Below are 60,948 nucleotides of genomic sequence, written 5' to 3' on the forward strand. Positions count from 1 at the left end.
GCGTTTGTGGTTGGCTGGCAGTCAATAGTGGGTTCTGCTTCTGGGGGTTGCCTGGCTGTCAACTGAGGCCATTGGGAGTGACTGGCCACATGTTTCTCATTGTCCCTCAGGCTAACTCTGGTCACGTGACAGTATAAGCTTTCCAAGAGTCTGAGCAAAAGCCTCATGGCCTCTTCAGATTTAGGTCTAGAACTTACACAATGTTACTCTAGCTGTGTCCTATTAGTCAAAGCAAATAACAAGGCTAGCCCAGATTCAAGGGGCGAGCGAAGCAACTCCTGATACCAGGTGCTAAAAAACACTGTGACTGTTTTTACAATTGTCCACACTTGTTCTGCATCCCATTTTCTAGAATAATCCATTATTACCTGTTTCTTATATTTTATATATTCAGAAACATACTACTCTTTTGTGCATCACTTTCTTTTACTTTCTCAGACACTCTTTCATCTCATCAGCATGTCAGAAGTATTTTATTCTTTTTAGTGGTGAATTTTTGCATTATCATTTTGCTGGGCTTGCCTCCCTCCCCTGTCTCTCCATTATCTTTACTGTACCTCAATGCTAAATGCTAAATATTATTAAAAAAAACAATCTTCTCTAAAAGTGTTTCCTTGACTCTCTCCCTCTGCCTCTAACAATTTCCTTGGAAATCCTAAAATCCAGATGCCTGACTGTCCACTCCTTAGGCTGGTTCCTTTTCACTTGCTGTAATAGTTATTCCGGGCTAACTTGCCCTGCAGTGTTTGACTCACTAGGTCATAAGTTTTTACTTACTTACCTATCTGCACCAGTGATGGTAAGCCCTGTGTCTTGTTTACTAGTATAGCCAAGTACTCACAAGGTACCTGACACAATGTAGGCATTCAGTAGGTAATTATTAAATAAATGAATAAACGTTAATCAATGAATAGGTTGATGTAGGTGCATTCCCAAGGTGTTTACTGCAAACCACACCATCTAACTATAAGATCTGCACCTCTTCTCCTTCTTCCTTCTAACTTGTGACTCGTCTTTTACTGGAAGGATACCTTCTTTTAATATCTCCTACCTGATTTCCCATATGTAAATCGACACTCTCAGCTTTCATGTGTTCACACCGTAAGTACCATCTGCTAGACCCTTTATCTTTATTAGAGTATTTCTCCTCTATATGTGCTTTAACTGATGAGAGTGCTCTAGAAACAAGAGCCCCTTTCCCCATCCCTCCTTCATATGCACTTGAAAAGAATATGATCGCGTAAAAGTGCATATTGTGTAAATTTTTATGTAATGTTTCTGTATGTCAATTAGGCCAAATATTAAGAACATGCTCAGGTCCAGACACTTACTGACTTTTTTCTTTGTTCTGTTACTATGAGAGGTATTAGAAATCTCCTACTATGATTGTAGACTTGTCTTTTCTCCTTTTAGTTCTGGCAATTTTTGCTTTCCATATTTGGTAGCTATGTTCATGAGTACATAGAGATTAAGAGTTTTTATTTCTCCCTATTAGATTGACACTTACTATTATAAAATGTCTTTATCTCTAGGAATGCTTCTTGTTTTAAAGTTTACTTTGTCTGATATCAATATACCTATACCTACTTTCTTTTGGTTAGTGTTTGCATAGCATACTTTTTCCATCCTTTTATTTTAACCTTGCTGTGTCACTGTGGTATTTTTCTTAAAAGCAGTATTTGCTTGAACATTTTTTAAAAAGAAAACACATTGGTAACCTTTGGCTAATAAATGGAGTATTTATCCCATTTATATTTAATGTAGCTACTGGTATATTTCTGGTATATTTAATTAACTTTCCCAAAGCCACAGCGTGTTAGTGGGAGAGTGCACACTAGGCATTTCCTGACTTTCAAGTCTGGGATGCTTTCTCATTCATTACCCCAAACTTGGGGTAAAGGCTGTATTTCCCACCCTCACATCTACTCCTGCCACTGCTGTAATATTTAGTCCTTCAAGTTCCTTGAGAGATATGGGCAGCACTGCTCTGGAATCTTAGCCTGGAGTTCTGCTCTTAACATTAAGAGAGAGGCCAGAACAAAGGAATATTAATAGCCCTCTGTGAGCTTTCCATGAGCCCACACAATAGAGTTGGTAGGCTTTCAAGGAAATCAGATCCATTCCTGAACTAGCACAAACAATTGTGAATTTCCTTGAACTCACCTGAAAGCCTTAAGATCCAGGAGTAAATTTAGGGTCAGGACCTCAATGCCATACTACAGGTTGAGAACCCAAAACATATCCAAGGTAGGACTGAATCTAGGACCTACAACCACCAGCAAAGAACTACATATGCTATATTGCTAGCACTCCCTAGCTCACCTATTTCACTTTTTTTTTTTCGAGACCCAGTCTCACTCTGTCACCCAGGCTGGAGTGCAGTGGTGTTATCTCAGCTCGCTGCAACCTCTGCCTCCAGAGTTCAAGTGATTCTCATGCCTCAGCCATCCGAGTAGCTGGGACTACAGGCATGAACCATCACACTCGGCTAATTTTTGTATTTTCAGTAGAGACGGGATTTCACCATGTTGGCCAGGCTGGTCTTGAACTCCCGACCTCAGGTGATCCACCCGCCTCGGCCTCCCAAAGTGCTGGGATTATAGGCATGAGCCACTGCGCCCGGCCTATTTTACTTTTAAGAACAAGGAAGGCTTTAAGCATTCTAAAACACAACTAGGGAGGCACAGGAGAAAACAGTGGTGATCTGGGAAAGCTGGAATACAAGATGAGTGAAACTACTCACCTTCCTGCAGGTGCTCCTAACATACACAGTGCCTCAGTGCCTCTGTCTTATGGCTATGAGCTTTACAGCAATCTTTCTCAAACTGCAAAAAGGCCTAATTAAAATCCATCTTGCAATTTCTAGCACTTGTGTTAAGGTAGGCAGCATGTCTACACATCCTTCTATAGGGTGTGACTTTAAAGATATCAGAAGATTTTTTACCCAAAAGATGCCCTTGTGCCAGCCTACTTTTTCATGTGTAAAGTACAACAGTGACTCCTACTAAAATTAATTTATTTGGTACTCAATGAATGTTTATTTAGAAGTCCTATCTTGCATAGGAAATAGACTTTAGGTACAACATGGGAATTAACATGGGTTTGACTAGTATTGGGATTTTTGGGGGGACTAGTATTCTTAAGGAGTTTCTAAACAGAAGACAAGGTACATGTGCAGATAGTCTATAATGATTATTACTTGTGGAGTGTTTATTATGCACCTGATTCTTTACAAATATTTCATTTAATGCTTACAACTGCCATACAAAGTAGGCATTTGTGTCCCAGTTTTACAAACTAGGAAACTGAGATTAAGGAACTGTCCCAATTTCTCAAACCAAATGAACAATGGAAAGAATTTGAACCTCAAAGGTAGAAAGGATTTGAACTCCAATATGTGTCGCTTTTTCTACTGGTTCCACATTTCTTCCCTACCAATGGTTCATAAAAAGAAGCAGTGAGTTTTCCGAATGGTACAAACAAAATACCAGAGAAGTAGAGGTGAGGAAGGTGGTCACTTCCAGGTGTGATGATTGGGGAAGGTGTCATGGGGGAAAGCAGTTGAAGTGGGCCTTTAATGGAGTAGGAGGTAGGTACAGCAGGACAATATTCTGTATTCTAGACAGAGGGAATGGTTTCAGCAGGAGGGTTAAAATGAGACCATTTTTGAATATGGAGAATAGTATAATTTAATATGCAAGATTTAAATAGAGAGGCCAGCAGAAGGCAAGGTAGAAAGTTAAATTGAGGCAAGACTGTGGAGTCTTGACGACAGGCGAAGGAGAAAGAACTCTATGAGGCAATAAGGAGCTGTTAAACTCTGCCCCCAACTCCAGGGACTTGGAGCCATATACAGAAAAGATCTAGAAGAAAAAGAAGGGAGCTACAGAGCACTGTCACAGTGCTAAGCTCTGAGAGAAGTGGTGGTGGGGAAAGGAATTGAAGATTCCAAGGACAAGGGGAAGTCTAAGACCAAATAGAAGAGGACTATAGATTTCAGTGACCAATGGATTTTGGAGAGTAGAAGTGTATGAATCACAAAAACTAGAGTGGTGAGAGCCTCGGTGATCAAGAGAAATTTGGAACCACACACAGAAATGTGGGCAACAGGAAGAGGTGCTGGCTTAGGGGAAAGAACCACCAGGAAAGTGTCAGCCATCAGGCTCAGGGTCTGGTGGTCAGGTATGTTACCCTGCCTCAGGCTGAGGCAGGCTGAATCCAAGGAAGTAACACAAAGGAAAGGAGCCTCCTGAGAAGAGAAGAACCAAGTGAAGGCCACTTCAGGGGTAGAGGGCTGGGAAAGGGTAGGAGAAATAGAAGTAGAAAAATCCATAGAAGGAGAAGAGGTAATGATGGGGTCAAAAAGACAGAGTAGGTAATGACCCTCCATAGCCTTTGCTTAAGGAGGAAACTTTGTTCTTACAATGAATGAATGAATGACTGCAAAGAATAAATGAATGTAAAGTCACTCAACGCTTCTGCCTGACAAAGAGTGCGTGAAATAGCCAATTAGTTGCTTCACTATCCAAATGGAGAATATAGTCCACTTGTACATAAGCCATTTGATTTACATAAGCTACTCCATAATGGAGCTTATTAGTGTGGTTCCTGGGCTTGAGCCCAATCTTTTCTTCTTGTTAAACGAAATCAAGATAGTATTGTTTCCCTGTCAGTAATGGGTTCTTAAATGGGTTTGAGCTTTGTGAGTACTGCCAATATCAACACTTACTTTAGAGGCAATCTCGATAAAGGAGAATCTGATAAGGCACCAGAGAGGGCAAAGAAGGTATAAATGGCAGGTTGGATGAGGGAGACACTACCACTGAGGCAACATGGCCAAGCTCACCCTCCTCACTGGTAAGAGATCGTCTCATCTCTGTACCTCTGAACGACTCTCTCCCTCTTGTTTTTCTGCCCCTTTAAAACTCTTTTACCTTCAAATTTAAACCAGATCATCTGACATTTTTGCTTTTGGCAAAAGTATGGGGATGTACTGAAAGGGGGAAAGTCCCAAATTGCCTGGTGATAGGTTTCTCACTGCCCTGCCGTCCTCCTCCCTTCACCAAGACCCAAAGGCTCATGGCACTTTAACCCTTTAATGGTCTTTTGAATGGAAATAGAGGGGAGTGGATTTCCAGGGCAAATCCAAGGCTTTGCCAGCCTCAGTAGGTTGGACTTCTACAGAGGATCTTAAAAGAATGAAAAATAGAAAAAGTTTCCTACTGCTAACGTGAGGTTACTAATGTATAAAGGCTGCTCTACTCACATTCCTCCAGTTCATTCTTCTCTCTGTTGCTTTAAGGTCTGCTCCTTGTGCTGACAGCTGAGATAGGTATGTATATTTTTGGGGATGAACCACTATATTGTTCCTCTTTTTCTTCTTCGTAATTTGGAAACTCAGTATGGCCCTGTGTCCTTCCACATCAGACAGAGACTATTAACTACTCTCTAGAGAATTCGAGATTCCCTAACCAAGTTTCAAGGATTAATACCATTGGCCAAAAAAATCCCAAAGCAGAAACCAACTAGATGGCCGTCTGAAAGAACACGTGTTAACAATAAAAACTAATATGGTGAGGCAGCTACATGGTGTCTTCTGCTCTTAAAACGTTTTAAGATCTGTCATCTTACTGAGTTTTAAAACAACTCTTCTTTGAGAGGTGTACAGGAAAGGCATTACCGCCCCATCTCACAGACTAGTTAACCGGGGCAGACATAAGACATATGACCTGACCCAGGTAATATAGAGAGTTCATGGCAGAATCTGAACCAGTAGCCAGGGCCCTTGGCTCCTGGTGGATGACTCACTACCCTCCGGGTGGAATTACTCAGGGAGACATCTCAAAGGGCTAAATAGACTAATACTATTACCCTTTCTATGTCTCAGTTTCCAAATGGGTAAAATGGGAAAAATAATAGTACCTCTTTCACAGGGTTTTGGTGAGGATTCATGAGTAAATATAAGTAAATTTCTCAGAGTAATGCTTGGTACATAAGTGCTAATTCCCACATAAGGGAGCCAGAATACATCTAAATCATAGTTTGCTAGCTTTAAAGTTCTATTTCAGCTAAAGGCACTGGTTTCTAAGGTTATTCAATTCTCTCTTGGAGGAACAGAGCTATCTCTAAGAGATGTCTTCAGCCCTGAATTGCCTGCTCCTTATTGCCTGCAAATTATATAATTACAGGTTTGCTGCAACATGAAGTTCTTACATCGACTTTTCCCCTTTCCTTTGAGACTTCAGATAGGGAAATCATTTGGAAATCTGTGGTTTGCAAAGAAATCTGTGACCACTAGGGAGCTTGTCTCTCACCTTCTTCCTCTGGGTAACAGGCTCTGCCTACCAGCTGACATGCTACTTCTCCAACTGGGCCCAGTACCGGCCAGGCCTGGGGCGCTTCACGCCTGACGACATCGACCCCTGCCTCTGTACCCACCTGATCTACGCCTTTGCTGGGATGCAGAACAACAAGATCACCACCATCGAATGGAATGATGTGACTCTCTACCAAGCTTTCAATGGCCTGAAAAACAAGTAAGTGACGGAAAACCTGAGTTTCAAGTCTTTTAACCTTCAAGGACAGTTTAAACAAGATCTTCCACAGCAGACTTCAGGCTGAAATTCCAAACAGGCCAACAAGCAGGTAAATTCAGCTTTCTTATTATTTCAAGTGCAAGAATGACTCTAATATTAAGGGGAATGGCTGGCTCACAGAAGCTGGTTGCCAACTAAATCCCACCTCAGTTGCCAAGGGAAGCTTACAAGTTCAACTACTGGTGGACTCAGATGAGAACAATCTTCTACTTAGAAGCAATCCAAAGCTGTCATTGATAAAGCATTCAGTCTCCTTGGTCAGGAGATTCACTCCTAGGGAAATAATTAGAACTGTGGGGACATTGGGGTGCAGCAAACCAATACCTATGTAACAAACCGGCACGTTGTGCACATGTACCCTAGAACTTAAAATATATTAAAAAAAAAAAAAAAAAGAACTGTGGAGACATTGAAACTTACCAATCATAGTCACCTACTCCAACATTCAAAAAGTAGGAAATAGGGATGAGAACAAAGATAAACCAGGATGAGAGGCTGCATGACACTTTCCTGGCTTCCTCCTCACTATTGCAGCTAAATGTTGAAATGCCTTCCCTTTCTTTTCATTTGTTCTGATAAAACACTTTGTTTCTTTTCCCTCAGAAATAGTCAACTGAAAACTCTCTTGGCTATTGGTGGCTGGAACTTTGGCACCGCTCCGTAAGTTCTTTTTGGAGATGACTTCCTAGGTTGATTTTACTCCAAGGTGTTGGGACCACCAAGGTCTCACCCTGCCTTCTTTGGGTCTCCCTCAGTTTCACTGACATGGTTTCCACTCCTGCGAACCGCCAGACTTTCATCAACTCAGTCATCGAATTCCTGCGCCAGTATGAGTTTGATGGGCTGGACTTTGACTGGGAGTACCCCGGCTCTCGTGGGAGCCCTTCTCAGGACAAGCATCTCTTCACTGTCCTGGTGCAGGTGAGCTGAGTTCCCGATCATTTTGACTGGAAAGCATACACCCATCTCACATGAAAGATCACTGGGACCTTAAACCTAGTTTCCTACAATTTTAGTTGGGGTGAAGGACCTGAAAATCCTATTCCAGTAAGGATGTTGAGGAATGAATGGAAGGATGGAAGAGGTTAATTTAATTCAGAGTCATGAACCTCATGAAAGTCAACTTAAAGTTACTATTCACAGACTTTCTCCTGCTCCTGTACAGGAAACGCGTGAAGCTTTTGAGCAGGAGGCCAAGCAGAGCAACAAGCCCAGGCTGCTGGTCACTGCTGCAGTAGCTGCTGGCATCTCCACCATCCAATCTGGCTACGAGATCCCCCAACTGTCGCAGTGAGTGATGTGCCTTATCTTCAAACCCCTGGAGGTATCACTCGGGCAGACTAGACTTGTCTTTGGTCTGTCTTGCTATTCAGGGACCTTGTTTAGGAGGCTTTGGAAGTGGTGCCTTATGACTGCACAGGTATGGGAAATGACCATCAGAAATGATTTTAAATCCTCTACCCCACCTGAGGTACCTGGACTACATCCATGTCATGACCTACGACCTCCATGGCGCCTGGGAGGGCTACACTGGAGAGAACAGCCCCCTGTACAAATACCCGACTGACTGGCAGCAACGCCTACCTCAATGTCGTGAGTCCCTGTACAGATGCAAGGGCAGACCAGAGATGATGATGAAAATCACACAGAGATTCAGGCACAAAAGGCATCATAAGTTTAGTGGTTTTCTCAAATGGGGAATTAGGCTGCCATAATTAATCAACTGTTCTCATTTACTAAAAAACTTCCCTATTTACTAACACCATACTGATAATTCTACCTAATATGAAAGAAGATTAATAACAAGTGCACTGCTTTTTAATAAAAGAACATGATATGCCACTGCTCCTATTTCAATAAATTATAAAAGGCTTTTTCCACCTTTCCCCTTTTGCTGTTTCCCTTTTGCCTTACCCATTTTCTACTGTTCTAATCCCTTGCCCATGTATATCATATAGAATTTCAGCCATTAACTAATGAATCATACCAGGAATATCATTTTAAAAGCTCTACTCTTCCATCATATATATTTTTATATGAAGGGTATATGTAAAGCCTGCACGTTATTAAAAGAATTTAGTTGAGAATAAGACCTACCACTTTAACAGATATATGTCAGTGATGCTCTAAAATATGTTGCAAGTACTTTGTAGAGTGGGCACAACCAAACCGAAAAAAAGTTTAGCTAATAATTAATCACTAGGCCATCAGCTGTGGATGAGAACTCGAGCTAACCCACTACCATTGCAGGATTATGCCATCAACTACTGGAAGGACAACGGGGCCCCAGCTGAGAAGCTCATCGTTGGATTCCCAGCCTATGGACATACCTTCCTTCTGAGCAATCCCTCCGATCATGGAATTGGCGCCCCTACCACTGGTCCTGGCCCTGCTGGGCCCTATACCAGGGAGTCTGGGTTCTGGGCCTACTATGAGGTATACACTCAGAAATTTTAGAGGAAAGGTGGCTTCCTCTTGGTACATGTAGCTAATAATATGAGCAATATTCAACAGTATTTGAATCATTCTTGGATTGGAGCTGAAAGTGGATGTTTGTGACTCTCTAGAAGGGAGGCAAGATAAGCCCCCCTGTTGCACCACTTTAATTGGCCCTTCACTAGGGTCCTTTCAGGCTACATTCCAAACACAGAGAGTGTAGGAAAGCAGGCTCTCATTGGTGAGAGTATATGAATCTGTAGACACTTCTGACTGCCAGGGCATTCCTTGATTTAAGAGTTTCTCCCCACATTGAAAATAAATTAGTCAAAAGGGGTAAAGAAACAGAATCCCAAATGAACTAAGAAATTTGCTGATAGAGTCATAGACCTTTGTTTTCAAGTAGTTTTTATGCAACCCTCCTCTACTTCCCCTTCCCCATGTCCTTTTACCTCTGCCACCACAAGGACACTGCCTACCTCTTGACCTGTTCCTTATATTCTGTTAGATCTGTACTTTCCTGAAGAATGGAGCTACTGAAGTATGGGAGGCTAATGAGGATGTTCCCTATGCCTACAAAGGAAATGAGTGGCTTGGATATGATAACACCAAGAGTTTCCAAATCAAGGTAGACTGTGTTTTATGGACTGTTGTTGCCTGTGAGCATGTTCCCATTATAGCCCTGGAGCCGCAGCTCAGCCTTGGTGTCTGTACATAACTGACTTCCTTTCTAATTACCACAGGCTGACTGGCTAAAGAAGAACAACTTCGGAGGTGCCATGGTCTGGGCCATTGACTTGGATGATTTCACAGGCACTTTCTGCAATGAAGGAAAATTCCCTCTGATCACCACCCTAAAGGATGCTCTGGGCCTGCAGAGTACAAGTGAGTTAGGGAGTGAGAAGGGACACTAAGCCTCAGACTTGAGAGAAATTCCAAAGGTTCCTTGCAAGTCAGGGAGCCATTGTGCAAGTAATTGACTACTGCTCCATTTCTATCTGGTAACAACTGATTAATGGTGTGAAGAACAAACAGGGCTCTTCACCATTTCTTTCTTCCTTCATTCATTTTACAAGCAATTTGTTGAACATCTATTACATATACAGTGCTCTGTAGGTACCACAGGCAATCCAAATGCATAAATATCCATATCTACTCTATGGAATTTACAATCTAGTGAGAGAAATTGGATTTACAAAAATTGCAAAGCTAGACAACAATACAGAAGATATTATGTGATAATGTGCCCCTCAAAAGAATAAGTAACCTTCTCGTGAGTTCATGATAATGAAAAATTTCATTCAGTAAGCTGTAAGGAGGAAAAAATGCACTGTGCCTTGAAGGATGAGGAAGGAGTTGGTAAGCAAAGGGGTGAGTGGAGTAGGAAGGATATATCAGATCAGAAGACTGAAATATGCAGAGACATAGAAGGAGGAGCCAAGAACAAAATCCAGGGTATTTGCTCTCACACATCAGGTATCACTGGCTAAAAGCAAGGAGGTTCAGGATTTGTTTTTTTTTTTTTTTTTCCTTCTCAGGTTGCAAAACTCCAGTCCAACCCATTACTCCCATTACTGAGGCACCCTTCACAGGCAGTGTCAGCCCCAGTGATAGTGGATTCTGTGCCAACAAGGCCAATGGCCTGTACCCTGACCCCACTGACAAGAATGCCTTCTACAATTGTGCAAATGGAAAGACTTTCATTCAGCACTGCCAGGCTGGCCTTGTCTTCGAAGCCTCCTGCTCCTGCTGCAGCTGGTGATAACATGTGTCAGATACCACCTCACCCAGCCGCAGAAGTTGTTGTACAATAAAAGGTTGAGCATTACTGTACAATGGCTTCTGCTTATTTACTGTAGAATCTTAGATATAATTAATCCCTATTTCCCAATAATATACAGTTGCTCCACCAGCCCCCAAGCCTGCAGCATGCACTGCTCTTCCTGGGTGTTGGGTAGCAGAAAGCAAGCGGATTAAAGGAAAATACATCATCCCTTCATTCTCAAAATGTACTCAGATGAAAGTGGGGAGCCCAACAATGTAAGACTCAGATAACAATGACCCGTAAACAAATGTCATTTTAAAATGATTGATTTGCCCTTTTTGCTGAGAATGCACAATTAGGAGGCTATTGCAGTGATTCACGGGAGAGGTGCAGATTTAGAACAAAGTAGCAGCAGTAGAAGTGGTCAGAGGTGATTGCATTTCAGCTATATTCTTTTTTTTTTTTTTGAGACGGAGTCTTGCTCTGTCGCCCAGGCTGGAGTGCAGTGGCCGGATCTCAGCTCACTGCAAGCTCCGCCTCCTGGGTTCACGCCATTCTCCTGCCTCAGCCTCCAGAGTAGCTGGGACTACAGGCGCCCGCCACCTCGCCCGGCTAGTTTTTTGTATTTTTTAGTAGAGACAGGGTTTCACCGGGTTAGCCAGGATGGTCTCGATCTCCTGACCTTGTGATCTGCCCGTCTCGGCCTCCCAAAGTGCTGGGATTACAGGCTTGAGCCACCGTGCCCGGCCAGCTATATTCTTAAGATTTGTTAAGCCAGCAGTTTTCTTTATGGGTTGTATGTAGAGAGTGGGAGACAAAAAGAAGAGCCAAGGATAATTTCAACATTTTGGCTTAAGAAATTACAAATGTGAAATTACCATCAACTGAAATGGAGAAAGCTAGAAGTAGACTAGATTATGAAAGAAGAGCAGGAGTTCAACTTTGGACATGTTGAATTTAAGATTGTTATTGGGTTTCTAAGTGGAGATGTGGAGTAGATAGTTGGACATAAAATTTTTAGAGGTAGTTTGTATTTAAAGTAAATAGATTAGATGAGATCATTAAGGGAGACAGAGAAAGGAAAGCATTCAAGGACTAAGCCCTGAGCATTTCAGCATTCAGAGGGAGGCTGGAAAGAAGAGTAGGAACAAGTAATGAAGACCAAAAAAGGAGGGCTAAATGAGGTAGAAGGAAAACCAAGGAAAAAAACATATCTAGGAGGAGAAAGTGATCAAGTTTGTCATATACTACTTAGGTCAGGTCAGATGAAGTCTGAGAATTGACTATTATGTTTAACAACCTGTAGATCATTGATAAACTTGACAGAAGTGGGGTTGGTAAACAATTTAGTGGCAAAAGCCTGAGTGAAGCAGGTTTAAGACAGAATGGAAAGGTAAGAATTGAAGACAGTAAGAATACAAAAACCTGTCTTATATGTGTTAGAGGGAAGCAAAAAAATGGATTAAGAATAAAAGATTATGGAAAACAGAAGCTGAATTTATGTTTTCAAACCCACATATACTTATTTAGAGGTATGGGAGATAAAAATCTAACATTCTTTCCATACCTCTCACTTTCTTATTTTTATTATTATTTTCACAGAGTCAAAAAAGTTTTTTAACTTAAAAAAACTGTTTTTTGAGATAAGGTCTTATTCTGTTCCCCATGCTGGAGTACAAAAGGCACGAACATGGCTCACTGCACCCTTGACCTCCTGGACTCCAGTCTCAGCCTCCTAAAGTGCTGGGATTACAGGCGTGAGCCATCACATCCAGCCCCAAATTTTTAATATCACTTTGTTTTATAACAGAACTAAAGTCCTATATTTAAATCAATGCAATATTCATCCCCTATACTTACACTACAGCTTCTCCAATATTCATTTCTTTATCTTATTTGTTTTGCTTTTGTTTACCAAGAAGGACTTGCAGTATCTTCCATTTTCTTGCATGTATGAAAATGCCTGACTGTTGCCTTTATATTTGATTGGTAACTTTTGGACACAAAGTTATTGGCTCACTCTTTTACTCAAAATTTTGTAAATACTACTACTTTTTTATTCTGACATTGAATATTGAGCTAGTTCTTTTCCTATGGCTCTTTCATTTACTTTTTCAGGGTTGGCTGTTTTGTAGTTGAATAGTTTTCCAAGTAGTTCTGTGACTGCCACAGGCCTTAAGTTCTTTTATATGTGAGAATGTCTTCCGGTCTCCTCTGTTCTTGAAAAGTATTCTTCAAGGATATTATACTTGGTAGAGTATAATACGTTGGGCTTGTACTTTCTTTTCCTCAGAACTCTTCAGGTATAGACAAAACTTCTTAACATTATTTCAAATAGTCTCTGCCTTACCTTTTAATTCCAGTTGAAGTTACAGCCACCAATTCTGCATAAGCCTTCATGGTCTTCGTGGCGTTATGGAATCTTACCTCAGATCTGTGTTGTGCACTTCTTGCTACCCTTCCTAGGGCTTCTGAGACACAGGTTTCCACTCAAACAGGTGCAATCTAGACATTAGAAGGGTTACTGTCACTTACGAAGATCAGGGGAACATAACGTTTCCACCCTTCCTCCCCTGATGTTCTAGAAGCACATTTTGTAAGACTTCTAACACCATTCCAAAGGGATGGAGCACTTAGTTGTTTCTACCAGTGGCTAATTTGATAAAAGCATGTTTTTATTGGCCCTCCTTTCTTCCCTGTTTCACTCCCCTGTCTCTTACTCTTATTCTTCGCATTCCACTCCCAAATTATTCTCACATGAGCTACTTCCAGGTGAACTTAGCTTTAGATAGTAGGCATTGCTCCATTGTGTCCTGGCACTGAATGTTGTTGTGGGGATGTTTGAAGCCAGTGGATAATCACTACCCTTTCTTTAATCCACGCTTACAAAGTGATTTGACTTTTTTCCTGTGAGTGCCTGAAGAATTCATGATTTATTCTTGAAGTTCAATAACTTAACCAGGTTATGCCTTGTTTATGATGGTTTTTGTCAATTTCTCCTATAAGACAGTTGAGAGGTAAGAATTAACTTGCCTGAGTTAACAGACCTGCAAGCGGCCTCCTGGAAAAGAAAGTTGGCCTGTTGCCTCTGGAAACAAGCTATAATCTATAGCCTAGGTCCTAATGCAATCCATCCTGACAGAGAGCTGACCATGGTGAATGAGAACTTCAGCCAAGTTTACACCAAGCAGTTGTGTATAATCATGGGGATGGATTACACCAGAAGAAAGCCAAGTGTTCTTCCAATAGATGAATGCTAAGGGAGTAGATAAGACTGAAAGCCAAGGTTCTGCTATATCATACTGCTATTAGATCCCACATCCCAATCTCACTAAAGAGTTTTGTTAAGAAGCTTAAAAGACCCAAAATCCAAGGCACAGGGCCTCTTTCTCAGAACTAAATATGTGCTATGTTAGATTGCTGTGTGCTGCCTGAGAATAAAATAAACACCAGAGGATCACTCATCTGCCATTGCTTCTGTCTCTGATTTTTTACCCAGAAAGTACTATTCCAGGAAGCCCAGTGTGCATGCTGCTTGGCTACTCACCCTGAATCACTTGACAACTGGTGTAGAGAGCTGGATGTCAGACTAGGGGCACCCACCATGGTCTTCTAGAAGTGAACCAAGGGACTTGGGATTTAAAAAGTGTTTCTCAGATGATCCCATCGCTTTCAAAGATTGTTATGGTAGTCATGGGGACTAGTCCACTAAATTCCTGAAGATACAGAGTGATAAAAGTACACTGGGTAGTTAAGATCATCGAGGCTAGCATTCCATGATTGTTATTATTGGCCTTGGAAGAATTAGCTCTAAGGAGGCAGACTGAGGGGAGCTTGACTCAGCATCTCGAATGAAATTACAATTTGAAAACTTTGATGAATGTGAAATGATTTGTATATTGTCTTATCCAAGCAGAAGCAAACAAATTCTGTCCTCTGACTCTCTTCCTATAACTGGTAGGATCAATTCAAGATGGCACAGGTTGTCATGTTGTTAGGGTGCTATGAGCTCCAGTTAAATGGGTGCAAAGGGGAGGAAAGACAAAGTATGTGACTTATGAGGTTAGTTCCCTCATAACAAGTGAACAACATAATCTGAAATAGGTTGATTGAACCAACAGAACTTCTGGGTAGATTCCCACTATAGCTCCACCTTAGAAAGTCTATGTGATTATGGCTTCTATATAGAGGATTAAACGTGATAAAATTGATGATGATCCCTATCTTTGTCTATGGAAAAAAATATCCAGTGAGTTTTGGGGGAACTCATGACCCAAGTCATGATAGGGTCAATAGGAATTTCAGGCCTCATAAAGACATCATGGTTGAAGCAGATGTGCTCTGTTTCCAGCAAAGCCCAATAAGTAACTAACTTTTGCTCTTTGAAAGGAGGATTCCCCACCAGACTGAGAAGCAACAGCCTGGGCTCCAGAGTCGGACACTGGACTTAAATGTTGTGATCAGATGAATTTGCTCAGTTGCGTACTGTTGTGTTGCAAAATCAAATGGCATTAGATATGCTTACCACAGTCCAAAGAGGAGTTTGCATCTTACTGCATACTGAATGTTGTGTGTATAGCCCTGACAATTCTCACAGTATTACTCACAAAGCCATGTTGAATGTGATTTTTATTAATTGTGCTTTTAATTCTCCTGTACTTACCCTGTATCTGTAAACTATATCAAATATTCCCTTCCCCATGTATCTGTAAGGGTATTTTCGTACAATTGAGTATTAAACTGAGGCCGAATGTGGAGGAAAAGTTAAATATTAAATTTAAACTCAACCGAACACAGACACAAACAGTGGTCGCCAAGTCCCAGAACAGGTTGTATGAGCCCCTTGAGGCGTTCATCCAGCACTGTCTTGGAAGAATCTCTATTTCAATCTCTTCCTATATGTTAGTTATTGAAAAACAATAGACAATCGCAAAAAACAAGTTGGTCTTTTTGTGTTCCTTGAGCCCAGTCGTGAATGGCCCTTGTTACTGGGCCTCATGCCAAACAACTCTTTACAAAAACAGCTAGAGGCCCAGACTGTGCCAAAGCTTCATGAAACCTCTCCTCGTCTGTGCACGAATAGGTAGCTGACTCTGGAGTCCAGGCTGTTGCTTTCCATGAAGAAAAAAAAGATATATATATATATATAAAAGATATATATATAAAAAAGATATATATTTTTTAAAAAGATACATATATATATATATATATATATATATATATATATATCTCTTTTCCCGTCTCCCCTTCCCATTGCAATTTGCTTGTTATGTCAATTTGCTTATTATATCAAGTTGCTTTTTGTATAATTTGCTTATTATATCTGCATTGCCATTTATGTGGGATAAAGGTTGTTTACCCTTAAAGGTATTGTGTGTGTGTGTTTTCTTCTCCCCTCACATGTCTCTCACACAGAACATTTTATACCCAAAGGAATGTAAATCATTCTACTATAAAGACACATGCACACATATGGTTATTGCAGCACTATTTACAATAGCAAAGACGTGGAACCAGCCCAAATGCCCATCAATGATAGACTGGATAAAGAAAATGTGGTACATATACATCACGGAATACTATGCAGCCATAAGAAGGAATGAGATCATGTCCTTTGCAGGGACATGGATGAAGCTGGAAGCTATCACCCTCAGCAAACTAACACAGAAACAGAAAATTAAACACCGCATGTGTTTAGTTGGACACACTCATAAGCAGGAGTTGGAACAATGAGAACACATGTACACAAGGAGGGGAACAAGAAACACTGGGGCCAGCTGGGGAGTTGGGGGCAAGGGCAGGGAGAGCATTAGGACAAATGCCTAATGCATGTGGGGCTTAAAACTTAGACGATGGGTTGATAGGTGCAGCAAGCCATGATGGCACACGTATACCTATGTAACGAACCTACACATTCTTTACTTGTATCCTGGAACTTAAAGTAATTAAAAAAAAAAAAAAAAGAGTAAAAAAAAGAAAATATATAGCAAAATGCAACTGGAATTTCCAAATGAATTGGTATTTTATTTAAACATCTATATTTTAAAAATTATTGTAATAAAGAGAATACATAGACACAGGGATGGGAGCAACACACACTGGGGCCTGTCAGGGGGGTGGGGGAAGGGAAAGCATCAGAATAAACAGCTAAAGCATGTGGGGCTTCATACCTAGGTGAGGGGTTGATAGGTGTGGCAAGCCACCATGGCACACGTTTACCTATGTAACAAACTTGCACGTCCTGCACATGTATCATGGAACTTAAAATAAAATAGAATTAAATTAAATCTTAAAAATAACAATAATTATAATAAATTTATATTTGAAACATGTAAGATATTTAATTCACACACAATGTTTTGTGTGCAAACTCCCCTTTCCCCTACAATTACTCCTCAGCTGTCCAAGGACTTGAGATCCTCAGATTGGGAAAAATTTATTAAATAACTAATATGTGCTAGGCCCAGTGCTAGGTGTTTTACATAGGTTATCTCATGTAATTCTCACAACAACCCTATAAGACAATAGCTATTATTATCTACATGTAATAAATGAGGTAATTGAGGTTCACAGGTGAAATAACTTGTCCAATGTCACATATCTAGAAAGGAGGAGAACCATGATTAGAATATAAGTCAATTATTCTAGAGACCATGCTGATACTCTGTTCTGTCCTATGGCAACCTTTATGCTGGACAGGCGTGGGAGAATGCTCTCTGCAATTGACCGGCATTGGTTATTCTCACAGTCTTGCCCTCTTCGTATGTGAACAAACCTGCATTCTCACTTACATTGACTGCATGGGTCAGTCTCCATTGTCTTTTTTTCAATGTTTTAAAAATGTTTTTCCTGTGGTAAAATCGGCCAAAACTAGTTACCAACTTAAATATTTTAAGTGTACAGTTCATTGGTACTAAATACATTCATAATGTTCTTCCGCCATCACCCCTTTCCATCTCCATAATTCTTTCCATCATGTAAAACTCCAACTCTATACTTATTAACCAGTAAGTCCCTATTTCCCCCTCCCCCAGCTCCAGAAAACCACTATTCTACTTTCTATCTCCATGATTTTGACTATTCTAAGTATCTCACATAAACAGAAAAATCATATAGTATCTGTCTTTTCAGACTGGCTTTTTTCATTTGGCAAAATGTCTCAGGGTTCATCCATGCTGTAGCAAGTCAGAATTTCCTTTTAAAGGCCAAATAATACTTTATTGTATGTATAAATAACAGTTTTGTTATCCACTCATTCATTGATGGACACTTGAGTTGTTTGCATGCTTTAGCTATGGTGAGTAATGTTACTGTGAACATGGGTGTACAAATATTTCTTTGACACCGAGCTTTCAATTCTTTTGGGTATATGTAGAAGTGGAATTGCTGAATCATGTGGTAATTCCAAGTATGATTTTTTAGGAAGTTCCATACTGTTTTCCATAGCAGATGTACCATTTTACATTCCCACCAACAGGGCACAACTGCTCCAATTTTTCCACATCCTTGTTAAAACTTATTATTTTCTAGTAGCCATCCTAGTGGATATGAGGAGATGTCTCATTGTAGATTTGATAGGCATTTCCTTAATGATTAATGACATTAAGTATCTTTGTATGCGTTTATTGGCCATTTCAATATCTTCTTTGAGGAAATATATATTTAAGTTCTTTGTCCATTTTTGAATCAAGTTGTTTGGTTGTGTGTGTGTGTGTCATTGAGTTTTAGAAGTCCTCTCTATATTCTGAATATCTCTTATCAAATATACTCTTTGCAAATATTCTCTAGCATTCTGTGAGCTGCAGTTTTACTCTGTTTGTATTGTCTTTTGATATACAAACTTTTAAAATACTCATGAAGTCCAATTTGTGCATTTTATTCTTTTGTTGTCTGAGATTTAGGTGTCATATCCAACAAATCATTGCAAAGTCCAATATCATGAAATTTTTGCCCTATGTTTTCTTCTAAGAGTTTTATACTTTTACGTCTTACATTTAGGCCTTTGATCTATTTTGAGTTAATTTTGCCTGTGATGTTAGATAATGGCCCAAAAAACATCAATGGGGCCAGATGTGGTGGCTCATGCTTGTAATTCCAGTACTTTGGGAGGCCAAGGTGGGCAGATTGCTTGAGCTCAGGAGTTCAAGACCAGCTTCAGCAACATGGCTGTCCCTATAAAAAATACAAAAAAATTAGCCAGGCATGGTGGCACATGACTGTGGTCCCAGCTAATCAGGAGGCTGAGGTGGGAGGATTGCTTGAGCCCAGGAAGTCAGGGCTGCAGTGAGCTATGATCACGCCCCTGCACTCTATCCTGGGTAACACAGTGAGACCCTGTCTCAAAAAACAACAATGACAACAAAGAAAACAACATTAGGATTTCGATAGGGATTGCATTGAATCTGTACATCACTTTGGGTAGTATAGACATTTTAACAACATTGAGTCTTCCAATTCATGACCATGGGGCATGTTTCCATTTATTCATATCTTCTTTAATTAGTTTGAACAATGTTCTATAGTTTTCATAGTGCCAGTCTTTCACTTTATCAAGTTAATTTCTAAGTATTTTATTCTCTTTGATGCTATTGTAAATGAAATTATTTTTATAATTTTTCTTTTTCGATTTTCATTGTGAGTTTATAAAAATGCAATTGATTTTTGTGTTGACTTTGTAACCTGTTATTTTACTGAATTCATTCATTAGCTCTGACAAAATTTTTTATGTGAAAAATTTAGGGTTTTTCATATATATTATCACATCTGCAGGGACAATTTTGCTACTTCTTTCCCAAATTGGATGCCTTTTATGTCTTATTTTTGCCCAAATGTTCTGGTTAAGACTATGTTGAATAGAAGTGGCAAAAGCAGCATTATTATCTTGTTGCTGATCTTAGAAAAGCTTTCAGTCTTTCACCATTGAGTGTGATATTTGCTATGCGTTTTTCAAACATAGCTTTTATTATGTGGAAGTAGTTTGCTTCTATTCCTAGTTTGTTTTTATTATGAGAGGGTGTTAACTTTTGGCAAATACTTTTTCTGCATCAGTTGAGACGATTACGCCATTTTTTCTTCATTCTTTTAATGTGTATATTACATTCATTGATTTTCATATGTTGAACCATTCTTGCATTCTATGAATAAATCCCTCTTGAACACGGTATATAATCCCTTAACATCCTGTTAAATTCAGTTTAATAGTATTTTGTTGAGGATTTTTGCATCAATGTTTATAAGAGATTTTGGTCTGTAGTTTTCCTGTATATTTATCTGGCTTTGATATTACAGTAATTCTGGACAGATACGATGAGTTAGAAAGTGTTTTCTCCTCTTCATTTTTCAGGAAAAGTTTGAAAAGAATTGGTGTTAGCTTGTTGCTAATGTTTGGTAGATTCACCTCTCAAGTATCAGGTCTACAGCTTTTCTTTGTTGGAAGTTTATTGCATTTTATTATTTTTCTGAGACAGGATCTCACTCTGTCACCCAGGCTGGAATGCAGTGATACAATCACAGCTCACTGCAGCCTCAACTTCCCAGGCTCAAGTGATTCTCCTACCTGAGCCTCCCAAAGTGTTGGGATTACAGGCATGAGCCATCATGCCCAATGTAAGATTTTTGGTTACTAGTTAAATCTCCTTAGTAGTTATAGGTCTATTCCAATTTTCTATCTTTTCATGATTTAGCTTTGGTAGGTTTCGTGTTTCTAGAAATTTGCTCATTTCATTTGAATTATCAAATTTATTGGCATACGATTGCTCTTAAAAGCCTCATAATCCAACCACTGAGAATTAGGCAAGATAGCAGAAGAGGAACAGCTCCAGTCTGCAGCTCCCAGCGTGATGGACACAGAAGACAGGTGATTTCTGCATTTCCAACTGAGGTACCTGGTTCATCTCTTGGGACTGGTTGGACAGTGAGTGCAGCCCATGGAGGGCGAGCCAAAGCAGGGTGGGGCATCACCTCACCCAGGAAGCACAAGGGGTTGGGGGATTTCCCTTTCCTAGCCAAGGGAAGCCGTGACAGATTGTACCTGGAAAAACAGGACACTCCTGCCCTAATACTGAGCTTTTCCAACGGTATTAGCAAAAGGCAGACCAGCAGATCATATTTCGCTCCTGGGTCCGTGGGTCCCATGCCCACGGAGCTTTGCTCACTGCTAGCACGGCAGTCCGAGAGGCTGGAGAGGACGTGGAGAAATAGGAACACTTTTACACTGCTGGTGGAAGTGTAAATTAGTTCAACCGCTGTGGAAGACAGTGTGGCGATTCCTCAAGGATCTAGAACTAGAAATACCATTTGACCCAGCGATCGCATTACTGGGTATACACCCAAAGGATTATAAATCATGCTACTATAAAGATACATGCACACGTATGTTTATTGCGGCACTATTCACAATAGCAAAGACTTGGAACCAACCCAAATGTCCAGCAATGATAGACTGAACAAAGAAAATGTGGCCGCTTGGTGCGGTGGCTCACACCTGTAATCCCAGGATTTTGGGAAGCCGAGGCGGGCGGATCACGAGGTCAGGAGATCGAGACCATCCTGGTTAACACGGTGAAACCCCATCTCTACTAAAAATACGAAAAAAAAAAATTAGCTGGGTGTGGTGGCAGGGGCCTGTAGTCCCAGCTACTTGGGAGGCTGAGGCAGGAGAATGGCATGAACCCAGGAGGTGGAGCTAGCAGTGAGCCAAGATTGTGCCACTGCACTCTAGATTGGGTGACAGAGCAAGACTCCGTCTCAAAAAAAAAAAAAAAAAAAAAAAAAAAAGAACATGTGGCACATATATACCATGGAATACTATGCAGCCATAAAAAAGGGCGAGTTCATATCCTTTGCAGGGACATGGATACAGCTGGAAACCATCATTCTCAGCAAACTCTCACAAGGACAGAAAACCAAATACCACATGTTCTCACTCATAGATGGGAATTGAACAATGAGATACAGGGTGGGGAACATCACACACCGGACCTGTCCCAGGGTGGAGGGCTGGGGGAGGGATAGCATTAGCGGAAGTACCTAATGTAAATGACGAGTTATTGGGTGCAGTAAACCAACATGGCATATGTATACCTATGTAACAAACCTGCACATTGTGCACATGTACCCTAGAACTTAAATTTTTTTTAAAAAACCTCATAATCCTTTTTCTTTTTTATAGTCAGTAGTAATGTCCCCATTTTTATTTCTGATTTTAGTAATTTGAGTCTTCTCTCTTTTTTCTTAGTTTATCTAGCTAAAAGTTTGTTGAAATGTTTTATCTTCTCAAAGAACTAACTTTTTATTTTATTGATTTTCTCTATTGTTTTACTATTCTCTCTTTCATTTATTGGAGCGCCAGTCTTTATTATTTCCTTCTTTCTGCTACGTTTGGGTTTAATTTGTGTTTCTTTTTGTAGTTCCTTAAGCATAATTAGATTGTCAGTTTGAGATTGTTCTTGTTTTTTCAATGTAAATATTTAGAGTTATAAAGTTCTCGCTTAGTAGTTCCTTCACAGTTTCCCATAAGTTTTGCTATGTTATGTTTTATTTTCATTCATTTCTAAGTATTTTTAAATTTCCCTTGTGACTGCTTCTTTAATCTATTATTGTTTAACAGTGTGTTGTTTAGCTTCCACAGACTGGTGGCTTCTACAGTTTCACTTCTATTATCGATTTCTAACTTCACCCCCTTTGTGGTTGGAGAAGATACTTTGTATGATCTCTATATTTTTAAATCCGTTGAGACTTAATTTGTAACCTAATATATAGTCTATACTGAAAAATGTCCCATGTGCGCCTGGGAAGAATGTAAATGCTGTTTTTGTTAGGTAGAGTATTCTGTGTATAACTCTTACATCTAGTTGGTTTATTATATTGTTTAGGTCCTCTATTTCCTCAATTATCTTCCATGTGATTGTTGTATTCATTACTGAGAATGGGGTATTGAAGTCTCCAAGTAGCATTTATTGTAGAACTGTGTATTTCTTCCTTTAATTCTGTCAGTTTTTGCTTCATATATTTTTATAGTGTGTCATTAGGTACAGAAATGTTTGAAATTGTTAGATTCTTGCTCTATTAAACCTTGTATTAATATGTAATGTCCTGCTTTGTCTCTTGTACATTTTTTAATTTATAATCTATTTTGTCTATTATTAATATAGCCATTCCTGCCCTCTTTTGGTTACTATTTGCATGGAATACTTCTCTCCATCCTTTCTCTTTTAAATTATTTATGTCTTTAAATCTAAAATGAGTCTCTTGTAGACAGCGTATGTTTGGATTATGTGTTTTAATTGATTCTGCCAATCTCAGCATTTTGATTGAAGCATTAATATATTTACATTTAGAGAAATTACTGATAAAGAGGGAATTATTTCAGTCATTTTAGTTATTTCTTTCCTACATGCCTTTTAGCTTTTTTGTCCCTCATTTCTGGCATTACTGTCTTTCTTTGTGGTTAGTTGATTGTTTGTAGTGAAATGTTTACATTTCTTTATACACACACACATACATCTATACACATATACACACACATACACATATATGCATGCACACATATATACACACACACATATGAATACACACACATACATAGCTATTTTCTTCCCCATTAGTTACAATGGAGATTACATGTAATATCCTAAGGTTATAACCTTCTAATTTGAATTTACACAGGTTTAACTGCAATAACTTACAAAACTCTGCTCTTTTACAGCCCCATTCCCTATCCCTTTCAGTTGTTGATGTGATAAAATACCATCTTCATATATTAGGTGTTCAAAAATGTAAACTAATGATTCTTTGAAATGCATTTGTCTCTTAAATTATATGGAGAACAAAAAGTGGAGTTACAAGTCATTATTACAATAATACTAGCTTTTATGATTGTCTGTGTGTTTACTTTTACTGAGAACTTTATTTATTCATATGGCAGCAAGTTTCTGTCTAGTGTCTGTTTATTTCATCCTATAGGACTCCCTTGAGTATTTCTCCCAGGACAGGTCTATTGGTAACAAACTACATCAGCTTTTGCTTATCTAGAAATGTCTCATGTTATCCCTGGCTTTTGAAGGATAGTTTTGCCAGATAAAAGATTTTTGGTTGACACTTTTTTTCTTTTAGAACTTTGAATATATCTGCCAACTGCCTTCTGGCCTCTAAAGTTTCTAATGAGAGATCTGCTGATAATTTTATTGAGGATCCCTTGTATGTGGCCCGTTGCTTCTCTTTTGATGCTTTCAAGACTCTCTTTGTCTTTGGCTTTTAAAATTTGATTATAATGTGTCTTGCGTGAATTTCTTTAAGTTCATCTTACTTGGAGTTTGCTGAGTTTTTGGATGTCTATATACATGTCTTTCATCAAATTTGGGAAGTGTTAGGCCATTATCTTTCAAAATAATGTCTCTGCTCCTTCCTTTCTCTTTTATTTTTCTTGAATTCCCACAATGTGTATGTTGGTCCACTTGATGGCTTTTCACACGTCCTTTAGGCTGTCTTCGGTATTCTTCAATTTGTTTTCTTCCTGTTCCTCCAACTTAATAATTTTCACTCTCCTATCTTTATGTTTCCCAATTCTTTCTCCTGTCAGTGCAAATCTGCCCTTGAACCTTTCTACTAAGTTTTCCATTTCAGTTATATTAATTTTTAGCTTCACAATTTATTTTCCTTTCTTGTCCAAATTTTTAAAAATCTTATTATTGATATTTACATTTTGTTCATATATCATTTCCTTCATTCTCTACATCTTTTTTTTAGTTCTTTGAACATGTTCAAGACAGTTGTTCTAAAGTCTTTGCCTAGTATATTTGCCATCAGGTCTTTTTTGGAGACATTTATATTGATTTATTTTTTGTTTGTTTGAATGAGCTATACTTTCTTGTTCCTTTGTACGCCTTGTGATTTTTGGTTAAAAACTGGACATTTGAATCTAATAATGTTGTATCTCTGAAAAGCAGATTCTCCCCATTCCCCAGGATTTGCTGGGGGGTTTTGTTATTGCTTTGGTTTTTTGTCTTTTTTTTTTTTTTTTTTTTTCTTAGAGATGTGATCTTGCTGTGCTGCTCAGGCTAGCCTCAAACTACTGGGCTCAAATGCTCCTCCCAGCTCAGCCTCCAGAGTAGCTGGGATTATAGGTCACTGCACTTGGCTTTGATTTGGGGCTTTGTTTTGTTGTTTTTGTTGTAAGCTGTCTCTGTGCTGAGAATAAGCCTGAAGTATAAACTTTAGATCTTCACAGGTCTTTTCTGAGCCTTTCCTTGGGCATATGCAGTCACTTTCTAATTCTCCCAATATATACAATTATTTTTTAATGTTCTAGTGTTTGATGTTGGGCTTCCAAATGTTGGAAAGAGAAAAATAAAGGCAAGATAAGAATGGTGCCAACCCTTTACTTGAGCCAGAGGGGGAGTAGCTTGCAACAATGGGGGTAGGTGCAACAACAGTGACTGCCTACCTCTTTGTCTGCACCTTTGTAATCAGAAGCAGCAATCAGTGACAAGAGCACAGATCTCTGATATTTGAAGGACATAGTCCTTTTTTGCCCACCCTGGCTCCCACAAGCTCTGTATAAGCTGCTCCTGGAACATATGCACAGCTGCCTGCCTCGGGGCTTAGTGGTGGGGGAAGAATAGCTGCTACTGTGCTAAGAACTGAAATTGACTAAAATTACTTCAATTTACCTACCAAGCTTTCTTCTGAAGTTGCAAGGCTTCAATAGACTCTAGAGATCCAAAGTAGTTGCATCAGACAAATTCTGCCAGTAAAATTTTTGTCTAGGAAGGGAGACAGATTCCTGGTGCTTTCTACTCTGCCATCTTCTCAGAAATCGTTCCTCATTCTCCTTTTATATGATGCTCCTTTAAGCTAAGCATATTGGAAAAGAAGAAAGAAAACTGCCATTATTCTCAGATGACATAGAAACCAAAAAATGCATAGAAAATTATTCAAGCTAATAATCATATTTAGTGGTATTGCTGGAATTAAAGTTTTTATATAAAGATTAATTGCATTTATAGAAACAAGTAATAAATAGAAAATGCACTTTAAAATGCTACCATCTACAGTAAAGACAACATATATAAGAGATCTGTAATTTCTTAAGATGTGAAAGACTACTATGGAGAAAGTTATAATAACTTTATTAACAGACACTTTCAAAGATGTAAATAACTTGAGAGGCAACCCATTTTCATTAAAAAACTTAAAATCATAAAGATTTTCATTTTTTCCCATGTTATTCCAGGTACATCCAATCAAAATTCCAATGGGGTTTCTTATGGGACTTTTATGATAAAACTAAAACGAAAGCATAAAAAGCCAAGAAAACTAAGGCATTCCTGAGGATGAAAAACTGTGTGTGTCTGTCGGAGGATGGGATACCATTACCTATGACAGGTCTGAGGAGTGGCAGAAATGGCTTTTCAAATTAGTGTGGAAAAGATGGGTTATTAAAGTTATGTTGGGGCAAGCAGTTAACCACACGGAAAAAATGAAATTGGATCAAGTCTGTGCACTACACACAAAAGATAAATTTAATAAATTAATAGCTCAAATTTAAAGACAACATTTAAAATTTTAGAAGAAAATGTAAAGTATATTTACATCCTCAGAGTAGGGAGAAATTTTTCAAATCAGATTCAAAAAAATCAAACTATAAAATACAAGTGGTATGCATTTGACTCTATTAAAATTAAGAATTTATTTTCATTATAAGGCACCATAAAGAGAGTGAAAAAATAACCCATAAAGTTGGTAAAGATATGTTCAATGCGCATAACTGAAAAATAATTACAATCAAGAATATATAAAGCATGGGGATAAAAATTAATAAACATGTGGGCAGCACAATAGAAAAATGGGCAAAAGATACAAGCAGGCATTTCACAGTAAAGGAAACGAAAGCAGCCAATAAATGTCAAGAAATGCTCAACCACATTAGTAATGTGATAGATATAAACTGAAACTACTCACCTTAATGACACAAATTTAGTCTGATGATTAAGTTTTGGCAAAGAGGTGGAGTAGGAATTCTCAATCATTGCTGTTGGTAGTGTAAATTGATATAACTACGTTGGAAGAAACTTTCTAGGTAAATAGTAAATTTTAATATGCATGTGCTATTTCACTGGGCAATTCCATTCCTAGGTGTAAACACTGGAAAAATTCTTGCAGAAGAGCACCAAGAGACATGTGTGCAGGAACGCTGACAGCAGCATGTAGAAGAAAATACTGAAAATAAACCTTATGTTGTTATACATAGAAAGGATCAGTAAATCAAAGCGTATTTGTCTAATGGAATACCATAGAGCTATGAAAATAAGTGAACAGCTGCTACTTGTACCAATTGGATAAATCTCAAAAACAATGCTGAGCTAAAAATGCAAGAAATAGAAGAATGCATATGGTATTATTTCATTTCTATAAAGTCAAGACTAATGAACATGTTGAAACTAATATAATAAAGTGATTATAATAAGTGAATATAAAACTAAAGAATGTATTATTTAGGGAAGCAGACATATGTGATAATACTATAAATGTAGTAAGAAAATAGTTCCAAACTCAGAATAGTGGTTTCTCCAGGGGAATGATGAGCTTTTAACTGGGGAGAAGTATATAGGATAACAGTCAAAGATAATGTTATATTTTAAGTTACGTGATGGAGAAAGGGTTTTCATTTTGACTTTTTTTTTTTTTTTGAGATGGAGTCTCACTGTTGTCACCCGAGCTGGAGCACGATGGCACTATCTCAGCTCACTGCAACCTCCGCTTCCTGGGTTCCAGCAGTTCTCCTGCTTCAGCCTCCCATTTAGCTGAGATTACAGGCACCCGCCACCACATCCAGCTAATTTTTGTATTTTTAGTAGAGATGGGGTTTCACCATGTTGACCAGGCTGGTCTCGAACTCCTGATCTCCGGTGATCCACCCACCTTGGCCTCCCAAAGTGCTGGGATTACAGGTGTTGAGCCACCACACCTATCCACATTTTTCTTAAAATGTATACCTAAACTCATGTGCAGAGTAGATTTTACAATTAAAGAGACTAAAAATAATACAAGATTGTTGAAAAAAATTAACAATGTAAAAGGATACACATGGTCACAATTTAAAACTATTCATTCTATGACTCATAATGGCAGTGATTCTTTCCAATACCCAAGTGCTCAGATGGGATGCAAGTTTGATGCGGACTCACCTGGAGCTCTTAAGGAGCTATTGAAAATAAATGTTTAATCTGCAGGTTATATCATTTATTTAGAATCGGGGATGCCAAATTCAATAGAAAATACCTCACTAGATATAAATGGTAGCTCCACCTGATAGTCCTGAATACGGTAAACCTGGAGCTACTGGCCTTGCTGTTTGCTTTTGCAAATCCTTGACTTTGATTTGACATTCTGACTCTTTGGCTCAACTGTATTCTCTTGACTACCTTGGGAAAATGCCACACTCAGTTTAACTTGGATCAAAAGCAAGGTTACTTAACACAGGGAAGCAATGCAGTATAAACTAGGAAATCCCCATGTTGGAGACAGATGGTCTTGTCACTGAATCCTGGATCTGGTGTTTAATAGCTGATTGATTTTCTCATCTGCAAAATTGGTGCACTAGTAATAATCCTCTTTATAGGGTAAAAGAAATAATAAAATCAAGCCCTCTGATGATAGTCTTTTTTTTATTCACTCTGCTTTAACTTTTTATTCTTTTAGAATTTCATTTTGTGACCAGTCTTCAAGAAAATGTAAATCCAAGTGCCCTGCCCTTTCCCTAATCGAGGGTCTGGTGTAATACAACAATATGTCTTCCCCCAGGATTTAACTGTTGTCATTCATGAATGGAAAATAAAATTGGAGTTTGTTTATCCTAAGCCTTCCTCCCACACCCCTCCCCATAGGAAGACTTGGTTTCTATTATATTAGAGGCAGGTTCTGTATTCTTTTTGATTCCGTGAGTTTCTACATGTCTTTCAAATATATTGATTTGTACTTATTAGCGTTGGTTTCGATTGCTTACAAAATTAAAGCTTAAGTGATATAAGCACCAAATACAGTCTTGGGCACATAGTAGGTACTTGTAGTGTTTGTTGATATGATTATTTTCACAATTGAAACGTTCCCTGAACAACACACACTAGGGCCTGTTGGTGGGGGTGGCAGGAGGGAGAGCATCAGGAAAAATAGCTAATGCGTGCTGGGCTTAATACTTAAGTGATGGGTTAATAGTGCCAGCAAACCACCATGGCACATGTTTACCTATGTAATGAAACTGCACACCCTGCACATGTACCCTGGAACTAAGATAAAATAAAATAAAATATTTTCCTGGCAGCACTTCTATTAGACTTTCTCTGGTTCTGAGAGTAGAACCAAACACTTAACCTACCGATCATAGGAAAAATGGATACAATTTAGTTTCCAAATGTGGTAAATGGAGAAACCTGTCTGGACTCACAAGAACTCTGCTAAAGTGCTGAAATCCCATAATGAGCACCCATATTGCCGCCAACTGCATTCCTGGTACTGTCACAAGACAGTATCATATAAGCAATACAGAAAATATGTGCTAGAGCACATAAAGTACATCAGAAGAAGGAGAGATCATTAAGATACAAAGAAAAGATCTGAGTTGGACTTTGAAGAACTGCTAAGATTGGGATGGACGGTGAGGATAAGGAGACACTGCAGGCAAGACACTACAGTCAAGGAGTGGAGAAACAACTTGAGCAAAGACATGCAAGGCATGTTTGAGGACAAAGAATAGACCTTTGGCCAAAGCAGAAATGTATTATAGAATAATAGTAGTGAATTATGTTTGGAGGGCTAGATTGGAGTTAATTTAAATAGAAAATTCTAGAAATGGTCAAGCTGAAATTCTATGAAGTGACTCATTTCAATATCATCAACATTATTTCTATCCATTAGCAACATAAAATAGTTTTTAGAAGATGTAATTTGAAACTATGGAACACCAGAGATTTATTGATGACTTTCAGGGGGGACATTTTGAGATCCAAACATTCTTAAATAAAATTATCACATAGTAATGACTTGAAGCCATTCCAAAAAACAAGTGTGAATAGAATATTCAGAAAATAGCACCTAAAGAGGGAAGATTTCTTAGGCACTGATTGTACAAATTACATATGAATAATTCCACGAGGAAAAAAGGTTTAAGAACAGCTAATAACTTCCAAAGGTTTTTTAATTTATTTTTCCATAAAGACTTGCTTTGATGCCAGACACAAAATGTCCACAACAGAAAATTTAATCACAGTATCTAAACAGATGCTTATCAGCCCTTGGAACTGCCAAAAAAGGTATTAAACTGGTGGTTTCCATGGTGATGGTCTCCACCACCCTGTTAGGAACCATGACATTGTTCTGTCCTTGTTGGGCAGAGAAGGTGGTGATGCTGGTGGTGGGAGGGTGTAGGTTGAAGGTCTTGGGAGGGTGTTTGTAGAAGAGAAGGTCTGTTGATTTACTGATTAACTACTTACGCATCTGGGTCAAATTGTTTCTCCATTTGGAAGCCTTTGTGATAACCATGGAATCAGGACGTATAAAAATCCAACCAGCAGGAGTGGTACTGACTGCAACCATGGCAAAGCTTATTCTCCTCACAGGTGGGTTTTAATCAAAGATTGACCCTTCATCTTATCTGGTTTCTTTTTCTCTCACAGGCTCTGACAGTCATGAAGTGGTCTTCATATTACATCTCTATACTTTTCCATTCTTCTTTCATCATTTCAAATTTCAAGTGAATCTTGTTATATACAAATCAGTCTGCCTCTCATTCTCTTAACCTCAACTGACTCTGGTAACATTTCTGCTTTTGTTAATCCCACAGACCTGGTCCTAAAGGAAAGGCTTACTTTCTCCCACTGTTAGTCTTACTTTTTCGTCTTTTGTTTGGCCATTCCTTTTTCTTTACTCTTCTTCCTACGCCGTCTCACTTTAATTGGAATAATGCTTATTGATGTGCTTGTGTCCTAGGACTAGCTTTTTCGGGGAAGAAAATCAGTAGGAACTGAGATAGAGTTATGCAAGTTGTCTTTGTTCTGCTGTTTCCAGAATTATTTCTCCATTTATTCCTCTATTATCCTACTGAGTTGATGATGTACCATAAACATGTTAGAAATTAACTTAGTCAAAGAAATTGATTCAGTAAGTTGTTTAGAGCCAAGTCATACCAAGAATTTATTGGTTGCTCTAGAGCTGGGATTTTCAAACTGTTTAAGCTTCAGAACCTTTTCCGAATGAAACCTCAAGCTCAATTTATAAAACAATCAGAGTAGAAGAATTGCTTTGTAGAAGTCAGGGAAAGTCATCTGGAGTCTCAACCCCATAGTTCCTAGTTCTTCTCTCCTCATATAAGAGCTCCTGAAAGTCATTCCAAAAAACTCCTAACGCCCAGAAGATACTGAATTCTCTGCTTTAGCAGGTGCCTTGTCTGTTGGAAGGCTGTGTTCTATCACTCAGGTAGGGGAAGAAAGAATGGATGTGTCATCACTGAGTATAGTGACCAGTTGGTGATTTCAGGAAGTACGTCTTCCATAGATAGTAGACTTCGGACTCAGCATTCAGTAACATTTATTTGTGACACGGAAGGAGTAAGAAGAAGGCACCATGGTCATTTTTGATAAAGGTAGGGAAAGGTAGATCTACTGTTGTGTTCACTGAAAAGCCTTTGGAATCACCACTAAATTTCACTGAGGCTGTAACAATTTATGGCAAATTGGAAGGCAATCAATCCTTCAGAATTAGATTCTATGGGGTACAGACAACTGGTTCAAAGTACATGCTTTTTCTTTCTATCTAGGTCTTGTTCTTGTACTGAATGTGCAGCTGGGTAAGTCATGAACTCCATGTTTTATCATTGAATATATACATATATATATGAGATAAACCATATGAGGGAAAGAGAGCTACTGTTTGCTTCACAGACAGATGGGTTTGATTTGGGTGTAATCTAGTGTTTTGGATTGGCTGTCACTGCTATCCTCTTCAGCATGACCATCTGAATTATAAACTGGTACTCACTGGGCTTCATAGGACTATGGGCATCTTTTCTTAGAAGGCTGCCAGCTAGGCTTATCCAAAATCCCAAAATCAGTCTGTCAAAGTTAAAAATCAACAACTCCCAAGTTACTGACTAGTTCTGAGTTAGAATCATAGGATGCATCTGCAAGAGTGTTCATACTACCTCCCTCCACACAGAGATCAGGCATCTGAGGCACAGGGAGGGAAACAGAGGCAGGGCCAAAACTCACAGCACAATTCAGTGGCTCCTAAACCAGGCCATTGTCCCTCCTGCTGACTACACACAGGCTCTGCCTACCAGCTGACATGCTACTTCTCCAACTGGGCCCAGTACCGGCCAGGCCTGGGGCGCTTCACGCCTGACGACATCGACCCCTGCCTCTGTACCCACCTGATCCACGCCTTTGCTGGGATGTAGAACAACAAGATCACCACCATCGAGTGGAATGATGGGACTCTCTACCAAACTTTCAATGGCCTGAAAAATAAGTAAGAGGAGGGAGATATTTAATTTGATATCCCCTTTTTCAGCACTTCCCAAACATTAATGCTTCTTAAAATGTAGTTCAGATCCATGGATCTGAGATGGGGACTAAGACTCTGCATTTCATTTTTCTTTTATAATTGACAAAAATTGTATGTGTTTATCATGGACAATGTAATGTTTTGAAATATGAATATGGTGTGGAATGGCTCAGTCAAACTATCAACATATGCATATCCACAAATACTTGATATTTTTGTGGTGAGAACACTTAAAATGTACTCTTAGCAGTTTTCAAAATACAATATATTGTTATTAACAATAGTCACCATGCTGTACAATATACCTCTGCAACTTATTCCTCATTTGTAACTGAGATTTTGTATCCTTTCACCAACATCCCCCTCAACCCCCACAGCACCCCAGCCTCTGCTAACCACCATTCTACTATATACTTCTATGAGTTCAACTTCTTTTAGATTCCACTTTTAAGTGAGATCATGTGGTATTTGTCTTTCTGTGCCTGGTTTATGTCACTTAACATAAGTCCCTCCAGGTTTATCCACGTTGCTGCAAATGGCAGGATTTCCGCCTCTTTTTAAAGACTTAACAGTATTCATAGTCTATAAATACCACATTTTCTTTATCCATTCATTCATCGATGGGCACTTAGGTTGACTCCACATCTTAGCTATTGTAAACAGTGCTGCAATGAACATGGAAATTCAGATATGTCTTCAACACGCTGATTTCATTTCCTTTGGATATAAACCCAGTAGTGTAACTGCTGGATCATATGGTAGTTATTCTTTCAATTTTTTGAGGAACATCCATACTGTTTCCATAATGGGTACACTAATGTTCATTCCCACCAACAGTGTGCAAGAGTTCCTTTTTGTCCACATCCTCTCCAACACTTGTCTTTCATCTTTTTGATAACAGCCATTCTAACTGGATTGAGTGGTGTCTCATTTGATTTTGATATGTATTTCTCTGATGATTAGTGATGTTGAGCATTTTTCATACACTAGTTGACCATTGGTATGTCTTCTTTTGAGAAATGTCTATTCAAGTCCTTGGCCCATTTTTTAATCAGGTTATTTGCTTTCTCACTACTGAGTTGTACAAATTTCCTATATATTTTTGATACTAACCCCTTACTTGACATATTGTTCCCAACTATTTCCTCCCATTCCATAGGTAGTCCCTTCACTCTGTTTCCTTTGTCATGCAAAAGCTTTTTAGCTTGATGTAATCCCATTTGTCTATTTGTGCTTTTGTTGCTGCACTTTCGAGGTCGTATCAAAAAAATTCTTGTTGTAGCTCTTGGAGTTTTACAATTTGTAAAACCTCCAGTAGTTTTACAATTTGAGGTCATAAATTGAGGTCTTTCATTCATTCTGAGTTGATTTTGTTCAGTTTAGTCATATTTAACGGAAGGAAAGTACAGGTGATTGCCACTATCAGTAATGGTTTTATCGTGAATGCAGCCACTAGAATTTAAGTCACAATGACTCAAAGAAAATAAACTCCTTTACAGCAGTGTTTCTGAAAGTGTGGTCCATTGACTCCTTGCCTCAAAATCATGTGCGGTACTTGATTAAAGTGTTAGTCCCTACTGCAATCCAACCTAATTGGAATCTCAGGGGAAGAGGTGATAAACCCAGATTTTTAATCTTGTCCTCCCACAACCCTTGCACTTAATTATTACGTACTTTTATGTTTGGGAATGTCTATTCCAGAGAATGTGTATAATTTCAAGCCAATTAATTTATGTTAATGTTACAGAGGCTACGAATATAATTAAGCTCAAGCAACATTTACCATTTTATCTGATGGAATAGAATATTATATTAGCTATTGATGGTTTTTAAAGTTACGCATATCAAAGTTACTGCCAATACACAATATTTTTTAAAGCCCAGTTTCAAAATTTAGACTTCCCTAGGGAACCCTGAGTGCATTCATGACAAGAACAACACAAAGAATTTTTATAAAGGAAGTTTTCAGTAGCAGAGGAAAATTGTTCTACAAAAGGCAAAACAAAAATATCTGACCAGATCCAATACTAAGGCAATGCATTTTAAATGGAGGGAGTCATAAATTTTGAAATTTTTTTTTTTTTTTTTTTTTTGAGACGGAGTCTCGCTCTGTAGCCCAGGCTGGAGTGCAGTGGCCGGATCTCAGCTCACTGCAAGCTCCGCCTCCCGGCCTCAGCCTCCCGAGTAGCTGGGACTACAGGTGGCCGCCACCTCGCCCGGCTAGTTTTTTGTATTTCTTAGGAGAGACGGGGTTTCACCGTGTTAGCCAGGATGGTCTCGATCTCCTGACCTCGTGATCCGCCCTTCTCGGCCTCCCAAAGTGCTGGGATTACAGGCTTGAGCCACCGCGCCCGGCCAAATTTTGAAATTTATCTGTTTCTATCCTTGCTTTACAGGAACAGGCAGCTGAAAACTCTCCTGGCCATTAGAGGCTGGAACTTCGGGACTGCCCCGTAAGTCTTCTTGGAGAGCATGTTGTTTGTTTGCTATTGAAAATAAGTTAGCCCCATGTGATCACTGTCCCTTTAGACTTCACAGTCTAAGACAGGGTATTGAGGATGTACATAAACAAATATATGAATTAAATAAGTCGCTACACCAGAACCGCAATATTAAGTAGAACACATTTTATTTCATACATTTAATTTTTGGTGGACATTTTGGGGCCTTATTCACAGAGGTTTACTAACTGAGGTTCCCAAACAACCTCTTCATAAAGTATTTCAAGAGTACAAACCCCGATTAGAGTGTTACAGTGCTTCCCTCTATTTATCTTCTGGTGTGGAGAGGAACGAGAAAATCACGCAAATAAGCAAGAGGACTTCCTGGAGGGTACGTGAACTTGGTGGACTGTTTGGGGAAGGGACCCAGTGTGCTGGGTTGGCCAGGTATTCAAAGAAACAAGGGCAACTTGGGAGAAAGTGCAGAGTTTGGGGGGGATAACAAAATAAAGGGAATGTAAAGATACTATGGCTGGGAAGAGTAGTGATTACAAAGGAAGGAGAGGAGAAAACCAAGAACATGCTTTACTCTGGGCTATGGGTCCTGATGAAGGGCTCCGAGGCAGAAATTAAGAGCTTGATTTTACTCCAAGGTGTTGGGACCACCAAGGCCTCACCCTGCCTTCTTTGGTTCAGTGAGACTGAACCCTCAGTTTCACTGCCATGGTTTCTACTTCTGAGAACCGCCAGACTTTCATCACCTCAGTCGTCAAATTCCTGCGCCAGTATGAGTCTGATGGGCTGGACTTGGGCTGGGAGTACCCTGGCTCTCGTGGGAGCCCTCCTCAGGACAAGCATCTCTTCACTGTCCTGGTGCAGGTGGGGAAGGAAGTCACAGCCTTTAACCCAAAAAGATTCAAAGTCTTTCTTTCCAAGGAGAATTGGGTGGCTCTAGGGGAAAACTAAACTTGAATTTAAACTGATAGGATATTAGCATTGCAAAGATTCTTATGTATCATGCATTTATTAAACAAACATTTAATAGCAACAACAAAACAATATGTGAGCTGTGTGCCAGGTGCTGCTTGACATGTTGCTTTAAGAACCATAACTCACATCATCTTCATATTTACTCTACGGCACACATACTATAAGTATTATAATCTTTATTGTACAGATGAGGAAACTGAAGTACAGAGAGGGTTTAAGTAACTTGCCCAAGATCATACAACTAGTAGGCGTCGTAACTGCCTCTGCAGTTTGGCTACAGAGTCCATTGTTTCTAAGTATTACAGTAGGTTGTCCATTATTACTGAGCACATATTCTGTGGCAGACATTGTCAGGCTAAAGATAAGAATAAGATACTATCCTTGGCTTTGAAGAACTTCTTCTGAAGTGGAAGACTGAAAAAAATGAACAATGACAGTGCATTGTGATAAATGCCATGCTAGAGGTCTGCAGAGTACAAAAGTAACAAGGAAAGAGAGTACCTAAATCTGCTCTGGGGCAGGATCAGAAAGTGTTTCCTAGAGAAAGTGATGCCTAGGCTCAGTCTTGAAAGAAACTGGTGTTAACCAATTAAGTGAGGATGGGAATGGCACAAATGATATACAGATAAGTGTGAGCAAGTGGGTGAGTAATGGCTGTGAAGTTGCATGAAGAACCAGACAATGTGAGAACTTTCATATTATGTTCAGCAATTTGCACTTTACCCTTGACACAATGGGACTGTTTTGAAGAATTTTAAATAGTAGAGAGCTGGCTTTAACCATAGAGGATAAATTAGAAGGAGATGAGAAGGCATGGATAGAATTAGGAGGTTATTGCAGTAAATCAAGGAAGAAATGATCAGGGCCCCAACAAAGGCTCTAACACTGAGGGAAGAAGAGGATGTATATACAAGATATCAAGAGGATAGAATCAATAGGATTTGGAGATCAACCGGAAATGGGAAACGGAGAGGACCCCCAGTTTTCTGACATTGACGATGGGTTTGATTTTAATGCTATTAAGTAAGACGGTAAATACAGGAAGAAGTGTAGATTTGAAAGAAGAAGAACTGACCTTGAACTTGATGAGTGTGAGGTATCTGTAGGGCATCCTCATGGAATGCCCAGTAGACATCAGATAAATATCAATCTGGAGTCTAGGACAAAAAAGCTTGACTTGATATACTTGGTTTTTAGACTTACTGTCTCCCAAGACAGATTGTTTGCTATATCATGCTATGTAACAGATCATCACCCAGCCTCTGAATAGTTTCAGTGTTAAGTAATAGGTGAAAAGTCAATTTCCTTACTTGTTGAATTGCTCTAATGATCAGAAAGGAATATCTCTTTTCTTGGCTGGAACATGCCTCCAGTCGTAACTTATAACTTCTGGTCATTGTTTCTAGTTCTGCCTGCAGAAGCAACAGAAAATAAGGCTACACCTTTTGCAATATATGGGCTTAATGTCTTAAGACAGCTGTAATGCCTTGCCTATAATTTCTCTTATTCCAGTTAAATATCTTAGTTCCTTCTACCAATAACCACAAGACAATTTTCAGGCCCAGCCTTCACTGGAACATACTCTGGCATGCCCTAATAGGGCAATTATAAGAACTAAACCCAGTACTCCAAATGAGGTTATAGTCACACAGATACAGGTGGATTAATCTCTAGCATTGAATGGGAACCTATCATCTAGCTGTTACCACCTTCCTCATTGGCCAATTCACCATTTTATTTGTTGGGATGTCAGTCCTATAAAGTAGTTCATCTACTTTATGAAACAAATTTCTATACTGCTGGATGTAGGGTATCACTGCAACTATAACTTCAAAGTATAGAGATACAATGGAGCTCTGGTGGTGGTCTGAGACCTGGGTTTTGGTCATTACCTACCTACTAACTCACTGTGGGACTTTGGTGGAAGTGTCCTAACTCTTATGCATATTAGATAGCCATAAAATTCAATAGTAGTATCTATCCTATCTACTTTATTAGGTTGTTGAAAGACTAAAGTAAAATAAAATATGTGAAAGCAATTTAAGAAAGAGGAGCATTATACAAACATATGTTTATTATTATTATTTAAGGAGCTAAAATCAGCATCATAGATATCCTATTATGCCTTATTATTCTGTAGGAAATGCATCAAGCTTTTGAGCAGGAGGCCAAGCAGAGCAACAAGCCCAGGCTGTTGGTCACTGCTGCAGTAGCTGCTGGCATCTCCACCATCCAGTCTGGCTATGACATCCCCCAGCTGTCACAGTGAGTTATGTGCCTTATCTTCAAACTCCTGGAGGTGTCACTCGGGCACACTAGGCTTGTCCTTGGTCTGGCTTGCTATTCAGGGACCTTGTTTAGGAGGCTTTAGAAGTGGTGTCCTGTGCCTGCGTGGGTATGGGAAATGACCATCAGAACAATTTTAAATCCTCTACCCCACCTCAGGTACCTGGACTACATCCATGTCATGACCTATGACTTCCATAGCACCTGGGAGGGCTACACTGGAGAGAACAGCCCCCTGTACAAATACCCGACTGACACTGGCAGCAACGCCTACCTCAATGTGGTGAGTCCCTGTACAGATGCAAGTGCAGACCAGAGATGATGATGTTAATCACACAGAGACTCTGATGCATAGTAAACACAAATTCTGCAAGTGTCTCACTTAAACAACTGTCCTCACGTTGATCATATTTCATTAATTACAACTTCACCAAAATGTTTTGGGAAAAAAAAAAAAACTACTCAATCTGCAATTAACAGCATACAGTTTCACCTGTTGGAATAGGGGACTAATAAAACTAAGCACTGGGTCCTCATCTGGTTGGGCCCTGTAACTAACCCACTGCCATTGCAGGATTATGTCATGAACTACTGGAAGGACAACGGAGCCCCAGCTGAGAAGCTCCTAGTTGGATTCCCTACCTATGGACACATCTCATCCTGAGCAACCCCTCCAATGATGGAATTGGTGCCCCCACCTCTGGTGCTGGTCCTGCTGGGCCCTATACCAGGGAGTCTGGGACATGGGCTTACTATGAGGTACATAGATTGGAGTGAAAATTGCTCTGTGAATTCCATACACTATGCCTTAGGGTAGCTAGAATCTGCTGAAATCTTGAATGTTCATTCTGTCTCTGACCTAAATACTTTAAACACAGCTGCTTAAAGTGCTTAAATAACATTCATTTACATAATCCAAATGAAGAGCATTTAATAATGCATAATATCCCTTCACATGACAGACTACCTTTTTCATGTGATTTATATTAGCACACAGGTAATAAAATAAATATACCTCTCATCTTACTGTGGGTTCCCAAAATCATTTCACAAGCAACTTGATCCTCTTTACTACATACAAAAACCTGTAATTAGACATTGAGCAAAACCCCAACTGGAAACATGAAAGAAGAAAAATTAGAAACATGTTTTTCTTTAATGGGAGTAACATTTAAAAGATTTGAATCTCTTGACTTTTGAAAGATCCTGAAAAATGGAGCCACTCAGGAATGGGATGACCCTCAGAAAGTGCCTTATGCCTATCAGGGCAATGTGTGGGTTGGCTATGACAACGTCAACAGCTTCAATATTAAGGTAAGATCAGTCCCTTGAATGTGTTGAGGTCCCAGCCCTGTGTCCCAGAAAAGCAAGTGATTCCTGTTATCCTCTTTCTTTAAACAGGCTCAATGGCTTAAGAGCAACCAATTTGGAGGCGCCATGGTCTGGGCCATTGATCTGGATGACTTTACTGGCACTTTCTGCAACCAGGGCAAGTTTCCCCTAATCTCCACCCTGAAGAAGGTCCTCGGCCTGCAGAGTGCAAGTAAGGGACTAGGCGGGAATGCCCAGGTATATAAATGCCCCTTCTCCAACTCAAAAAGCAACCCTGATGTCTTCCCACCTACCCTCTGCCCAGGGATCCTCTTTCCACTTCACCTCACTGCTCCTGCTCAGGTGAGAGGCAGGTTCCACCCTTGAACTGCCATGTCAGGAACATTATGCACTTATGGAAAGCCAGGCCTGACTGGGTGGGTGTTCTAAGTCTGCTAAGTCTTAAGGGTGTGGAAGAGCCTCAAGAAATTATACTAACATCAGTATAAGTATCTACTTCTCTATGAACCGCTTATTCAAAGTCTTTCTCAGCCCACCTGGGGAGATTTAAGAAACCCCCACCAATGCTCACGTATCTCCAGTCTGTGATTCAGGGGACGTATCAATTCTCTAAATTTTTTCCAGATTTTTCCTAGAATTTATTGGTTCACCATGTATGCCCACATTCTAGAAAAGAGTTTTGCATACATTTGGTGGTTAGTAAATATTATTTGAGTGATTTGGATGTTATAAGGAAAGAGCAACCTTTTTTTTTACAATTGAAGGCAGGCTGGCTTGACACAATAGCTTTACTTAACTCCTGAACATGGAGCTACTTTCTCTTCTGAGTTACAGAGATCCAGAGCCAGCTGCACCCCACCTCCACACTTCCACTCCCACAGTTCTCTTCACCTCTAGGTGAAGCTTAGAGCCTCTCCCAGGCCCACTAGTCTGCTCTTACTGCTCTGCGTTTCAGGCTGCACAGCTCCAGCTCAGCCAACCGAGCCAACAACTACTGCTCCCATTGGGAACAGGAGCGGAAGCAGCGGCTCTGGAGGCAGCTCCGGAGGCAGTGGATTCTGTGCTGGCAAAGCCAATGGCCTCTACCTGGTGGCAAATAACAGAAACGCCTTCTGGCACTGCGTGAATGGAGTCACGTACCAGCAGAACTGCCCGGCCGGACTTGTCCTCGACACCAGCTGTGATGGCTGCAACTGGACATAAACCTGACCTAGTCTATATTCCCCAGAGTTCCAGTCCCTTTTGCTTAGGACGCATTGCTCCTACCTAAAGTCCTGCAACAAAATCAGCAGTCAAAACCTGAGTGTCCTTGGTGTTAAGTGATGTAGGTGGAAACCTTTTCTAGATATGAAAGCAGGGGCTATGCATGGGGGTGGAGTGGTGGAGTAGAGTGTGGGAGGAAGTGGTGGAGCTAAAGCACCACAGTCTTCTATCTGCCTGTGTTCATCTGCATGAAGGTTGGAAGCCATAAGGAGGAAATGTCTGAATGTTTGGTGCATGGGTGAGATGAGGACATGAAAAGGATAGGTCTGTCACCAGGCAGTTTTCCTCAGGAAGGAGCTGAGGTGCTTCCATGAGACTGGGGGACATAGGCAGTGCTGCCTGGCTTGCTCAAGGAGTGGAAGACCGGGACATTCTCTCCACTTCTACTGAAGACCTAGAGCTGTTCCAGCACCTCCTGGACTGACAGGTTTGGGAAGATTTGTGCAGTACACTCCATGTAGGGTGTCTCCCTAGCCCATGGGCCAGCCAGGCTCCTTTTCTCAGGAGACAACACATACCATTGGAATCACAGTGGTGGCCCCCAGCTGCTGTGCTTGTACGCATACCCACTCCGATGGTTTGGCTGATTGACTGGGATAGGCATCAGGCTCAAGAGGGCCAATAAGATCATCACACCTCAGCATTTGCAGTTGGGAACAAGGAATTGCCTGTCATCCCTCATGTGGGTGGGTCTGTAATATGCAAGCTCAGGAGCTGTAGCAAGGGGCTAGGGAAGGAAAGTTGTCCTAGATGTAGAGCTGAGCTACAGAGAAAAGCCAGGATGTGAGATGAGAGAGAACATGTACTGATAGATGGCTGCCTTCTTCTTCTTCTTCTCCTCCTTCTCCTTCTCCTTCTCCTTCTCCTTCTCCTTCTTCTTCTCCTCCTTCTCCTTCTTCTTCTTTTTCTTGAGATGAAGTCTCACTCTGTCGGCAGGCTGCAGTGTTGTGGCATGATCTCGGCTCACTACAACCTCTGCCTCCCAGGTTCAAGTGATTCTCTTGCCTCAGCCTTCCAAGTATCTGGGATTACAGGCACGTGCCACCATGCCCAGCTAATTTTTGTATACTAACTGTATACAAAAATACTAATTGTATTTTTAGTAGAGATGGGGTCTCACCGTGTTGGTCAGGCTGGTCTCAAACTCCTGACCTCAAGTGATCCACCCACCTCGGCTTCCCAAAGTGCTGGGATTACAGGCATGAGACAGCTTGCCTGGCCAGATAGATGGCTTTCTAGCTCTTGATTATGGTTCCTTCCTGAGGCCCAGATGCACTTTTGCCTATGGATTTTGTGAAATATCCCTATAACTACATAATAAATTCCTCTTTGTTGCTTAGGCTGACTAAAGTTTGTTTCTTTTACATGCAAATGAAAGAAACCTCAATAATGTAACGAGAATATAAAGGCTCATTTCTTTTTTCTGGCATTCTTACTATGTGTCAAACTGTTCTAAGTGTTTTACATGTATTTTCTTCTTTAGTTTTCCTAGCAACTTTATGAGGTGGATAACGTTAACTCCAGGAAACTGAAGTAGAGACGAATTCTTTAACCTGCCCCAAATCACACAGCTAGTTATTCGCAGAGCCAGACACATAGCCAGGTGGGCTGACCCCAGAGCTCACAGTCTTATCTACTATGTTTTACCTGCCTCCCTTGACACACACCACATTGTTCTCATGGGAGATGACAGCACTGGTGGCAGTGATGAGGCGCACACCACTCTCTGGACAACATCATTCATTCATAAACTCACACCATTTATTGATTATTATGTGTCAAGTGATATTCTAGGTACTGAAGATATAGTGGTAAAGAAGACGTACTCTGCTCTCATGGGGATTATATTTTGCTGGCGGAAGTGTTAGATGATAAATAAGCAAATGAACAAATGAGAAAAGTAAAACAGTGATAGAAAGTGACCAAAAGAGGAGACTACTTTATTTTGAGCAATCCCAGAAGGCTTCTCTGAGGAGGTCCTATACAAGATGGCCTTGACAGTCAAAAAGAGTTGTCTGTTTTGAGATCTGGAAAAAGTGTGTTTTGCGCAGAGGGACTAAGTACAAAGTCCTTGAGGTAGAAATGAACATGGAGTGTTAGATACAAGAAGCCCAGTATGGCCATGAGGTGGTGGGTACAGGGAAGAAATAGGCAAGGGTCAGATCATGCAAGGGCTTGAAACATGGTTAGAAGTTTGTGTTTTATTGTAAGTGCGCTGCAAAGCCATTGGAAAGTGATAGCAGGGATGAGGGGTGGTGACAGGATCTAAATTCAACATTGATGAGATGAAGTTGGAATAGGATTAAAGAATATCGGAAAATGGCACTCTTGGTGATGGTAGCCAATGGATTGACCGAGCACTTGTTTGACATGCCTTGAAGATTGAAGACATAGAAGTGGGGGACTTGTGTCTTCAATGAGCAGAGGAAGGCAAGAGACAGTAAAAGTGGGTATCACTAGTAATGTCATTATATTTCTAGTCAAAGAATGATGACAACTGGAGTAAAATAGAGCATAGAAATTTTGGGGATGGCTTTTGAAAGGAGTTGCCTATTTAGGTCACTACTAAGGTAAATAGCACTAAGGGGGGACATGGGGATGTGGGGCTCTGGAGTTAATGAAAAAATGACACGATATCAGCTGTTGGCTTTGAGGAAGAGCGTCTTTGAACAACATGGTATCCAGTGGCTAAATCAAAGTGTTTTTCAAAACTAGCACCTTTTTCAATGCCACTATTTTCCCACAAAGATTAATTCTGCCACCATTTCTAGAACATGGAAATTACTGCAGCCAAAAAAGGTAGCATCTCCTCCATTTTTCTTCCCATTTTTACATATTAATTGATCATTCAAATGCATGTTTACTGTGCACCTACTGTGTGCAAAAAGAGGGTGAGCATGAGCTAGCTCCCCTGACCACTCTGACCTCACCTCCAACAACTCTCACTCACTCCATTCCAACTACGTCATCTTCTTGCTGTTTCTCAAGTATTCCAGGCATGTCTTGCCTCAGGGCCTTCATACAAGCTAGAACACACTTTCCATAGATTTCCATTTGACTCTTTCCCTCACTTTCTTCAGGCTTTTCCTGGAAGTCACCTTCTCAGTGAGGTCTTTCCTAGTCACTCAACCTAATTTTGAAATCTCTTTCTCCACCTCTCCCTGCTGCGCTTCTTTTGCTCTTTCTTGACACTCATCACTACCTGACCTACCATTCATTTAGTGTATTTACCTTTTTTATTGTCTACCTCCCTCACTAGAATTAACCCCCATGAGGAAAGGTATTTCTGTTCACTGCAACATTCTCACTGCCTAGAACAAGGCCTGGCATATTATAAGAGAATAAATACTTGGTGAATTAATAAATGAATTAGGTAAAGGAAGTGAGATAGGAATTAACAAGCTGACCCCTCATGTCAGGTGGTGTGTGGTCTATGGCACACTTCTCTCAGCAGACACAAAGGATTGGGTATGCCTGCAGTTTCATGCAGGTCAGTCCTGGGTGCCTACCTCTTACAGGAGGATGAATGCTCTCTTCTGGTTACCTGCCTGCATTTTCCCATCCCCAGGCATAGAAGATAACATCTTATGCCCTGACTGTGCTAAGAGGAATAAAAAGATGATGAAAAGATTAATGACAATAAAGAAGTAGCAGCAACCTGTTTGAATACAATGTAAGAGAACAGAATATGCCACCTCAAAATAAGTATTATTTTGATTTGAAGGCAACCGAAGAGTCACATACAAGAGAAACTCTCTGCCTTCCCACTATATGCTAAAAAAACAGGACATACATTTTTAAAAGTCTCTTCTCCATTCTCTACCAGGAAGGACCAATGGTGGTGAGCCTGTAGATGACTTGCATCCCAATCATTGCTGTGCGGTGTCCTGACCATATTTGGTGTCTCCTGATGCCTTGAGTACTGACTTACTAAACATTTAGCTGTACAAAAAAAAAAAAAAAAAAAAAAACAAGCTGAATATTTCAAACATCGGGCAATGTACTTTATATAGGTTATGTCCTATTTAGTGAGTATTGTCCCCAGGTTTCAGAGTGAGGAAATCGAGACCTTGTGAGGATAAGCAACTTGCCGAGGATCACAGAGCTGGTAATTAATGGACCTCATTCTCAAAAATTAGGTCTTTCTGGCTCTCTTTAAACCACAATGCTGCCTTGCACAAATCAATGTCACAATGACTTGAAGAGGGACTTCCAGAGTGGAGCTGTTGCTTAGCAGCCAGTCTTAGTCACACTCTTCATTTTCTTGGTTTAAGTCCCCACGTAAGAGTGGCAGCTCATGGAAATAATACACGAGAGGGCCAGGATTACTGGAGGTTCCTCTGAGGACCTGTTCTTGCCCAGAACTACTGAGAAATCCGGAAGGTCCATGCTATCTTCTCTACCTGGGAACTTGAGAGGAACCAAAACCACATCATGGATCAGACAGCCATACATCTGGAACTTTGGTAAGGGTAATCATGTTCTTGGACTCTAGTAGATGTATGAAAACTCATCTTTTCAGCGTTGGAGTCTAACTGGAAAGAAAGAGAAAAATAGAATATTCACAAGGTCTCTGATTACACAAGGTCTCTGATTCTGGATGGAGGCAGAAAGAGCGTTCCACTCACCAAATCATGTGCTTCAGCAAGGGCCAGCTCCCATCTTAATAAACCTGCACTGGTTTTTTCATTTGCACAAAGATACCCTTGGAGCTAGCTGCAGCCCTCGGTATGGAGGTGGTAAAGAGGAAATGCCTTAATATTTGCTAAATACCAAATATAGGTTAGTCCCTCACCATGTAAGATTTGTCCTTGTGTTAGCTCTGAAATTCTTATGGCATCCTTAGGAGGACAGAAATGATTCATGCCATTTTAGAGATAAACCAAGGCTTAGGAACTTTAAGTAACTTCCACAAGGTCACATAGCTAGTCAATGACAGACTAATACTTATTGAAAGCCAGTGCTGAGAAATTTCAAAGCCTTTGTTCATTCCTCCTACCACCAGATGGTAGATGGAGGTTTTAAGAAAGTTTGGAAGATAGTATATAGAAAGCATATTTTCCTCCTCTCTTTCTCTCTTCTCCAGAATAGAGATCTCTATTCTCTTGGACAGGGATTCTCAATCCTGCTTTGAGTGGTACATTATTTTATATCACTCTATTTATTATCCTATAATTAGCATTAATTCATGGATAACATAACCTACTACACATAATTTCACAGACAACTCGGTATAATGCCCTAACTATAAAGTAAAGGAGAAAAAATAATTTCTAACAAAATAATATGGATTTCAGTATATAAATGTTTAGGTGTAACTACTTTAGAGACAATGAAGTAGTCAGATTCTTGCACCATAGATTGTATAATGAATTAGTCTAGAATTAAGAGAAGATCAAAAGTCCTTTCATACAAGCAGTTTAGGAAAATAAAAGAATAGAGTTATAAGTGGACACCAGAACAAAAACCAGTATTAGGAGAATTAATAACACTCCAGATTTACCAATTTCTCATAGCAGACAAAGGTAAATAGCTTTGGTTGAAATAGGAATAATATCTAGACAAATTACAAGCCATTGAAATGAAAAAAAGAAGAGAGTATAAATACGCTATTTTTTTTACTGATGCATTATATTTTACCTATTTATGGGGTACATGTGATATTGTTACATGCGTAGAATGTGTAATGACCAAGTCAGGGTATTTGAGGTGCCCAACACTTTGAGTATTTATCACTTCTATGTGTTAGGAACAATTCAAGTCCTGTCTTCCAGTTACTTTGAAATACACAATTTGCTATCAATAAGCATAGTCACTCTGCTGTTGAATGACAGAACTTATACCTTTTATCTAAGTGTATGTTTGTACCTGTTAACTTATCTCTCTTCATCCCCCACCACCCACTCACCCTTTCCAGCCTCTAGCATCTATCATTCTATTCTCTATTCTCTACCTTTATGAGATCAACTTTTTTAGCTCCTACATGTAAGTGACATTGTCTTTCTGTGTCTGGGTTATTTCACTTATGGGTTATTTCATTTTTACATAATGACCTTGGGTTCCATCCATGTTGCTACAAGTGACATGATTTCACTATTTTTTATAACCAAATAATATTTCATTGGGTATATATACTACATTTTCACTATCCATTCATCTGTTTATTTAATATCTTTGTGAATACTGCTGCAATAAACACACAAATGCAGGTATCCCTCTGATATACTGCTAGATCATATGGTAGCTAGCAGTATTCATTGTCTTGAATTCTATTTTTATTGTGCTGTGGTTTAAGAGTGTGTTTGGTATGATTTTGGTTCTTTTACATTTGTTGAGGATTGTTTTATGTCCATTATGTAGTCGATTTTAGAGTATGTGCCAGGTGGCAATGAAAAGCATGTATATTCTGTTGTTTTTAGATAGAGAGTTCTGTAAAGGACTATCAGATCCATTAGGTCCAATGTTGAGTTTAGGTCCTGAATATCTTTGTTAATTTTCTGCCTGAGTGATCTGTCTAATACTGTCAGGGGAGTGTTGAAATCTGTCAATATTATTGTGTGGGAGTCTATGTCTTTTTGCAGGTCGCTAAGAATTTACTTTGTGAATCTACGTGCTTCTGTGTTGGGTGCATATATATCTAGGAAAGTTAGGCCTTCTTGTTGAATTGAACCCTTTACCATTATGTAATGCCCTTCTTTGTCTTTTTTTTAATCTTTGTTAGTTTGAAATCTGTTTTGTTGGAAATTAGGAGGCAACTCCTCCTTTTTTCTGTTTTCCATTTACTTGATGGATCTTCCTACATCCCTTTATTTTCAGCCTATGAGTGTCATTACTTATAAGATAGGTCTGCAGTGCTGGAGAGATGCAGTGGCTATTGGCCTCCAAGGAGGAAGCACTCCAGAAGTACCTCTGGTCTCAAGATGGTTCCATGCTGCAGCGGCTTGGCTCATAAAGGGTTGAGGTGTATACCCTTGTGCTCCTAATCTGGGGCAAATCAGCTGTGTGAATTCCCAGCACATCTCCAAACTGGGCTCAGGGCTCATGAGGACTGTGGTATTCTCCTGTTGTAAGGACTGTAGGTGTTTGTGGTGACTGGTGGGAATCTACTTACCTTTTCCCCACAATGGGAAGTCCCTCCTGACTCCCAGCAGATTTGATTCAGGTGGGGAAGGAGAGGTTGCAGAGGCAGGGTGCCTCCATGGTGCCCTCCTGGACATCCGATGACCACAGATGCATGTTTACTCCCCCACTGTACTATAGCACTCTCTGTCTGATACTCTGGTCAAATCTTAGCTGTTTATTCATTGCCTCGGTACCTTCTTCTTTTGGGGAGTGTGAGAAATAAATGTCAGGCATCTGCAATCAGCCCTCTTGCTGATGTTCAGAACCTCACAACCAGAAGTAGGCAATTCTGAGTTGGAAGGCCTGGTCGGTCATTCTCATTGTATATACAGTCCATCATCGACCAAAATGTCTTTATGTGGTGCATGACCGTATTGGTATAGATTTCATGACTTTTACTTTCATTAATAGTTTAGGTAATATTAATATTTATAAGTGATTACAGTGTTTTTGAAAACAATGTTTACATTATTAGTGACATAAAGCATATTTCACAAAGTGCCTTGAAAATACGGTAATCCATTCTTGCATCGGTAAACTGGTTTGCTTCAGACTAATTCTCCAACTAAGAACAGGTAGAAAAGGCTGGACTAAATAACTAAAATATATACGTTTGACTATATCAAAGATATACCAAGAAAGAAAGAATATGTAAAATCAAAATCTCAGAGAGAAGAGAAGCCCAAAGCGGCGACAGTTTAGGAAGCGCGGGACTCCAATCATTTACTAGAGCTGAGGCAAATCTGGGCTTAGGGCACCACCTAGAGCTCAAAAGGAGGCAGTGACCTCCAGTAAAGAATCTCTAAGTAAATATCTCCAATAAAAACCAAAACAAGCAAGCCAGAGAAGGCTGGAATAAATAATACTTCAATGCCAAGACACGGATGTACATTCACCAGAAACAGAAGCAGACAGGGAACCATCACCTCCCCAAATGGACAAGGCAAGGAAACAGTAACTGACCCTACTGAGACAGGATATGTGAGTTCTCTGACCAGAAATTCAAAATAGCAATTTTAAGGGAACTCAGTGATCTCTAAGATAACACAGAAAAGCAACTCAGAAACTTATCAGAGAAATTTTAAAAAGAGATTTAAATAATAATTTTTTAAAAAATTTTAAAAATGGAACTGAGAAAAACATTTTCTGAACTGAAAGATTCATTAGAGGCTCTCAACAGCAGAATGGATCAATCAAAGGAAAGATTCAGTGAGCTCAAAGATGGACTATTTGAAAACAAACAGATGCCACGCAAGGTGGCTCATGCCTGTAATCCCAGCACTTTGGAAAGCTGAGGTTGGCAGATCACTTGAGCTCAGGAGTTTGAGACCAGCCTAGCCAACATGGTAAAACCTGTCTCTACTAAAAATACAAAAATTAGCTGGGCGTGGTGGTGCACACCTGTAATCCCAAATACTTGGGAGGCTGAGGCAGGAGAATCACTTGAACCTGGGAGGAGGAGGTTGCAGTGAGCTGAAATGGGGTCATTGCACTCCAGCCTGGGTGACAGAGTGAGTCTCTGTTTCAAAAAAAAAAAAGAAGAAACAGAGAAGAAAAAGAAAAAAGAATACAAAACACAGAAAATTTCCTACAAGATATACAAAATTACCTCAAAAGACCCAATCTAAGAATTATTGGTGTTCAAGAGGGAGTTGAGCGGGAGCAAGAGGTAGAATCTCATTCAAAGAAATAATAACAGAAAATTTTCCAAAACTTGAGAACGATATAAACATGTATGTACAGAAAGTTCTGAGAACATTAAACAGATATGACTCAAATAACACTACCTCAAGGAATAAACTCTCAAAGGTCAAAAAGAAAGAGAAGAACCTAAAAACAGCAAGAGAAAAGAAGCAAATAACATATAGGGATCCCCAATTCATCCAGCAGCAGATTCCTCATTGAAAACTATAAGAATTTCCATCCTCAGTGGAAACTAGGAGTAAGTGTAATGACATTTTCAAAGTGCTGAAAGAAAAAAACTGCCATTTAAGAATGCCGTATCCAGGTGGCCATGTCTAAGTTCTGTACATGAGTGGAAATGATGTGTCCAACTTTCAGGCCTTGTCTCCTTGGTCCCTTTCTCTTTCCACAAACTGAGACCTAGCAACAGCATCAGCCTTGGAGCCAAAAGTGGAACCCTTTGTTGAGATACCCCTTGTTGAGATAAATTCTTTGTGTGAGAAGATCAGCTAGGGATTTGTGTCCAGGAGACCTGTGGGATGAACTTCCTACAGCATTGTGCTGCTGAACAACCACTCTGATTTGGCATCTCCTTTAGCTGAGTTACAGAGCAGAGTTTTCAGGGCTGGTTACGTAATCCTGCCTCCTCCCTTTGCCTCTGCCTGTTTTCAGGTATATTTCTCCCCTCAGGCACTGTGATGCTTCCTGCGGGTTAAGGCAGGGGCAGATCTTCTGCAAGGAAACCCAAGATAGTGGGAAAACTGGTTGTCCATCTCAATATCACTTTTTCCAATGCAGAAACTGAGCTGGAGGAAAATTTTTCACATGCTTGTTCTGGGCAGAATGGCAGGAGGGGTGCCACAGATGTGGAAGTCCAATTCTCTTACCGTCTGCTTGGAATTTTTTCACTTCTCATGGCCCCAGCAACTGTCTTCATATTTGAATTCTGGGATATTGTTGGTGATAATACCAGTTCTGTATATTCGGTTTTAGTTTTCTAGGGAAGGCAAAGAGCAAAGCCAGTTTGCTTCTACGCTGCTATTTTGGAACTGGAAGTCCATTCATTCTTTTTTTTTTTTTTTTTTTCAGCTTTTCTAATCTGCTGTTAAACCCATACATTGAATTCTTATTTTCAGTGATAATACTTTTTCTTTCTACAATTTTATTTTATTCTTGTTTATTGTTTCTAAATTCTTCATCTTGTCATTTAATTTCTTAAATATGGTAATCAACTTTATCCTCTTTGTTGAAGTGATTATTATTTAATTTAATAATTTTAAAACGAGACAAATCTGTTTAAAACATTATACCAAAAATTGAATCTAGTTAGACCACTGCAACAGAGCAAGTAATTCCCTGGAATAATAATAATTCTTATATGTCTTCAGAGACAGTCAAATGAGAAAAGTCATTAACAGTTTCATAAAGTTTTAACAGTCTCCATAAACATCTGGCATCCTCTTGATACTATAAAATGTGCATGATGGAAACTACTGAATTATTTACTTAAGGTCTTCATCAAAACTGGCCACACTATAAAACTTGGTCTAAGTATTCCCTGGTGCTAGCAGACACCTGCTTGAGTTCCTTTGTGCGTGGTCATCATTCAAAACTTCGATACTTGGCATTTCTCAGAGCTACCTGAAATTCTGCATTAGCCTCTTATCATTACACAGATGGTTATACAGGAGATACACATAACATATAGACAGTCTGTCTTTGACTATACAATGTTCGGTCTGGCTTTAATGAAAAATTGATAAATTTTGCATCAGTCAGGATGTAGATGGGCCCAGTTATGTTATGTTGGTCACATTGGTAATATGAATAGAGATTGATGGGAAATTTCTCTTTCCTTGTGTATACTGGGATCTTTATTGACTTTGTTTTTAGATTCTGATCTTTTTCTTTTAGCCTCTTTCCTAAGAAGTCAAGCATTTGCTTTGTGTTATTTCCTTGCTTTTTCTGGCTTCCCTGTGTTCACCTTGCAGTCCTGTTGCTTTCTCCAAAATCTCAAACCAAGTATGGGTATTTTAAAGTCCATGTTTGATGACTCTGATATCTGGATTTTTCTATGGGTCTGTTTCTACTCTCTTTTATTATAAGCTCTTGTTTTTATCAAATGCCAAACATTTTGCATGAAAAAAATTGTAAAAATTAGTTGAGTCTCTGGATGATATCTTCAGAAAATATTTACTTTTGTTTATGACATGCAATAAGGATAGAAGTGGATCACTTTAATGCAACTGGGAACTGAATTGATGCAAAGCTGAATCTCAGGGTTTTTTGACATCTGGTCTGTTCCTTGTTTACCCTTATTCCTAGGGTTTATCTCTTTGAAGTTCTGACTAAAATTTCAAACTGTGTTTTACAGTCTCCCCTTCTCCATGGCCAACCTAAATCTTGTTTCCGAGTTCTCAGAGACTGTCTAACCAAAGTTCTGCTCAAATCCTCTGCTTCTCAGCCAGCTTTTTATTTAGCAAGCGTTCCAATGGAACAGCAGCACCAAGGTTGAACTCACCACTTTGGGCTTCTCTTCTCTCTGAGATTTTGGCTCTGAATGTTCTTTCTTTCTTTGTATATCTTTGATGTCTTCAAACACATATATTTTACTTAACCAGTTCTCCTGTTCTCAGCTAGAGAATTAGTCTGAAGCAAACCAGTCTACCAAAGTAAGAATGGTTTACCACATTTTCAAGGTACTTTGCAAAATATGTTACATGTCACAAATAATGTAAACATTATTTTCAAAAAGCACATTAATACCTACAAATGTTAATATTACCTAATTAATGAAAGTAAAAATCATCAAATCCATACCAATATAGTCATACACCGCATGAAGACATTTTGATCAATGATGAACTGTATATACAATGGTGGCTCCCTAGAATTACAATGGAGCAGCCCTATTCAGGTGTACCATTTTTAATTTTAAACCATAGTTTTACTGTTCCTTTTCTGTGTTTAGATAAGTTTAGATACACAAATACGTAACATCATGTTACAATTGCCTACAGTATTCAATACGGTAATGTGCCGTACACGTTTGTAGCCTAGGAGTAACAGGCCATAGTATAAGCCTAGGTGTGTAGTAGGCTATACCACTTAGGTTTGTGTTAAGTATAGTCTATGATATTCGCACAACAAAGTCACCTAATGACACATTTCTCAGAAAACATCCTTATCACTATGTGTGATTGCATTTCTTTACATTTTATTTACCCTCAGTATTATTGCAATTGTATTTTAAGTAGACAAAATGCTTGGAGTAAATTATACAATAATTTTCGGACCCTATCTTTATTCCATTTAAGCTTGGCTCCTCATAACAACCTCCTATATTACTAGGCTTTCTGCATTATTTCCTGTAAATTTCACTGTGTTCATATATATAACTACTACTAGTTATTTTTGTAGAGTCCAACAGGACATATTTGAATGTGATGCGGGACATTCACTGTATGCCTGGGCAATGCAGTGTAGGATGTCTAGCCTCCCTAGCCTGTTGACCACGAACAATTTTTGACCCCAACAATTTTTAACAAGCAAAAATTATTGCACAAATTTCCAAAACACCCTCTGGAAATCAGTGTCACCTTTTTTGGAAACTCTACCTTAGATCTATAAAAATCATCCTTGAAGTCCGTGCTAACGCGGAGTATATGTGGATTCCAGGGTCATCACCTGTAAAGGGTCAAAGTATGGACCAGTCACACTGGGCGTTCTGTTACCTCTAACACCTGGACAACTCCTAAAGCCATCCTAAAAAGCTAGTGAACACAAGCTAGTGTTAATATCCATGACAAAGGCAAAAAAAGACAAAACACACTCTGATCTTTTTTTCTTGGGTTATTATCTTCAGTGACAATAACCTGTTGTATGTCACCCACCAAGTACCACGTTTTGAACTGTTTTAATCCTGTCATCTTGATCCTCTCAATAATCCTATATAGAGGAATTTTTTTCCTAATTTAGCGATCAGAAAACTGGGGTTTAGAAATCGGACTGCCCCACCTTCTTTTTTTTTTTTTTTAATTTATTTATTATTATTATACTTTAAGTTGTAGGGTACATGTGCATAACGTGCAGGTTTGTTACATATGCCCCACCTTCTAAAAAAAACTATTAGTCTTCTCTGATTCCGTGGCATTCTATCTGGTCCACGCAAGGCCTCCAGTTCTTTCAAAACCTCGCGCCCCCTCCCCTCGACCCCCGGCCCCCAGTCCCCCCGGGATAGAATGGGCAACCTGATTGGAGGGGCTTGAGGAAAATGAAAAATGGTCTAAGCGCCTAACGTGAAACTAGCTGTCAGCACAACTCCGCCCCCTACTCTTCTGCTGCGGCGTTGCCCAGGGAGTCCATCCCCGTACGCAGCAGCGGCTGCGTCTTTTTACTTTCACTTTACTTGCTGCTGGCCCGGACTTTGGGACGTTCTGAACCCAACTGTCCTTCCCTCTACAACAGCGCATTCCTCTTGACTCAGCTTCCAGAGCTATTTGCCACCCCGTCAACCCTGCAGCCCCTACAGCCGCGAATCCAGGAAACCCTCTACCCGCAGCCCAGCTACTGAGTTTACAATCCCCTGGGCTTTGGGCTCCAAGGTGCGGGTTCCTGCCCCAGTAGTGGCTCAGTGGACGCCGCAGCTTGCGGCGCAGACGCGCTCGGGCCCTCTTCCCCTCCCGGCGCTCCGCAACCGGGAATCACGGGACTAGCCTCCGTTTCCTTGGCAACGCAGTACACAAGTGCTAGCCCTAGCAGCTCGCGATGTGCTTCAGCAAAGCAGGTTAGTTAGGTGGTAGAGGTTAGGTGGGAGGTAGAGGTTAGGTGGGGGGAAGGGTGGGGAAGCTGGGAAAGACTAAGTGGGAGGAAGTGCAGTTCGCCCCGCTCCGTGGAGTTTGGCGTGGTTTTGTAAGTGCACGGTTGGGCCCTGTCCTCTGCTCTGTCTCCCGGACCTTCTCCCCGAACGCGCTCACTAGACCCAGGTGCCGTCCCTCACGTGGAGCCTCTCCTCTTTCTTTCTTTTAGACGCCGAGGATAACTACCCTTTTGGAACATGTCAACAGAGGAAACTTTTTCCTCACTTCCATCCCCCAAATTTGATTGGGAACAAGTTTGTCCCTCTTAGGGGATCACCCCACAGAGGGCCTGGGTGTTACTTATCAGATGTGAGTATTCACCTCCCCTTAGATGGGCCTCAGTTCCCTGGCTATTGACCGATAACCAAGTTTCCAAGTTTCGTAAAAGAAAAAATTCTATGGGACTTGAGATCTTCAGAGTCCCAGCATAAGAAAGCGCTCTGTTCTGCAAGCAGCTGTTTAAGGCAATGCCAGAGATTAAAGGATTATTGCTCCCCGCCTTGCACCTCCATTAAACGCAAGCCCTAGCTTCATATAATCCCTACTCCGTCCTCACTTCCAAAGGCCTGTGAGCCAATGCCAGTTACCCTCCCATTCCTCCAAACCTCAGGCTGACAGTTGCATTAGAGTAAGTTCAGCTCTGTGGGGCTCTGAAGACTGATTGCTTCGAATATATGGCGATGTCCTATAGTCTACGTATCCAGCCACACCCCTCTACAAAGTTACCTGTATTACTTGTGGAATTCTATGGTCTTGACCTCAAAGGAGTTAAGACAAGAAAGATCCCTTGCAGAGAAGGTTCAGATGAGAACATGCTAAGTTCACTCCATTTCGATGGCCCTGATGTTCTCTGACTATGCATTGTTTTTTCTTTCTTTCTTTCTTTTTTGTTGTTTGTTTGTTTGTTTTAATATACCACCCAAAGGGATACGGCTTGGCATACGACTTATCTAAGATCCCAACCAGTATAAAAGGATATACTTTGGGAGCCAGAACAGCTGTGAGGTTTAAGCCAATACAGAAGGTAATGTGCTGGGATTTTATGTTATCCACATTGTTGCATGCATTTGCACAGGAGTGCAAAGGGCAGAGAGCAAGAGGGGAGTGATCTGAAAGAATATGCCCTGAAATTAAAGAAAAGTAGGCATTTAAGCAAAAGCTATTAAGAAGCCTGTCTGAAAAGCTTGGGTATTAACATTGTAAATATGCGTGTGAGTGCACTGGGGAGAGTGGAAAACAATTTACTGAAGAAATGGTCCCAACACAGGGCTTTGGTGCTGAGATGTCTGAGGTTAAACATTCGAAGCTTGTGTTTATATACATTATATTATCTTGTCAGTTAAAAAACAAATTCCAACTTTTCCACCCTTTTGTGTGATTGGGTTTCAAGTCTAAAGTTCAGTATAGGATCCTGATCTCTTATTGGACATTTTCCTGACACTTGACCTTGAGGAGCAGAGATACTGGCTCTAAAAATATCTGAGTGAGATGTTAAGGGTAGTGGCTGCGATAAGTTGCCTTGGTTCTCTACCCATCCTAGATTTATTTCTACAACCTATACATTATGTATCACTAGGTAGCTGAACCACACCCATATCTCAGTTTTCTACCTACCAAAGACTTATTTCTGTAGCTTGAGGTGGCTGAACCATAGCTGATTTATGAACAGAAAGAGGATGATTCTGTTTTTTCCAGCCAGAAGGCTTTTTGTGTATATGTACATATCACTCTCTAACATAATGATCTTTCTCTTGGAAACAGGAAGTGACACCTGCTGCAGGCATGTATCAGAAAGTAAGTCCTCAGCAGGAGAAACACAAACAAAATTTTGCTCCATTTAATGTCTTGGTGCCTCGATTTAAGAGCTACCCAAAGAACACTTACTATCCCAGGTATGTCTCCTCTCTTTTGGTGCACTTCAACAAAAAAAGCAATAGGAGGAAAAGAAGTACATAATAAGAAAAGAAGCACATAAAGAAGGGATGACATCCAAACCATCCCAGTTAAATAAGCAGCCATTCAGAGATTTAATCAATTGTCTCATAGATTTCTGGCATTGTAGAATGTAGAATCATAGTTACTCATTCAATGAATTTTTACTAATATGCCAGGCAGTTCTGTAGATTCGACAGATTTTGCAGTAAATTCATCACACAAGTCTCCTGATTTCTTAGGTCTTACATTCTAGAGTCCAGACAGAGCACAAGCAAATACACAAAAAAATATCAATAGTAATACAGTGACCGTATAATTTGTTAGTCAAACCGTGACACTTCTGAGAGTACAAGGGGACCTATTAATCCTTCTACCAAGACAGTAGCCATAAGGTAGGGACTGTCATGGACAAACCAAGAAGTAGGTTGTCCAGGCTACAAAGAAGGTAAAACAGGATGACAATATGATAGGGAGTGATGTGATGGCCTGAAGTCTACTTTAGAAAGGGTTGAAGAAATGACACTTAACCTGAGATCTGAATGACAATCCTAAGCCAGGCCTGTGAAGATCTGGGGACAGAGCATTCCCAGCAGAAGGAACAGCAAGTGCAAAGGCTATAAATTGGGAAGGAATCTGACGTGAACAAAAAGAAATGCTAGCATGGCTAGAGTGTAGTGAGTGAGTAGGAAATGAGACAGAAATGGAAGGCATGCTGGAGCACATAGGCCTTGCAGGCCAACAGGCTTACTCTCAATGCTTTAGGAAGCTATTCAGACTGTATAGACTTGTAGGGCAAAAGGTCAATGTCTTTCTTTTGTTGATGAGAAATCCAAGGATCACAGAGTGAATGTAACTTTCTCAAGTTGCATTAAGGAAGTAGAAGCATTGAGTCTTGACCCCCATGTCCAGTCCGTTATTTCCTGACAGTAAAGAGTCTACATCAAAAGACAAAGTGTGATGAACATAGTCAATTTTTAAATGATCCCATTGTCAAGAAAATTTAACTGGCTCTGCTTTGCTTTGCCTACATTGCAGACAGATTATCACTGCACTTTTATCACCAACTTTAAATGCTGGGCAGTACTAATTCATCACTGCTTTAGATCTCTTTCATCACCCACCACTTCCAGGACCTTCTCATCTCTCAGCTATAGAGACTGAGGTACAGAACTATCTTTTAATCTGGAGTCAATCTGTGCTCTAACTGGATGTCAAGATTGTCAAGTTAGATGTTTAACACTAACATTTAACTTGAAATACATTAACAGGTAAAGGAATCCCATGCTTAATTAAAAAGCTAATCAATCTGTTGCCTTTTTCCAAGAGGTTAGGCCTAGTTCAGGGATGGCTCTGGTACTGATGGAGTTTGTTTATGGTCACTAACTCATTAGACATGATGCTTGTATTTTTATTTCTAGCCCTGGCACATACAACCCAGAGAAGAAGCCACCTCCAAAAATTGCCTGGCCAATGAAATTTGGATCTCCAGACTGGGCTCAGGTTCCATGTCTACAGAAAAGGACCCTAAAAGCTGAGGTAATGAGATTGGACTTCTGTAGAGGACTGTTATTCAATCTAGTACTTTCATATGTATCAGGGACTCTTAATTAGGGGTCTGTGAATGAACTTCAGGAAGTCCTTAGTCCCAAAAAATTATATGCACAATTTTGTGAGTATATGAATGTGAGGAACTTTTTGGAGAATCACACTATTTCATTAGATTCTTAAAGGTATATATGACTAAACAAAACGACATTTTCTTATTTGATCCTTAAATAACTTTTGTGGTGGATACAGAGGAAATATCCCTACACAATAGAGGCCCAGATGGATTAAGTGATTTGTGCAGGTTTCACAACTGGAATCCAGACCTTGTGACTCCGAATTCATTGCTCTTTCCAACATACCCCTTGAGTACTACTAGATCACTGAGGAGCCATAGAGCATTCAGCTAACGGCATGGATTCTGGGGACAAAACTGCCTGAATTCAAATACTAGCTGCGGTATTTACTTGGTGTGTAATCTTGAGCAAATCTTTTGACTTTTCTAAGCCTCAGTTTTTTAATCTGTAAAATGGGTATTATAATAGAATCAATCCGACAAGGTTATAAAGAAAATGTGGAAAATCATTTAACACAGTACCTGATAACATAGTAATTGTCCAATCTGTTAGCTATCATAATTCCAGAGGTGCTTTTTTTCTTTCCTAGTGGAACTTTTCATCAATTCCACAATTATTTATGAAATGCCGAATGTATTAACATTATTGCGTTAGGGCCTATGGATAACATTCAAGAATTAAACATATAATCCTTGACTTCAAGAAGCCCACCAAGTACTTGGGGATTTACTAAGTAGTAAATAATTCCTAGCATGGTATACACTGTAGTAAGATGATAAAGGGTAGATGTACATACAAATTTTGGGAGAATCACTAAGGCTAGATTACTATGGGGTTGGGATTCACCTCTATAATGTACAGTTCTTTTTTGCATAACTGGGAAGACCAGAGGCAGAGTGTTCTCGTTAGAATATTGATCTAGACAATGTTCTTTCATTGCAGCTGTCCACAGACAAAGACTTTAGAAAGCATCGGAACCGTGTGGCCTACCTAAGCCTGTATTATAATTGAGCAGCTGTGACTACCTTCACATGCTCCTATTATACACAGACTCTCCAGGACTGAGGACAGAGCTACTCTTCTTCTTCTGCATTACTGTGCCCCCTTGTCTGGCAGCCTGGAGCCCAGGGAGGGACAAGGGGCTTAGAGCTGCTGTATGAGAACATAAAGACTAGTGCACAGTGCTATCTCCATCTACTGGCTTGTGGCATACATGTGCGCGTCTGGGTCTGTGGGTTCCTGTTGGGTGCTGAGTTGGGTGATTTCATTTTAGTGAAATATTTGTGGGCCCCTGCTCTCTAGTTCTAATTGCCAGGTGCCAATTTTATATATTCTACCACTAGCCCTGGTCATAGGAGACTGTTAGCCTGTACATATCAAGGGTTTGGATGGGATTTGGGCTTATGAGATACAGAAAACACTTAAGGCAGATTAAAACATGTCTTGGAGCTCTTCTAATTCTGTTCCTCAGTATGGAGTGGGAAGGTCTTGATTTGATTGGCTTTCCCAGATTGACATAAAACTCAAAAACTAAAAAATTGCCCCTTTCCTATGACATCATCCATTTAGTCTGTGAGTCAACATATATACTGAGGTCCTACTATGTGTTGAGCAGAGCAGTAAGCACTGGGGATATGGCAGGAATCAAAATAAACTTATCTACTAAGTCCTTGGGCCTGGCCTGAAGTCAGAGGAGGACTCCCCAGAGCAGCTAGTGGATTGGGTCTGCCCTCCAATCCGAATGACCCCCTAGAACCTTACAAGTCATTCTGGGGTTACAAAGGTCATAACTTTATAGCCCCAGACTGACTTGTAAGCAGCTATGTTTAAAGTACTTACCCAGACTCTCGGGCCTGAGAGGTAGACCCCTTTCCTTCCAGCACTAGCTGAAATCATCAAGTATAGGTTTGTCCAGGATTGGCGCTAAATATGATCTAATCTTTTAAGAAGAGGGTCCTTTAGTACCCACTTAGGCTTCTTCGTAATTACCAGAAAGGTGGTAAGCCTGCATGTGTCTGGACACCAAAAATCGAGAAGCTGCCAGTGGCTGCAGGACAGCCTACTGTAACCCTCATGGCCACCCCCTGATGAGCATTAGATGGGGAAAGGGCTAGCAAGAGGTGAAGCCTCCTGGCCATATGATGCCGTGGGGGGCCTAATTCCTTAAAGGCCAAGGTCTTCTGAAACAATAATGGTGAAGGACAGAAAAGTCTTTATGAGAAATCACATAGGACATATTAAGATAACGATAAAGATAACCTCAGCAAAAACATACCTAATATAATACACTTCTTTTAATCTGATGATTTAATGATTTCTATTATCTTGTCAAGAAGTATTCATGACTTGAGATAAGTCAGGATTAACTCTTATCACCTCTCCTGCACACCTCCCTCCTTTTTCTCCTTTGTACCCACATGTGCAGATTTTTTCAGAGGTGATAATTTAGCATTCAATGTTTTCTCTTTTTCTGCTTCAGTGTCTTAGGTCCCTTTGGAGGATATTGATGAGGGTGGGGATGGGGACAGAACATCTTTCACACGGTTTAGTATATACGCTCAAAGCTTTTCCCAGGGAAGGGAACTCTCTAACATAGTAATCTGATTTGATGAAAGATAAAATTTTAATATAGCTTCAGTTAACCTTCAGGGTCCTTGAAAGCACTACATTGTATATAAAAGTAATAAAGTACAAATGAACCCAAGGACGAAAACATATTGTACCGTATTTATTTTACATCTAGACTTGGTTCGAGGAGTTTATAGTATTTTTAGGTCTTAATAGAATTAAGTTTTATTATAATGCTGTTTTAGTGGGGTAAAGCTTCCAATGTGACAGATTTATATAATATGTAGACTACCTGACATATTGGAGGATGTAGTTTGACATGCAGACAACAGAATTTGTGACACTAGGATTTTACGAGTATGTATAAGGCCAGTTGCAACATTTACAGTTCTGCTCCAACCTTGGGCATACTTGAGGTGAAAGGTATTGCCTTCCACACACCAGAAGAGCTTGTTATTGTCCTCAGGATTACTATAAATGCCATCTGCTTTGCCA

At 39.9% G+C, this 60,948-nt stretch overlaps 3 protein-coding genes across 5 annotated transcripts; all 3 read left to right on the forward strand.

Moving 5' to 3' along the window:
* The first annotated feature begins 4,832 nt into the window (after positions 1-4,832).
* LOC112635133 (acidic mammalian chitinase-like) lies at positions 4,833-10,865 on the forward strand. Its single transcript, XM_025403068.1, is given in 12 exon segments — positions 4,833-4,857; positions 5,303-5,332; positions 6,335-6,536; positions 7,200-7,256; positions 7,352-7,517; positions 7,762-7,886; positions 8,068-8,163; positions 8,165-8,189; positions 8,847-9,032; positions 9,541-9,660; positions 9,776-9,917; positions 10,571-10,865. Coding segments are annotated over 12 exon segments (1,398 nt in total). The 3' UTR covers positions 10,795-10,865.
* A 19,520-nt stretch (positions 10,866-30,385) lies between these two features.
* LOC112635396 (acidic mammalian chitinase-like) lies at positions 30,386-40,700 on the forward strand. The gene is given in 12 exon segments (XM_025403522.1): positions 30,386-30,410; positions 31,607-31,636; positions 32,115-32,316; positions 34,749-34,805; positions 35,507-35,672; positions 37,924-38,048; positions 38,229-38,352; positions 38,644-38,719; positions 38,722-38,828; positions 39,273-39,383; positions 39,471-39,612; positions 40,357-40,700. Coding segments are annotated over 12 exon segments (1,413 nt in total). The 3' UTR covers positions 40,605-40,700.
* Positions 40,701-44,909: 4,209 nt separating this feature from the next.
* On the forward strand, positions 44,910-60,587 carry PIFO (primary cilia formation). 3 transcript variants are annotated; one of them, XM_025390651.1, is made up of 7 exons: positions 44,910-45,130; positions 53,937-54,255; positions 54,498-54,637; positions 55,254-55,352; positions 56,090-56,220; positions 57,682-57,799; positions 58,828-60,587. In XM_025390651.1, exons 2-7 carry the CDS (start codon positions 54,237-54,239, stop codon positions 58,894-58,896), a joined length of 576 nt encoding a protein of 191 aa, XP_025246436.1. In that variant the 5' UTR covers positions 44,910-45,130; positions 53,937-54,236; the 3' UTR covers positions 58,897-60,587. The 3 variants fall into 3 exon arrangements, with proteins under 3 accessions (XP_025246436.1, XP_025246427.1, XP_025246443.1); XM_025390642.1 differs by lacking the exon at positions 44,910-45,130 and having other exon boundaries at positions 53,874-54,255; XM_025390658.1 differs by lacking the exons at positions 44,910-45,130; positions 55,254-55,352 and having other exon boundaries at positions 53,896-54,255.
* Positions 60,588-60,948: the final 361 nt, after the last annotated feature.

The sequence above is a fragment of the Theropithecus gelada genome, chromosome 1 (genome assembly GCF_003255815.1).
Source record: "Theropithecus gelada isolate Dixy chromosome 1, Tgel_1.0, whole genome shotgun sequence".
Taxonomy (NCBI): Eukaryota; Metazoa; Chordata; class Mammalia; order Primates; family Cercopithecidae; genus Theropithecus; species Theropithecus gelada.

What these genes read in the sequence shown, in the direction of transcription:
- PIFO (XM_025390651.1), top strand. An exon ending in GGTTTAAGCCAATACAGAAG is followed by an intron (nt 55,353 to 56,089) that starts GTAATGTGCTGG and finishes TCTTGGAAACAG; the next exon opens with GAAGTGACACCTGCTGCAGG. An exon ending in AAAGGACCCTAAAAGCTGAG is followed by an intron (nt 57,800 to 58,827) that starts GTAATGAGATTG and finishes CTTTCATTGCAG; the next exon opens with CTGTCCACAGACAAAGACTT.